Source organism: Malaclemys terrapin, chromosome 1 (assembly GCF_027887155.1).
Source record: "Malaclemys terrapin pileata isolate rMalTer1 chromosome 1, rMalTer1.hap1, whole genome shotgun sequence".
NCBI classification, from domain to species: Eukaryota; Metazoa; Chordata; order Testudines; family Emydidae; genus Malaclemys; species Malaclemys terrapin.
Genome location: NC_071505.1, coordinates 244,372,230 through 244,444,318, shown reverse-complemented (window position 1 = coordinate 244,444,318; position 72,089 = coordinate 244,372,230). Strand labels below are relative to the sequence as shown.

At 42.7% G+C, this 72,089-nt stretch overlaps 1 protein-coding gene and 1 long non-coding RNA gene across 2 annotated transcripts; both read left to right on the top strand.

Moving 5' to 3' along the window:
• Positions 1–13,448: 13,448 nt before the first annotated feature.
• On the top strand, positions 13,449–46,805 carry LOC128827420 (uncharacterized). Its single transcript, XR_008442954.1, has 2 exons — positions 13,449–13,693; positions 46,324–46,805. It is a non-coding gene; the product is annotated as an uncharacterized LOC128827420 (long non-coding RNA).
• On the top strand, positions 24,147–28,090 carry SOX1 (SRY-box transcription factor 1). The gene has a single exon (XM_054011266.1). It carries the CDS (start codon positions 24,884–24,886, stop codon positions 25,982–25,984), a length of 1,101 nt encoding a protein of 366 aa, XP_053867241.1. The 5' UTR covers positions 24,147–24,883; the 3' UTR covers positions 25,985–28,090.
• Positions 46,806–72,089: the final 25,284 nt, after the last annotated feature.

Below are 72,089 nucleotides of genomic sequence, written 5' to 3'. Positions count from 1 at the left end.
GCTGTCAACCATGGGAATTGGGACAAGCAATGCAGGAAGTGCAGCTACCCCACGTCCTGTGCAGCTGCAAGCCCCATTCCACAGCCTGGCAGGTGTGACACAACGTCATCCAAGATCACCTGGCCAGAGCCATTCCGCCACCCATGGGGAAGGTTTCCATGAACTCCACCATCCCTGGAACCGACAGCCAACTGCGACCAGACATTGTCATCACCAACAAGGACCAGAAGAAGATCATCATGGTGGATGTCACAGTGCCCTTCGAGAACAGGACCCCCGCCTTCCACGATGCCCAAGCTCAAAAGGTAGAGAAATACACCCCTTTGGCCAACACCTTGAGAGCTAAGGGTTACCAGGTTCAGACACATGCGCTGATCATCAGAACCTTGGGCGCATAGGACCCCAGTAACGAGCAAGTGCTGAGAGAATGCGGAATCAATCAACACTACGTTCGGCTGATGCGGCAACTCATGGTGTCGGACACCATCAGGTAGTCGAGGGACATCTACATAGAACACATCACCGGACATTGGCAATCTCAGGAGGGTTGAGCTGGAGTGCAGATGAGAAGTGTAGTAAGGAAAATAACTGAAATACTTTCCTGAGAGATTGTATTTTCTAAATGGACAACCTACCCTAATTCTCAATTACTGAGGGACAATCTCCACTCATTGATATATTTTGCTTTCCACAACCAAATCTCTGCACAACTTCTCATTGGTGATGTACCTAAATACTTGAATGCTAATATCTAAACTGTATTCTTAAATTTATTCTCTTAAATTTGGGTTATTGCTGATTATGTACTCTATGTATCATATGATTTTTAAAAACAAACTTTGTATTTGTGGAAAATCTAAGCACTAGACCCAGATGTACAGACACTCTTTTCTCAACCTATGTATTACATATTTTTTCTTTTAACATTAGCTTTAATACATTTTTAAATATGTTCTTATCAGTTTAATTACTGAGGCAGAAACCACACCTTCTAGAAGACTCAACTTGCTATCCTGAAGAAGACTACTGCTTTGAAGATGGATTCTGCTGCTGCTGCTTCAAAAGAAGATCTGCATGCTGCTTCAGAGAATCCAGGACAGACTGAGAAGACAATCGCTCCCTTGGTGATCCCACAGAAATCTTTAACAGCCGCTCAAACCGCTGCTGCTCCATGGAACGCCCATCGGGAAACAGCCTCTAAGAAGACCCTCAGTGCTTCCAGGACTTTCCAGATGAGTAGCCTCAATGGGAAAACCAGCACTTCTGGGACATCACTGCCAGGACAAACATCATCTCCCCAGCTCTTCAGGCAAAGGATGATACAAGGAGAACTTCTTCCACCTCCTCTACTGCCCAGGATCCTGACTCTGGTCATTGTCCTGCTGTACAAGAAGGTACCTCAGCCGGCGGGACCAGCATCTCCTCAGAAACCGCCCAGTGGGACCTTAACACCTCACTAGATGAAGTTCTGAGATTCCAAATATCCTTGATTTAGTGATCAATCAAGGTTAGGCTCGTTGTTGTTCAGAGTGGTGCTTATGTAATTGGGGACACTGTGATCACTGTTACAAAAGAAACTCTGCTGGGAAGAAAAACTCACATGAGACATCAATATCCATTTATACAAAATACCTCTGGGGCATCTTGCAAACAATAAGTTATATATTAATAGAACTTTTTCCCTACTAAATCATATTGCTATAGTTAAAAGAAAGGTCCTCCCTTATATTTCTAAAAGGGAACCTCAGTTTTAGTGGTATGCATTCAGCTAATACATTTAATACTGCTAACTTATGAACTTAATCGCTTTGCCATATCAAACACAGACATTAAATAGAATTATGCAACAGCTGTCTGTTCATGCTAATCAAATCATGGAAAACAGCCAGTATCAAATTATTCCTTGTAGACAATTCATGGGTGCTTTAGATTTTTCCAACAGTTAAACATGTAGCATGTGGATTTATCCACACTTGCTGAGGCTTTATTGTGATCCTTCTAACATGCAGGCGTCTAGAGAGGACAATGTCTTTTTTTGCTGTTACAGAAAAAGCAACTGCAAAAATGTTCTTATAAAATGAATATTTGTATGGAAAGTCTGAACAACAGATTTTGGCAGTTTGTTTATCTGGGTAAACTTATTACCTCAGGCCTGATTCCCAGAAGAGTTGAGCACCAGCAGTTTTCGTTGATTTCAGACGGAGTTTGAACGTTCAGCACTTCTGGAAATCAGTCCCTTAATGGAAACAAAGACTTTGGGCCAGATTCTTCCTTTGGATGTTCTTGTATGGTTTCTATTCATTTTACCCTTTCACAGGGCCCGATCCAGACTGAATTTGCCTCTGCAGCACAGAACCCATGGAAATTATGGTGCTATCTCAACTACACCTGTGAACAAACCCAAGAAAGGGAAAAGGCATGTAGGCTATATTAAAGGTTAACACTCCATAATTCCCAACTCATCATCCTCACACATACAATAAGTTTGTTGGATTCATGGAGTGTCATGGCTGTTTGATCAAATGCATATCTAAAGGTCTGAGGGGACATTTATATGCAGGCCAAGCCTTCCATAAGCCCCCTTTCACTCATGACAGCACAGCTCCTTTTAGAGGGGCTGTCCTCAGCCATCTTCCCCTCCACAAACCCACAAAGTAAGGGTTCGGTGGTGGGGAGGGGACAGTTGGGGCTTTTGGACACCAAGGAAGTATCATAAGGCAGTTTGGATTTTCTGGCACCCAGGAAATGGTTAAAACTTTTGTTTCTTGTTTGTATCTGTGCATTCCCTCCTCCTTACTGTGGTGCCAAGATTTTGTGCAGTGTCATGTGACATTTCTTGCCAGTGAGAACAGTCAGCTGATTTCCCCTTCAGGATGCCCCCTGAACAGTGGGAAGGGTGTGGTGGGAAGAAGGAAGATGCCTATCCCTCATGCCTTGCAGAGGCAGGGAGTTGGAGGGGTAGCTTGTAAGTGGAGGGAGCTGAGGTGACTTGGGACTCTGGAGAAGCTAGTAGGAACCAGAGCCAGTTTATGGCAAAGGGAAACCAAGGGCTTTTTTTTTTTTTTTTTTTTGGAGGATGGTAGAAGACCCTCCTCCATCCTAGCCCCTCCTTCCCATTACTATACCTGTCCCATCCTAGTAGTCCAGTGGTACCCCAGACTGTCTCAGTCCTCTCTGTTCTTGTTCTTCCTCAGCCTCCTCCAGCCTTCTCTGGCTCCTCTCTGCTCCTGTTTGGCCTTTGCCACTGTTCCTTTCCCTCTGTGTTTGATTCAGGATTTTCCTGATCCTCCTTTCCACAGCAGGCAGCTCCATGTTGCCAGGGTGCCATCAGGAGGAGCAGTGAAAACACAGGTGAAACACCCTGGTCTTAGTGCAGCACACAGCATGACCGTAACTGCAGTAAACAACTAACAGAGGGAACACATGAAGAGAAGGGCAAATGTGTGACTGGCATGCCTAATGCATGACACTTGGCAGGTCTATTTTTATAGGCAGGGTCAAAGGTGACTTGAAATTTTGGGATGTATTTGCACTCATTTCACAATGTAACTACCATTGATAGTACCATCTTCCCCACTGGACTGCTACTCCAATATCTATCTTTTTAGCATTCAACAAGGTGAATAAGCATAGTTAATGGGTGAGTCTGCTAAAAGGATCAGCAGAAAAATAGTTTTTTAAAATGCCATTTAAATTGTCACTATTAGATGTTAGAGTCAACACCTCATTGAGATGAGTGGAGCAATTTACACCTTTGTTGGAGCTTGTTGTATCAAATTCTTTCTCTGCAAATACTGCATTGGTTTACAGTCCATTCACTTTCGGAAGATTATTTTAAGATACGATAAGGACTAAAACTCTGTTGCATAAAATGTTAGATTATGCCACAAAATTCTGTGGTGAGGTGGATTCACTTGGAAATCGTGCAGACAGAATCATAGAACTCTGTTTTTTGGCTGGTTTGTAAAAGGAAGCTAGCTTTTTATTTGTTCAAACTTCGTTCAAGTATTTTTGTTTTTTTTAAAAATGACTGTTCCTAACACAACAAATTAGGTTTGAAAAAACATACTAGAGTTTTAGTAGAGAGCCTTAAAATCAATAAGCAAAAAGCCTTAACTTCTCAACCCTTGTTTTCATCCTGGAATGAAATGGGCTCATTAAAAGTACACATTAGTTTGCTGTCTGTGAATAGCGAAGTGAACATCAACGCAACTGGGGAATTTGCAAAACTGTTCCATTTAATGCAATATAGAACAGGAGGTTTAGGAAGATGCTACATTAACATGTGGGAGATGTGATGAGGAAAATGCAGATTTCTTTGTAAGAACGAGGAGGATATTTGAATTTGTAATTATGCTTTGAAAAAAAATGTAACATATTGCAGTTTTCAAAAACCTAAAGGCTCTTAATTTGGTAATATAGTTCATGCCCTCCAATTTTCCATATAATTTAAGCATACTGAATATTTGGTTTCACACTTTAGGTTTGTCTGTTTTTCTGACAAACAAATTTAACTGCACAGTTGTTATGAGAAACGTAATCACTTTTTTCAGCATTTCACAGACATAAGGTGGAGCCACTTTTTTATAATGTTTTAACATATAAAGAACCCCAGAATGTATGTATTTTTCCGAGCCAAAAAAATAAGTCCTTTATCATCACAAAGGGCAAATTCTGGCCCTTACCCACCTATGGACATGCCATGGAAAGCCCAAAATCCCTTGCAGGAAGCTAGGCTTTGGCGCATCCAGGACTTTTTCCCCCTCCCCAGCATGTCACAGCATTCCACGGTGGCTCTTTGTGTTGGAATGTGTAAGTGACAACAACTGTGGGCTCAGGGCGTGACGGGGCTAGCAAGTCAATTCATTCTGACGGTCCACTTGTCTGCAACTCTGCCTACAGCACCAGGCGTGTAGCAAAGCCATATCAACTACTACTCTCCATTTCCCTGTACCAGTGGTGCTGGAACTAGGAGTGCTGGGGGTGCTGCTGCACGACCTGGTTTGAAATAGTAATAACAAACACCAAATACATGGTTTCTATGTTTTCCAATATCAGCACCCCACTACAAAAACTGTTCCAGCACCCCTGCCCTGTCATTGTCATAGTGGGCACAGCCCAGCTATCTAAACATCCTGACTGGATGAGGCTGAGGATTCTGATTCTCTGGCCCACAGTATAGGTCCACTTCATGCAACAGAACTGGAATGAAATGGCACAATTTGCTCTATTCCTTTTAAATAGTGTTGGACCATCTTGTGCTTGCAGGGCCATATCGTACTCATATTGTTCCACCAGCAGAAAGTGTGGGGGATCTAGTAGTGTCTGACCTAAGAAGTGCAGAAAGATTAATCTTCCTCTTTTTACTCAGGCTCCCTGGAAGCCCCTCCACAGAGGCTCCTTGGGGCTCAGGTTCTTTGACAGGGAAAGGAGAAGGAGGCAATGAATCTGATAGAACAGCCATTGTCTGTGCTGTCCAAACCCACAAGTCTTTTATGTGTAATGTAATGATGACCAGGTCTTAATTTACCCAGATTCCTCCACTGTAAGTATGAATTCCATCCCCCTTAGGGACTAACAGGCTATTCTCTGACAGAGCAGCTCTTAGCTACACTTTCAGGGAGCTGGAGGGGGCCATCATGAAGTAATGTGACCCCTATGAAGATGGCTCTGGACCTCCACAGATTCCTCAGCTTCCACACAGATTTCAGGGATCTACTCCCTCATCCTCCAATGGAAGAATTTCAGGGAAATTCACAAAGTACAAATATAGAGGTCCCCAGCTCTTGTGCAGAAGGGAGTAAGGGGCACGATATGGCTCTTCATTACACTGGTACAAATCTCAAGTAATCCCACAAACTTCAGTGGAGTCACTCCAGATTAACATTGCTACTACTGAAAACAGAATTTGAATCGTAGTATTTGGGGGGGATGGAGTGGTGTTCTGATCATTTAAAATTGTTGCACTTCTATCATTTCAACAAGAAATGCTTTAGCCAATTCAATTCACATAAAATCTGAGCAGCATTTTGATCAATTAGGAGATCTGACTGTTTACAGAGGTTTGGTTTTTGCATGCTGTCTTGGTTAGGAAGAAATCTAGTAATATTATGAATAAAAACATTTTTGAAGCAAATACTACATTAGTTGGGAGCTGTCAGTGATCACATTTTTCAGGACACAATTATGCTGGTGAATTTTACTACTCAGAGGGATATTCATATCAGAATACAGCCTGAGAATGTTCAGCTAGTTCCGCTCAAAGGGAACAATGGAGCTTGTAGACATGGTAGGCTACCATTCTAATTGGCAAGCTTCCCGTTACAAATATTCCCTCCTTTGAATATCTCTTGCCATCCAAGCCCTACATGATGCATATAATTTAAGCATGCTTATTAATGAATTTCAAATGAAGAGCAATGTTTACAAGGAAATTTCAAGTAAAGTATGGGCTTTATCCTGCGACATGCTGAGCAAGCACTTCCACAGAAGTCAGTGAGAGTCAAAGGCCTGATCCCTGATCCAAAGCCCATTGAAGTCAGCACAGAAACTTTGATGCTGACTGCAAAAGGCTATGGATCCAGCCTGGAGAGCACTCAGCATTCAGCCACTTGCAGGATTGGGCGCTATCTGAACACATAAAGATTAGTGGTCTGTTAAGTATTTTTTCTACACTTAGGGTGTAGTCCTGCAGTCCTTTCCCAGGCAGAACTCCCATTGGATTGTCTAAGAGTTTCGTCTGAGTAAAGACTATATAGGGCGGGGCCCTAAATTACTGAAAATAAAATGTATATTGTTATATGTTGCTACTATATGTTTTGTACAGTTTGTATATGAAAAAGAAAGTATGATTAAAAGTCGATGAGAGACTGTTTATAAATTTTGATTGCTTCATAATTTTAACTTTGAGCAACATTTTTATCATAATTATAGGCTTTCTTAAAGCATTTATGCAGATTGTTTTACTCAAAAGGGGTTTATTCCATTTTTGTATAAATTGCACTCTTTTATCTCTTCATAAAATCAGTGTGGGAATTTTCAGCACCCAGTGCTCAACTAGACAGGCACAACACAAATAACCCAGGAACTTTCCTTAAATGCAAGAGGTATTCTGTCCCTTCTTCCTCACCTTCCCAGTCCAAGATTAGTCGTATGCCTAGCAATGATCATAATATTTAGCATGCATTTAATCTTGTTGCTCTCACTGCAGTTTAGACCCATTAGTTTGCTAATTTTTGTACACCCCTAAATGGTATCACACCCATTTTACAGGTGGTTCAACTAAGGCTCAGAGAGGTTAAGTCTGAGACTTTTCAAAGCCATCTATAGGGATTTAGATGTACAATTTTTGTTAATTTCAATGGAAATTCTATGTCTAAATCCCTTAGGCAGATTTGAAAATCTCAGCGAAAGTGACTTGTCCAAGGGCACCAGGACATTTCCTGATCACTTTACTCATTCACGTAATTCCGTTGACTTCAGTGACTGGTTTGGTGATGTGAATAGTATTTAGCCTACTGGAAGAATAGGTAGCTGAGCTGGGAACAGAACACAGGAGTCCTATAAAATTATTATTCCTTCTTGGAAGAGCAGCAACAGGATAGTAAGAGCCTTGTAGCAACTGCATCACCATGCTACACAATCCCGGAGTGTGATTACCTGTAGGTTGCTTCTCTAGTACTACAACACCCATCACTGTGAGTGTAACAGGACAAAATATGAACACTCAATTTAGATATAAATAGGCCTCAAGAACACTTAGTGAGGAAAGTGTCATCACACCACTAAGAAATATAAATAAATGAAACATACTTTGATAAATATATAAACTGTTTTACATGTATTTTTGTTTCTTGTGTTTAATAGTCAGAATTAGACCTTTCAAAGCTCTTTTTTTAAACTTTGAAATAAATTGATAATTGTAAAGCTATAGCTTATTCAAACTAATTGATATAAGAATATGATGATGAAGAGTCTATACATTATATACTCCTCCTCCATCTCTTTGAATGGTAATCACAGGGCCTGATGCTAAACCATTCAAAATGTTCTGTTCACAACAGCTGAATCTTTAGTGAATTCCTCAGACAATTGTACCAGGTTCAGCCATGGGACCTGATTCACTGCTGTATTTCTTCAGTCCTGCACCAGTGTCAAACCATTTTAAACAATGGACTTACACCAATATAAGACTGGAATCTAATGTTACAATTATATGGCTATACAGTTGTAAAGTGATAGTACCCAATCCTGCAGGCCTTATTCAAGAAAATTTCTAATTATACCTAATAAAAATAATATGATCAAATAATTAATGTATGGTATAGCATGTCCACTGCTATTAAATTAAATGTGGTGGTCGTCACTTTTTACTGACCCTGTTGATTTTAGAACAATCAGGTTTTCTCCTCATTTCTCTTTTCAATGACATAGCCTCATTCTGATCTCTCTTGTAGTGGTGTAAATCAGGAATAATTCCTTTGAAGTCAATGGATACACCAGAGTCAAACTCTATATTTCTATTTCCTTCCTACAGACTGACACAGGCTTCCTCCCCTAAGGGGTAAAAAACCAGTCTCCTTCATTTCAATTCCGAATGTTATTGTACAGTCATTCACCACATCTATTGTTTATAAAAGTGCCATAATACTTCCAGCTGAAAAACATGCTAATATTAATGCTTGAACTACAGGAATAAATATAAATTGAGTGCTCTGTTTTTCTGGTGACATTGCAGTTACAGAGGGTGCAGATGTATATTTTAAAGCAATTTTAGGATACTCAGACTGTCACTGGGTTTCATTTCTAGACTTCGTAAAACTGCAGCAGTTGATTAAAAACTACATAACTAGGGTCAATTACACTTGGAAATCTGGGGATTAGAACTACTTCATGCCAGTGTACTGGAAGACATGGAATCATGCTTATATGGAAATGTAATAATATACTTACTTCTGAATAGCAAGAAAATAGTATCAATAGCCATAATAGTTAAAGGATCAAATTATTTCTTTTGGGATGACAATAGCAGTCACTATCTATCAAAGACTGTTTGTATTAAATATTAATATTTTCCCAGAAGAGCTGAACACTTCCTTGAGTGAAAATAATGATCAGAGAGGTATAGTTTTACAGTGGCACTGCATTTTGTATACCTTCATTGGATATTGGGAGTATATTATTTTTCTGCATAAGAAAACTAAATAGAGAATTTCAGGGCACACATTCTAGTTCCATGGGATAATTTTTGGTCCAATCTGTGTATTTTAACAAGTTGCTGAACAAGCTGTAGCTATAATTGACTTTTAAAGTTGGTTTCTCATGTGTATAAACTTTAATGTAAACATGCAAAAATAAAGCAAATGCATTCACTTAATATTTTGCCAAATACAAAGTTTGTATTTTTATATAGAATGGCATGGACATAATAATTCTGCCCTCTAGAAGCCACTGCGAGTTCTGCTATTGACTCCAGTGACTCAGGATCAGCCCCATGAGGGCTTTGAGTAGCCTAATAAATTAATATTATAGTCTCATAGATGTTCATTATCTCTTACATTTTATTATCAGAAATGGAAATGAAGTGCAGGGCAACTTTCAGGTGAATTTCAATTGAATTGGGTCTGCTTCATTGACAGGGGAGTCCATACTCTGATTATGAACAATTGTTCCAAAAGAGCTGTGAGTCCATATTTGCAGTGCAAAGTCAGTATTTTAAACTAATGTACTAAACACAATATACTTACTAAGGAGGGAAAGATTTTCCTTTCCCCTGAGCTTTAAAAAAGTCTGAAGGATAAAGTATATTCCCTTCTCCAAGTTTTGTGAGTAGTCAAAATCTTATCATCTAATGTTCCTGGTACAAATTACACTTCTAAAAATGAAGAATTGATAGGTTATACGACGAGGAAAGCATTGTAATCAAAACACTAATTGATACTAATTTCAATGAGGGATCAAAGCCAAATATGGCATAAAGTTAACAGTAACTATATATTATCAATAATAATTTCATAGAAATTACTCTATGAAGTCAGTGTAAAATATGATCATGTAAATGTGCCAATTAAGTGCACAAGGCTATGTATAAAATGATCAGAGTGTGTGTTTAATTTATGGTTAATGATTAATATGAATAATCCTAAATATACCTGTTTCATTTAATCCACTCATTATGTTGCTTTGTTCAGGAACTCTGAAATGATAAAGTGGGCACAAAGAAAGTGATACTAGCAACATAACATGCTTTGTAAGATGAATGATCATTTTTCCCCTGGCTGCATTCTGACCACCTCATGCAATGAACACTTTTTGGTATAAATATGTATGACCTTTTTTAATGTTCAAAGGAAATTTGACAGGGGGTGTCTAAAGCAAACAAAAAAAATCATATATTGGGAAAGAGATAGACCTTGAAATGACATGTTTAAAAAAATCAGCTCATCATTTGAATAGTAGCGGCAGTTAAATTAACTGTAAACATTATTTTCCTCAGCGTGTCCTTTAATGTAGTGGCGAAGAATTATCCCGATGATTTCCTGGTGTTATGGCACAGTTCCTTAAACACTCCTGGTAACCTATGCACTCTGCATGGCTCAGCCTCACTCATAATTGTATCTGTTTTATGTTCTTTCCCCGCCCCACACCCATAACTCGAGTTCTGCCCAGAGAAACTTATCCTTTAACCGTCCCCCAAAACTTCAGCTTTATAAATACCTTTCTTTCTCCTTCCTAATACTTCACAGTTGAACAGTGAAACCGTACTGAAGAAATCGCGCTTTCTATTTTTCTATATATACGACACTCAGCCCTTGAAATGTGCCATCATATCTGTCTTTAATTTATACTTTGCCAAGTAGCGTTCTCATAGTCCACTGTTAGAGAGATGTAGCTATAATTTGGCGGTCAGATTTGCAGTTTAAATAACAAGCATACACGGGAGATTGTCAGTGTCTCCGTGTTGTATAGAGTTTACACACTGGCATCGCTTTTTAAAAACCTATATGTGGGTTAAAACTCAATTTTACAACCCACATTTATAGGAGATGTAGGTTTGACATCTGTTTGCCAGAGTGTTTTGCACTTAGCCTAACACCCACTATTAAGTGACAAAATTGTGGCAGGCTGTCAAAGCCAGCTGACTGACAGCTGCTCTACTTTACAAAAACCATTCAAATATTTGCAGGGTTTGAAGCTTGCCGTAATGTCGTACCCATTCTTTCGGTTATTTAACATGTAAAATATAAGTCAAAGTTTTAAATCTGTCTTCCAAAATGTTTCCATTTTCCATATAAAAAGGAAACGCGTTTGCTGCTGGAAAAGATCCAGTCCCAAACGTATTGCATGTGCATTTTGTTGTGTCCCCGAGTTTCTCGTGTCTGCACCAGACCGATAAAACTGTCATTTATCAGCGTTTCTTAATACTGCAGGTAGTTAGAGTCGGTGTGTTAGGGAAGTGGGAGCAAAAATCCACTTAAAAGCAACGGGGGAAGGGAGTTAAAATAAATAGAATTTCAGAAAATAGACCCCCAGATTCTGTTTTATTGCAGAGGGAATTATTTATACATATACGTGTGCGCGCGGGGTTTTTAAAGATTCATTCCTCTGTGGCGAAATACACCGACCCTTCAGAAAACATGCCTGGTATTCCATTGCTTTTCCACCATTCACAATTAAAAAGGGGGTCCTGGGATGACTTGCCTTGGCTAATTGAAGCGCAGCTAAGAAATAATTTACAAATGGCAGCGTTTGTCTATGGATTGATACCGACTGAATAAAGAGCAGTTAAGTATTCTGTGTCTTGGCTCTCAGAGACATAACCAATGATACATATAGAACACTGATTTCTAGGGAAATCATATTTGCCTTTCCATTTCCAACAAAGACATAACAAATAAAAAGTATTCGCTATTTAAAATAGAAAGCGACTCTTGTTAAAAGATCTCTGATGAATGTAGGTGACTAAAAGGCATATTAGATACAGATAATCTTAGAGTCTCTGGATAAGAAGTGCTGCAGGATAGGTTAACCTCAGATGCTTTCCGTAATCTTTACAAGACAAACAGGTATTGCTCTAATCGCACTGTAAAGCAAGTAGCCGCTTAAAGTTAGGATCCTTCTTTGTTATGAGGACTACCTCCATTCCAGAACGTATGGAAGCAAATGGAAAGCATCCATATATAATAATGTTGGCAAGCAGCTGTCTCCAGTGCCAAGCAAGCTACCCTGGCCTCGCTGATCCCCCTGCAGGGTAGGAGCGGCCACAGCCTCCTTCATAGCTAACTCAGGCTCAGGTGCTGGCCAAAAATCCCCATTACCCCCCACCCCACCCCCTTCCCAACATACACACACACACATATACACCCTCGCCCACCCAGCCACCTAGAGCAGAAAAGAAACGGGTTGCTCTTCGCTTTACCTGGAAATCTTTAGCTGCTTTGTGTCCATTTTAATAACCTCTATCGACTGTCTTTCCTAGAGCAGTTGTCATGTTGATAGGAAAGGGACTGGAGAGGAGTATTACAAAAAGTACATGAAGAAAACTAGCAGCTCTATATAGAAAACAAGAGATTAACATGAGCATCACAGATTGCAAAAGGTGCAAACCTTCAGTAAGATCCCTCGGGAAGAGAAGGGGAAACTGACAAGGAGCAAAAAGCTTTATCCTCAAGAAACTAAAGGGAGGAAAAGAGCGAGGAATAAGCAGCTCATCCTCCAGATTATATAACCCCAAAGAAGCCATGGACGGCTCAGTGAGAAATCCAAGTTTATTGGCAACACAGGAGTGGCAAGGAGGGTCTGGCAGTGTACGAAGTGTTAATTCGGAGCTGTGGGGCTATTTAAAGACTACGGGGAAGAAAAGAAGGAAATCTAAGAAGTGATCAAAGACAGGGATGATCGAGGGGGGGGGGTGAAGGATCCAAATAGAGGTAACTGTGCAGCACAGGTGCCTGGAGCCGCTGAGGCTACCGAAAGGATGCTCTTTGCATACACGAAATATTCCCAGGGAAAGGTGAAGGCTGAGAGAGAGAGAAGGGAAAGTGGGCCAGCACGAGAGGGAGGGAGAAAGACAAGGTTAGAACAGAAAGTGCATCTGAGCCAGAGAGAGAGAGAGAAGGGAAGGGGAGAGAAAGGAAAGGAAGGGCTCGGCTCCACCTCCCTGTTCAAAGCAGCGTCCCAGCTGCTCTCAAACCAACTGCTCAATTCTATTCACTGTCGAGACGGAACAAAAAAGTGGCTATTTATTAGAGTACTTGTTTGGTATTGTTCAGGGCCACACAAAAGGCGTTTCATTATGTGAGGGGGGGGAGAGACAAGCCCCTCTTTTTCCAGAGCGAAACAATAACTTGAAATTGTCTTTAAAGTCTTTTCTATCAATAATAAATTTCATTTCCTTCTCTCTCTCTCTCTCTCCCCCGTGCAGTGTGTGGATGGGTGTGAGTGCTGAGTGTGCCTGTGTAGCCGGGCACTGCTGGCTGTGACAGCCGCTTGGGCGCTTAGGCTGGGCTAGGGGCTAGGAGGGTAGGTATTTCCCGAGCTCTCTCGAGGTGTAACTAGCCAGCGCTGTAGCGAGCTCTCCAGATGTGTGTGTCTGTACAGCGAGGCTTGAGGAAGGTGTCAATGTCAGATTGCCCAGGGGGAAAGCCTGGCCCCGAGCTGCTATTGGGAGGAGGCTGGAGCTGGAAGAGGAACTGTAAGTGTGCCTGGAACTTTTGAGGGGGGTCTTCACCCTGGCGGGTGCGGGTGGGGAGGGCGGAGGGGAGGTTTCAGCGCTGAGTTTCCTGAGGGGAGGGCGGCTCCCAACTTGCTTTTGGCAGTTAGAGCAGGGGGAAGGGAGGTTGCCCTCGCTGGTTTCTCGGCTGTGACACTGAGCGGGCTTTTTGCAGTGTTTTTTTCGGGCTGTGCACCCCACCCCCTCCCCAGGAGGGAGCAGAGGGTGGGGAGGTTTCTGGCGCTCCGAGCGCCCTGGCGTGGCGCGGGGCTGCTGCTCTCTCCCGGCTCAGCGGAGGAGGAGGCTGCGGGCTCCCCTCGCCTGCGCGCTGCAGAAGGAGCTAATTCGGCGGTTTTACAATTACGTTTTTTAAAAAAAAATTGACAGGTCGCAACGCGGGTGCCATTGACTGAAAGGTGTTTGGGGCAAAGAATCAATTTAACGTTGACTGACCGGCGGTCCTGACTGTATTAATCCTGCCCAAAAAAATCAATAGCAAAGGTTCTCCGCTATAAGAACTGGTGCCCTGCCCCTGGTAAGGCACGTTCATGCGGGCTGCGAGCATTTCTCGTGCAGCCTGGTTGAGCAGCACCTACTCTCTATTCTCCCCGCGAGTTTCGGGCAACACATACTTTAATCTGATCTAATTACATTTGGGTCGGAGCCTTGTGTAAAGGTGACACGGAAATCTATTACTTCCTGAGTGTGAAATCGCACTCTCGTTAAGTTTCATTATGTAAAAGGACGAGAGCCTTCAATCAATAAATAAGTACCGCTAAAGAAACTCTTAATTATTGGGGATAATCTTTCCTGGTCTTGAGACCAGAGTGTAACCTCTAGCTCTGAGCTGTTGTAGATATTGTGTGTGGCCTCCCCTTATGGTTGCCATAAACTGTGACGAACTTTAAAAGGTGAAATGGATTTTTTGTTTTGTTTTGGTCGATCAACAGCCAATGGAGCAGCTATCGATTGGGGTGGGGACAGGATTTGGCTGAATCTCCTTTCAGAAACAGGTGTTTAAACATGATAGCAACTCCAGTCAATTAACCCATTAAAAACCCGTTTTATCGCATTGATTCCCGCAGGCTGCTGCAGCGGGTTTCGGTTTGAAAACCTCTTTGTTAAGGTGTGTGTGTGAGAGAGAGAGATTGGGGGAACGATCTGGATATTTACAGGATCTACTAGAGAAAGGGACACGGAAAACTCTTCTTGTCATTAAGCAAAGTTGTAAAGTAAACCGCGACCCACGCCAAACCTGCTAAATAATCGTTCATTGCTGATCACAAAATATAGATAGTAGCTAGTTATCTTAGGGAGAGAGTAGCTATGTTATCTGCAACATTCCGTTCGAGATAAACTTCATGGGTCAGGTTGCCTGTACTACAGCATGCTTAAAAAGTTGGCCCGAAACTTTAAACATGTGAAGGTGCTCTCCCAGCACGTTTAGGACTAAGAGGATATCCAGGAAAGGGCGAGACAACCCAGCGGTCTGCGGGTAATTTAGTTGCTCTGCGTTGTAAACGTTGGAACATCCACCTTAACCTGAGCGCGTATATATTGACTTGGGCGTGATAGTGAGGTGCAGTTGGGAGCCAAATTGCGAGGCTTGTCTTCTGTATGAGGCCAATGGTGCCTTGGTAGCTGTGAGCCCCTGAAGTGCGATGACACTTGCAGCACATGCAGATGGTAGGAAATGAAACCCTAGGACAAGAGTTCAAAGTAACTGCACAAATCCCTCTTGGGAGACAGCCCCATCAGAACGAAGGGTTAACCGTGAACCTGCAATCTCTGGAAGTCATGGAGTTGGCTCCACATGTGCCTGGAAGAGGGTGGGGGGGGAAGGAATGCATCCTCGGTCCCAGGACTATCCTGCCCAAGTATTGGGGGGTGTAGGGCAAACGAGGAGTGACAGATATTGGGCTGCTGTATTCAAAGCGCAGGATACACACGATCCTGCAGACAACTACGTTGTGAAAATGCCCTCCTGCAAACCAGAACAGCGGGATTTGGTTTAGTGAAATAGGATCCGGACCAAACTAACTTTAAACGATAGGAATCAAAAGGAAGGAAAGGTTTCGGCATTCAATTCCTCAGCTTAGCGATACATGCAGAGTATTGTCCATCAAAAAGGATTAGTAGCTAGATTAATAAATCCAGATAATCAATTTAAATATAAATAACCCTTGTCATCTGAAGTTCCTTTACAAATAGGTTTAGGAACCCACAGCTCATGGGACGATAGTTACGTCTACATGGCACTGAGGAAAAAGAGAAAACCTAGTATAATATTTTGAAGCGAAGAAACCTGTTTTTTACCTGCACAGGTTTATAGAGTGTTCTAAATTAGCGGAATCTGTGTGGTTTTGTATCCATCTCACCTTTTGCATCAACTTTGCTGGTTTCAGTTAAAGAACAAACATAGGAAGTTGCAAGCGCTTTCATTTTCTACCCTGGACTGTTTGTTAATAAAACAGCCCCCCACCACTCTTTTTCCAGCCTTTCCAATGATCATGTTATAAAATATTTATTTGTATAGGCGTGTGTAGTTCTGTAGCTATCCAGCATTACAGTGTGCACAAGGTACACCTCATTAACAATTCTTGCAGGTGTAATGTGAAGTATCAGGTAAATGATCTTGTAAAATGAGGATTTTTTTTTCAAACTACTCGCTGGCAAAGAGGCAAATAAACACGGCGAGAGGGTCTCCTAGCTGCAGCCAAGTAGTCATAATATCTCCACTTGCTGCAAAGGAAATAGGATTATTCTCTTTGCTTGGTGGAGTTAGGTTGATGCCTTTAGATGACTACGCTAATGGCGTTAGATGGAGCAAAAGGATCATTTATTTCCTCTGGGTGTTTTTAACTTCCAGAATAGCATTTTGAAATTATTTAGATGTTCCTACTTTTCCCCTTGTTTTCTGTTTTCTGAAGTAAGCACTGGATGCGACTGAAAAGGCTTGAAATTGTGTCAAAGTGATGTTTTAATCTCATTGAAAAGTGTATTAAAGGACAAGATGTAATTTATGTGAGATGCTTCGATGAAAAGAGAGATTGGAGTGGATGATCCTTTCACTCTCCTGTGAACCTCATGTCATGTTTATATTGAAGCCTGTGTAGCTAATCTAATTTGCAATAACTGGGATGGTCCGCCAGAAAAAGCTGCTGTGGTTTCTCTTCTTTATTTATTTATTTACTTATTTCATATAAATTCGTTCTGACTTGTCTACCTCTTTGACTGAGTGAGGCCTTTTCTATTTTTGGCTAACGAGCGAGGATGTCAAATAGAAATATTTTAGTTACAATGCTATCATTCCAGTTTCTCTAGGCGACGCGCCATAAATTCGTGAGATATTGTCTTACTGTTGTTTACAAGCAATACTGTACGGTGGCTGTAGCGCTTTTCCGTATCTTAATGATACATATAACAGAAGCCCTATTTTAAAGCCTAATTTTCTAATAATGCCCGTTTCTTGCCCACTTTACCTGTTCTTCTTTTTCTCGATTTAAAAGTTAAACTTCACAAAAACATAACTACACATTTTTTTTCTAGGATGTCAATTATTCGGCACATTTGTTGTCTAACGTATCTTTTGATTAACGTGTCTTGTGAAAAGCAATGGTCTAGTATCCCTTAAAACTGACAAAATAAGACAACATAAACCTACATTTCATAATACATTTGGTATTTTGCATCCTGATTAGCACATATTACACGTGTGTACTTTAACAGTTAAAAAAAACCAGAAGACTTGAAAATTACAACTTTTATGTAAGGCAAAAAAAGGTGTATTCAGGCTTTTTAATTACAGGGGTTTGTGTCACTGGAATCTTATCAATGACCCGTTTAATATTACTGTAATTACTGACAAAATAACACAAGGATGGATCACAATACAGAATATTTCTCTATCAAAACAATATTGTGCTGGAAATCTGGTTAATACATAATATAAACAAACATTTTATAAAAGATTCCTGCTGACAAAACGTGATTAAAAAATGGGTCCTGCCCTTTTTGCGAACCACAAACTCCTATTGGACTAAGGATCCGGTCCTGTTCAAATAGGTACTAATATCGACATATTCTGTAATGGAAAAAAAAGGGGGCAGAAAACTCTCCCATTAGTCTCAGGCTAACAATCCCAACTTCATTTAAGTGTGTCTTGCAGTTTCTCCCTGATTGTTAGCTCTTGAATCTGACAACTTGGTACTGCCAGTTCATCCACAAGCCAGGGCTCCGATGAAACTTCAGTGTGACTGAAGACTGTAGTGTAGATCAAACATACAGAAGATCGATACTATTTCATTTAGGCGCAACCAAAATATAAAGCACTTACTGAAAGTCAGTATCAGATAGAAATGAAGGAGTGACAACAAAAGCTAGGGATTTCTAAACTCTTTCTATCGCATTGAAGAGTAATTTATCAATACTAGCTTGATCTGGAAAAAAGTTGAGCAGAATTCCCTTTGAAAATGGCTCTTCCGGACCTCATTTAAACATCTGGTTTGCGATAATGATGGTTTACAAAACCATAATTACAGATGTATTTAGTAAGTGATCGAATTGTTTATTAACAACCATTTATTCTTTTTTTTAAATCAGACTAGTGTATTCAATACACTTTTGTATTTAGTTTAGTATCCCTACCTAGAGAACTGTTATAAACGTCCCAGTAGTACAGTCAGTTCCATTTAAGTAGCTTCAGAGCTACATTTATTTCCCAAGCAGTTGGGGTTGTTGCTTGTACTAAGGGAATCTGCTTGGTTTTAATAATGTTTCATCAAAATTTACATTAATCGTCACAGGTTAATATCCGTCTGTTTTTCCTTTCTATATGTATGTCCCCTTCTTTTGTCCCTTACAAATTCCTGTATGTTGTCATTAAGTTTTGGTGACTTTGGCGTTTGCTCATCAGTGCGCTGACATTGAAAAAAGAACAGTGGTCCATGTTTAGGAAGCTCTGTTTTCGTTGATTTTGAGGGGAAACAAGATCGAACCCAACTTTAGAGATAGGACAAATCTTTCCCGTTTCCTAGTAATAGTTTGTATGACTAACAATAAAAAGCTGCCGTTCGGTCTGATTGGGGTTTTATTTTAACCCTAATATGGACAAGAAAGAATTAAAACAGTAACTAAAGGATTTGCAGAAGGACCATGACTGCTCATATTTGGGGGGTACATGGTGTGTGGTTAGAGAAACCTTTGCCTTTTGGAGTTTTCCCTTGATGGCACAGCTCTCCTTGGGAAAGGGGAAAGACATTTCTTGTCGGGGGGTTAGCCTTTTCCCTTTTCTTTCATTCATAAACCTGGTGGCTATAGACACAGCTTGAATATTGACGTCTCTTCCCCCAACCGCTCCTCCGTTAACCCAATTACAGAATTCATCAAGAACTGTGTTGAATTATCTCTTCCCATACAGTATCAGCATTAGCCTAATTAAAAGCTATAATGTCTGATATAATGATTAAATCGTTAGCTCTGCTGTAGGGAAGCAATATTTTGTTTTCCCTTCAATTAGAAGCTGATTGAGGTTTTCAGAGCAGGTCAGCTGTGAAATTTGAATTATATGTGCGAGTACTGTTCACAGGGTGAGCCCCTACTCGAAAGCTCCAGAGATTCTCCAAACGTTTTCACCCAGCGAGCAAAGAAGCGTCAACAGAAAATACACAGAGAGATGATATATTTGCTTTAGGATTGTGGAGTTAGGATCTCCAAATTAACTGTTAGTATTGGAAAGGGAAGGGAGGACTTTATTTATTTACCCTTGTCTCGGTCGCTATCCATCCCAACTGGCTATTGCTTTGAGTCCAAAGCATGATCACATTCTTGCAAAGTTACCGAGACACTAAAGACTTGTTCTTTTGCTCCGGTTGCTTGTCGCTGGTCCAGATGATGCTCCGAGCTGGATTTCACAAGCAGAGTCGGTTTTGATTCTGCACTGGCCAGGAGCCTGTTCAGTAAGGGCATGGGCGACCTGGAAGGGATGCTGCTTAAAGCCAAGCCTGTGGGGGGACATCCGCACGGGGATTGTCACAGGACTGCAATCAGACGGGGAAGAGGCTGAACCCGGGGGTGTGGGCAGAGAGGACTAGAGGTGAGCTGGAGAGGGCTGAAGCAGCCGGCTCCGGGCACTGCTCTGGCCAGGGAAGCAGAGACAGGCAGCGAGGCGGTGTTTCTGAGTTACTTTGCAGCCAGCAGACGGCGATCGCAGCCTGCGCTGGGGATCTCCTCCGGAGTCCAGCGCTGGCTCGCTACAGCCCGGAGCTGGGTCCTTTGCTGCAGGCGTTGCTTCCTCCTCCCCCTCCTCACAGGGGCCCAGCCGCTCACGACCTCTGGCAGCAGCCACAGCGCCGGCTTCTGGCCCGCTGGGGGAGGCGCAGGCGGGCTGCAGAGGAGGCAAGGCGGGATCCCCCAGCTGGGCTCCCTTCCCGCCACAAGAGCGCTCACGCAGGAGGGAGACGCCGCCTGGCGAGGTGCGGCTCGCAGCCAAGCGGAGCTTGGTGGGGGGGAGGGAATCACTTGTGGCTCCAGACGCAGCGCAAGCGGGGCAAGCCTGCGCTTCCTCCACCCCCGGGCTGCGCCAGCGCCGGATGCGGGACCTTTAACCCTTTCGACCCCGCTGTCGGCGCTGGGGGGCGGACGCCTTCTGCTCTCCTCTGGGGACGCCTCCGCTGGCCCGGCTTTCCCCGACATTTAGGTTTCCTCGTCGGAGCCTGGTCCCAGAGGAGCGGAGGCATCAGCGCTGCATTTAGTTCCTAAAAATACCGTCCCCCGCCCACACACAGGCTGGCCCCCGCCCCCGCTCTCCTCTCTTGCCCCCGCCTAACTTCGAGCAGGTTTGAACTGCACTTCTCGCTGCAGATAGCGAGTTTAGGGAAATCTCTTCCCCGCAGCCAGCCCGAGTAGCTGCCCGCAGCCCGGCGGGGCGATGCCAGCAGGACCATGTCCGTCCTGCTATTGCACAGCGTCGCGGAGTCCACTCGCTTTTAGCTTCACTCTGGGAAAGTTATTAATAGCGTGACCAGACAGCAAATGTGAAAAATCCAGAGGGGGTGGGGGTAATAGGAGCCTATCTAAGAAAAAGACCCCAAAATCGGGACTGTCCCTATCAAATCAGGACATCTGGTCACCCTAGTTATTAAAGGCCTGGAGGCCTGATTGCTCGAGCCTGGATCTGCTCTGTGCTCTGCAACCCACCACAACATACTGGGAAGTGAGGCCAGAGAAAAGAACAGGAACTTAGATGCCCGCTCACTACCCTGGGCTGCTCTTTATCCCAAGTCGGTGTTGTACAAGAACGCCACAATCTCCTGTCAGGAAACTCAAGAACGAAGTGCAAATATAGTCAAGGAGCTAAACTAGATACACACACACACACACACCAATGAACCCACCAATGAAGCTCTGGGAGTGAGTGCAAAGATTCGCAGTCAGCCCTGTCGCTTCACAGCTAGCTGTGCTGTCTGTCCCGGGGGGACATGCGGATGTGCGGGCTGCAATCCTACAGCGCTATTCCCCTTGAGATCCTCAAAGGGATGGCACAATGTGACATGGCCTCATCCAAATAGCATCAGTGCTAGGCAGAGCTCCTCGCCCTTGCCTGTTTGTGTTTGGTTTGTTGGTGGGTATTTTCTTTGCGGCATTTTTGTTGTTGTGGAAGGAGAGGAGCCGATGAGTTTTATTGTTTGAGGTTTGTTTGTTTACTGGAAGAGGGGGTGGCATTGCTTCCAGAGAACGTAGAACGATTATGGATGAGCTAGTGTACGGCTTTTCTTCTCCCTTTGCCAGACTCGGAGTCTTGGCGCTGGGTGTCCTGCTGCTGCCTGATTGGCACACGCAGCAGCTGTCAATCAACTGTCACTTGGCAACAAGTTACACCTGCAGTTTGAGTTTAACGCTCATAAATGCAGACACCCATAGTGCCTGCAACTGGGCCACAGTAACATAATCCATAAAAGGTTTATTGCGGAATCTTTGAACACTTGCAATAGCGCAGTATATATAATTCAAGGCTAAACATCTACCGTCAGTTTAAATGCACGGGGAAACAAAGGGCAATATCATATTTGGAAACAATTTGCGAGAACATGATTGATAGAGAAAAAAAATCTATACTGAGTCAAAGTCAGTTATCCAAATTCCAAGAATTATAACTTCTTCCTGTGATGAACGTTAGATTTCGGGGTATGTGTTAAACGAATTGCCGAATTCCTATGGAAAAGATGGCACCAAAACCGTTTCATACAACTTATTTTCAGGTCTTTGGCTATTTTAAAATCTAATTTCAAAAATAAAATATCACTCGGTCGTTAAGTGACAAAAAGAGTTATAACTTCTTATAAATCATTGCCTTTATTGGTTTATTACAATACTCAACTCTCCTTTCTTTATCAGCTGTCAAAGGGGAAACGTATTTATTTCTTAAACAATTCCCCACACACATACACTTATTAATTGCATCTGAAGAAGTGAGGTTCTTACCCACGAAAGCTTATGCTCCCAATACTTCTGTTAGTCTCAAAGGTGCCACAGGACCCTCTGTTGCTTTTTACAGATTCAGACTAACACGGCTACCCCTCTGATACTTATTAATTGTTAACTTTTAAAATACATTATTAAACAACTAAAATGTTTGGTTTGTTTTTCCCCTACAGATGTAACAAACTCGTTATAATTAACTAAAATAAACAGGCTACTAAAACACTGAGGGCCCGATCCTATAATCCTTAGTTAAGTAAATCTCCCATTGATTTCACTAATGACTTCAAGGGAAGTTTTGCATCAAAGAAACAAACAGCAGATTGCAAAATAGCGCCTGAATCCTGCTCCCATTAAAGTCAATGGCAAAACTCTCACTGAATATAGTGGGAGCAGGAGCAGGCCTCATACATCTAATCCAAATTGTATGTAAAGTAATATTATTCCTCTAAATTAATCAAAATGAACGTGAGGAGAATACCACTTAATGTGGAGTAATCTAAAATGAAAATTGTTTAATCTGGACACAGAACATCATGCTGTTGCCTTGTATATTATAATAACCCTACTATATAAAAGTTCTACAGTAATAACAGTAATGGCGGTGAGTGGTATTATTTCTGTACTTTGGACAGCCATTAGGGTCACGAAAATTAACACTCACATAACGTGGGAGAAAAAGAGGGGATGCCAGGTGAACATTTCCCCCCACACGATGAAATATTATTATGATCATGATTCATATATGTTTATTTGTACTATAGAATGGGCATTTACAGGACGATATTAAGGGTATATCGTCACTTTCGTTATACACCCTTATTTGCACCGCAATACAAAATCACTGTAATCTGTCTCACTGCTCAGCCAGGGAACAAAAATGTTCCCTTTAACGTTTTCACAAAGAATTAAGTTGTCCATGTTTACTTTATAGAAATACAAGATGTTTATATATACATTTAGGAGTCTCAGGTACTTTAATGCCCCTAGATCTAAATATATAACGATAGCAATTTAGGTGATTAGCCTATACAGTATTATGGACTAGGCCTTTGTATATTTTCAGTACTTGGAACAGCCATGTCATTAACTTGGGTAGAAACATTTATGGTCCGAGTCTACAGTCATCATTCAGGCAATGCTCCAGTAGATATAACTCCTTAGGAAGAATGGATAGATCTCTACCACACAATTAGGAGATCTGCGCTGATATAGCCGTGGGAGATTTCTCTGAATAAGGGGTGCGGGATCGGGCCATTGTCTTTTCAACTCCAAATTTAACATAGTAAACATCGAGTTATGGACTGGCATGTTGATATTATTTATTAATCTACCGAGGTGTGCTACTATATACAAACCACTGTAACAGCTGCGAAGGTTTTAAACAAGTGCGTTCATATGGATGTACTGGATTGATTAAAAGGTCTGTTGAGTAAATATATGAGAATAATATAGGTTCCCCCAACCATTTCACCACCCCCATCTTTTAAAAGGAGTGAGAGAACGTTCAGTGAGAATTTAAGGAAGCGTGTGGTCTCTAAGGTCACGCAGGCAGAAGATTCAAATGTAAGGCTAGCGCTCAGGAATGCAGATGGTGTGTTCCCGTGGTTCTCCAGCGAACACACACGCACGCAAAGCCATGCCAACAAAACATTTCATGTCTCCCACCACGCACCATCATGTTGTCCTGACACAGGCACACACGCACCTGCCAGAGTTAAGGCAAGAATGTCATCCATAACTTTGTAATTTCCTGACTTTTGTAGACTCTGTAGCTAGCACTCTAAGTGTTTCGAGTGAGGGGTATTATTGTTGCAGGATTATAATGGTATTTAATTACTGATAACTCCTCTTTACCTAGCAGGGCAAAGCAGGGTAGCCGTGACCCCTACTCTGGCCCCTCCCAACCTCCCCTCCACCCCCAGAATAGTTTATACTTCTCACCTCCGGACGTCACTCCTCAGCGCGCCATGCAAATAATCCCCCGCCGCCGCGTTCCGATTGGCCACGGCAAACTCATTTAATCCCAGTTCGGTGCGCGGTGTATGGCTGCTGGACTCCTCTCTCTGTGTGTCTCTCGCCAGCTCCTCCTCTCCTGATTCCTCCCGGGCAAGAGGAGGGAAACCACAGAGAACAAATTACTGTGCAACTTCTCTCTGGCTCTGGGGTTTTTTTTTTCTCCCCCTCCTCTCTATTTTCTTCTCCTCACTCTCTCCCTCTTTTTTAGTTATCGTTTAATTACTTTTTTCGGTGGCTTTTCCTCTCTCTTCTGCTCTGTTCACCTGGGAGCAGCGGACGCAAGTCACACACAAGCTCTCTAGAAGTTAGCAAAGAACAACAACAACAAAATAGCTCTATTAAGAATAAGGGAGAGAGAGAGAGAGAGGAGGGGTGTGCGTGTGTGTGCCGGAGAGAAAGAAGGACATTTCTGAGTGCTCTGCACACTCCTCCTCCTTGCAAAGTGAAGCAGCAAGTTTGCCTTGCACCTGTTTGAGCAGCTTGAATCCAGATCGCCAGCAAGCCTTGAAAGTGATTTTCAAAGGAGAAAGTTTTTGCCTAAGGTGTTGCCGGTTGTGCTCTCTCTTTTTTTTTTTTTTTTTTTTTTTTTTTTGTCTTTTCTCGTCCCTTCCTTCTTGGCTCTCTATGTTTGATATTTTTATGCTTGGTGCCGGTGGAAAATAAAAAGCTACTTGAATGTACAGCATGATGATGGAAACGGACTTGCACTCCCCCGGCGGAGCCCAGGGCCCCACTAACCTAACGGGCCAGACCGGAGCAGGAGGCGGCGGCGGCGGCGGTGGGAACAAAGCGAACCAAGACCGGGTCAAGAGACCCATGAACGCCTTCATGGTGTGGTCCCGGGGCCAGCGCCGGAAGATGGCCCAGGAGAACCCCAAAATGCACAACTCGGAGATCAGCAAGCGCCTGGGGGCCGAGTGGAAAGTCATGTCCGAGGCCGAGAAAAGACCCTTCATCGACGAAGCGAAGCGGCTTCGGGCGCTGCACATGAAGGAGCATCCGGATTATAAATACCGGCCCCGCAGGAAGACCAAGACCCTGCTCAAGAAGGACAAGTACTCGCTGGCCGGGGGGCTGCTCAGCGCCGGCTCGGCAGGGGGAGGCCCCGCCGGGGTCGGGGTGGGCATGGGAGTCGGGATGAGCCCCGCCGGGGTCGGCCAGCGGCTGGAGAGTCCCGGCGGCACGGCCAGCGGGGGGTACGCGCACATGAACGGCTGGGCCAACGGCGCCTACCCGGGCTCGGTAGCGGCGGCGGCGGCGGCGGCAGCGATGATGCAGGAGGCGCAGCTCGCCTACGGGCAGCACCCGGGCAGCGGCGGGCACCCGCACCACCCGCACCCGCACCATCCGCACCCGCACAACCCGCAGCCCATGCACCGCTACGACATGAGTGCGCTGCAGTACAGCCCCATCTCCAACTCGCAGGGCTACATGAGCGCCTCGCCCTCGGGCTACGGGGCCATCTCCTACGGCGCCCAGCCCCACCAGAACTCGGCCGCGGCGGCCGCGGCGGCCGCTGCCGCGGCGGCGGCTTCCTCCGGAGCTCTGGGCGCCTTGGGCTCGCTGGTCAAGTCGGAGCCCAGCGTGAGCCCGCCTGTCACCTCGCACTCACGGGCTCCGTGCCCCGGGGACCTGAGGGAGATGATCAGTATGTACTTACCGGCCGGAGAAGGAGGGGACCCGGCTGCGGCGCAGAGCCGGCTTCACTCCCTGCCCCAGCATTACCAGAGCGCCAGCACGGGGGTCAATGGCACGGTCCCCTTGACACATATCTGAGACGGGAGGGAAGGAGAGGGACAGAAACTTGCATTGAACCCGGCTGAACGGTACCTCTGTCTGCCTGGCCGCCACCACCACTTCCCTCCCCAGCGCACACACCCCGCCGGCTCCCTTTTTGTACAGAAAATGTGTGGATGTTCTTGTAATAATAATAATAATAAATAATAATTAATAATGAGAAAAAAGGTAATGATTGCTCTAATTACCTTTTTTAGGACTAGTTTCTCAAACTAGTTTTTGCGTTTTAGACTGAAATTCTGTGTTTTATTGAGACTTTTGTACAGTATTTATCATTCATCCACGAGGCATAGAGCGTTTTATTTGCTAAAGAGAAAAAAATCACAAAAAGACAAAAAAAAATAAGAATAATCACACAAAGATCTAGGCGATGCCAACTTTTATACCGCAGAAGCGTTACCCGCTTCTTCCTTGGATCGCTTCTTGTGTAGGCTTTTTATTGCCTAATTAAGACAAAGTTGATGGGGAAACAGTTCTCATTTATTACACATGTACTAAGACAAATCCAAAACCACACGTAAAAGTTTTTGTAGATGTTATTGCGGGGGTTTTATTTGTTCGTTTATTTATAAAACTTTTTTCCCCGACTGCAACATTATTCTTGGTTTTGTAAAACTTTATTGTACCTTTATTTTTATTTTTTGTTTTGTTTGTTTTTGTATGATTTCTTGTAAATGCATTGTGAATTAATTTTTATTTTAGGCGTTACGAGGGAATTGTGTATATAGTTTACTAAAAAGCCTTTCTGCTAAAGAAAATTCCTAAGGATGCGTTCGTTGAATACTGAGTTAAATAAATTTCAAAGTGGAAAAAGTCACCTGTTTTTTTTTTTCAATAAACCCGAAAGGTACTAATTTTATACGCATGGTATGCCTTAAAATATAACCGGTAAACCTAGAAATTGAAAAGGAATTTAAAAAATATGATCAGAAAATAACAGAAAACAAATCCCGTATTGTGTTTAGATTTCTCACCATCTATATAAAACTGAAGGGATGAAAGTAACAAAAGTGGTGTAGCTTTTTTTTAAAGATTATTTTAATAGCTGTTAAGTATTGTTAAGAAGGCGACCTATTAAAATACTTTCCATAGTACTCATGGTTCATTTTGTTTATTTTATTTGTGGAACTGACTGTCCAAACCTGGAGTGACTTCATGGCTAGGAAACTTTTCCACCTTGAACTAGGTTAGGGGCTCTTCTCAGGTCTGGACGGTCTGCCTTCCCTTTCCCTCAGATTTCAGACTGGGGATCCCAGCAGCGATGGGAAATTGGAAACCTTGTCCCGGAGGGATGCAAAGGCTACAGCATGTGCACAAGTTCTTCTCCAATCACCACAACAATTGCAAGAGAAACTGATTGGGTTTGAGTGTAATGAAAAACAATCTCTGTACCAAAAATATTAAAAGAAGTCCTGGCCCTCCCAACTCCCCCGAGGGGGCTGCAAACAACGCTGGACTTCACACACGCACACACACACACACACACATACACACAAATCCTGTGTAACTGGAATGCAAGTTCTTAACAACTGGTGTGAAAAGCTGTCAAGCAAAAATGATGTATTTGTTCCTAACAGGATCCTGATGTTGTTTAATGCTTTGAAAAATGATTATATTTTTTTCTACGTGTTTATCGGTACCTTGCGATATTCTGGAATTAAAAGTTTGCTGTAAACTTCATTTAATAGTAACGACAGCACTCCGTATTGCATTTAAAAATCATATTGTAGCAAATAAATTTTGAAATTAGTCGTAACATATTTAAACAAAAAAGAAAAAGAAATATTTTAACATCCAGAGTGGAAACATCGTTACAGCAGGCTTTAGAGCATCTTTTTATTGCTGGTGAATAAGTAATTTATCCATCCAAAAATGGGGCAATGTTAGTTGGTTAATAAGGAGCGGGTTCGGTCCGTATTAGAGATTGCACTTTAACTATAATGCTAACATGACAATTGACATATGTAACTCTTTGGAGTCATTTTGATAATTTTGTTTAAACCACTCATTCGTTAAAGTGATTGCGAAATTTTACTGAAAGATGTCTATTGATTTCTAACAAGGTAATAAAAATCCTTTTTGTAACTATTTGGATCCTTTATTAAACCGTTGTGTGTGCAGGTTTAGATTTTCAGCAGAGGAGGTTTGTGAAATGTTCAGTGTACAAACACCGCACACACAAACCAGTACCTTATGGGAAAGCTCTGTAGTTGTGCTCCTTCTAGCCAAGCATGATCCTACATCTTTCTAATTTAAAATAATCACATCTGTACTTTTAAATATGCAGAATAAATTGAGTACCTGTTGAACTATTTCTTAATACGACACACACATACACACACATATTTCTCGCCTCGTGGCGCAATATGAGTGTATATGTACACGCGTGTGTTTATAGGGGTGTATATATATTTAAAATGTTTGGTGCACCCTTGATACATGCCCTTTCTCTAAGAGTTACAGAGTAACTGAAGTTCCGATTTATTAGGGGGGAAAGAAAATAAGCCACTAAATTTGCATAAACAAAATATAATTTGGAAATGCTGTTGTATGCACTGTTCTACATATTAAAATTATGTAATAATCCTTTTTGGGAAAATAAACATTTGAACAGTTCCAAACTAAATATAGAACGATTTCCATCCACTCTTGGTGAGATTTTTCTTTTCTTTCTTCCTTTTCTGCCCCCTCACTCTTCCTTCCCCTCCCCCATTTAGCATTAGCCCTATAAATAATAGAAATATCTGCACTTTTAATTTATCGGGATTAAAAAGAACAACCCCGAATACAGTTAAATAAATTTCCGAGATATTCCGAGCATTCCTTTCAAGGGAATAAAATCCTCTCCATGAATGTCAAAGAGAGAATTACATGATTATGTAATGTATTATCTGCTCATGGTTTATTGGTTTTGCTCCTTTGATTTTTTTTTTAAATCGTGTGTGGCTATAGACAGCATCTACAAGCAATATTAAAACAACTTTGTTAGGCGGAAAAATAGGGTTAGGTATGGTAAAATAGTTCATTTTTCGGGCTCTTTTCTTTGCAAGTTATATATAAATGAATAATTTAATATGCAGAACTAAAGATAGGTTTAAACGATTTATGGATTAAGTACTTTACATCAAAAATGTATGAAATGTTCATCCTATAACATGATTGACAGAGCTATTAAAATCACCTATATGGACGAATTAAAAACTACGCATTTCGTTTTCAGTAAAGGAGGAAATTCCAGGCACTAAAAAGAAGGGGGCGGAGGGGAGAATATCGTTTGTACTGAGATCTGTTATATGGAGCTTGGGGGGGTTGGATTCAGGGCTTCCCCCCAGGGGTAGAGATGCAGCTCTGCCCCCCACCCCTGGACACTGCTGTCCCTCTCTTGGCTCCTGCCTCCTGGCCTAGCTCCCGCCCTCATCTAGACCTCTTAGGGGAGAGGGACCAGCAGGATCGGAGGCATAATTTGCTAAGGCTGGGGGGCGGCGGTCGATTCTTTCTAAACTTCAAACGAGAAGGCAAACTTGGCCTTGACTCGCAGCTCTTTTCCCAACGGTTGGGGGTGGGGGGACTCGGAAGCCCGGCTAGCTGGGGTGAGGGCAGTGCTGGGCTCTGGGGATTAGGGTTTCCCGCAAACTCCACTCCCCCCCTGGGGGGGAGGGCACTGTGCAGGAGCCCGAGGGCTGGTAAAAGTGGGGGAGGGACATTGGCGACTGAATACGCTGAGCTCTTGGGGGAGATATCAGGCTGTATGAAGTGGTCCGTTCAAATACTCTCTTTGGAAAGGGGGTGGGTCTCCAGAATCTACCCGCAAAGCTGCGGACACCCAGAGCAAAGCCCCTCGATCGCCACGCCGGGAGAGGAAGCCCGAGAGATGAGCCAGGCGGCTGGGCGCGGACCCTCCCTCCCAGCTGTGCTACCTCCTTCAGGCAACATCAGCCCTGGGGGGGGGGGGGGGGGGCGCTGAGCGCTGGGCCGCGCTATAACGTTTTCTTCTTATTCAGAAAGTAGACCCCTCCCCGGAAACCCCCAGCTAATCCGGGTGGGCGGCGGGACACAATAAACTGGGACTGCACCACCACCACCGGCATCTGCTTCAGTGCTTTCCCTTCACCCTGCTTTGTGGCGTGATTTGCTGGGGGAAATGAGGTGGCCGCTCCTGTTCCTGCCCTCTCCCATTCCCGTCCACCCTGCGGCCCGATCCCTCTGCCGACCCCCGCCCACTCCCCTGCCCTCTGCTCCCCCTGTTCTGTTCCATTCCTCCCTTCCACTCCCTCTCCCCCCAGACTTTTTCCTTCCCTTCCTCCTCCCCTAGCCCCCGCTCATCTCCCCCAGTCCGTTAGAGCTGCCCCCTTCCTTTCTCCCCTCCTCCCCCTACCTTTGCTTTCCCTCTCCTTCCCCTTCCCCTGCCCCCCTCCCAGCCCCACCCCAGAGCCACATGGCAGAGTGGTGGGCGGGGGGCGGCTCTCGCAATACCCTCTGGTTGTGCGTGTACTCGGGGCAGGTGCTCGTGGGCAAGGAGCCCCCTCCAGGCGAGGCCCAAGAAGGAGGGGGAGGGATCACCTCGGCCTTCAGCGCAGCAAACCAAGGCGCCACAAGTGGCTGCGGCTCAGCGCTGCGGCGGCGCGGGCCGCTCCAGCCGGGTGCCAGCAGCAGGGCTGCTGCGGCTGAATGACGAAAGGGGCCGGCGGGAGGGGGGCTGTTTGGAGAGCGCGGGATTAGCGAGCCCTGACCTCGGGATCAGCGGCCAGTCAAACCCATTTACACTCACCCAGCGGAACACTGACGGCTCCCGCTGCAGCAAGCGGCCGGCCGGGCAACAGGTGAAACCAGCGTCCCCCCGCTGCGCCGGCGTGGGGGCGGGGGTCTCGGGGGAGCGGGAGGGTGGGAAGAGCCAGCGCCGCGGAGGGAGGGAGGGGACAGGAGGCCGCTGGGCCCGGGGAGGGTGGGACGCTGCCGATCGCAGGAGGGAGGAGGCTGGCCCGGTGTGGGGAGGGGCACAGGCCAAAGCCGACGGGCAGAGGCACTCCGGGAGTGAGCCATGCGCTGCCTCTTCCCGTGATGTCGTATTTGGCCCCAGCTTTTCCTCCCCTTTCCCCGCAGGGCAGCAGATGAAAAGGAATCTATGTTCCCACCCGGCGGAGCGTCCGGAGTGCGGCTCAGCCACCCGGGAAAGGCCAGGGCCGGCATGGGCCAGGGCGCAGCTCCCGTGGCCAGACAGCGCCACTCTGTGTTTCACGTGGGGATCTGCCACCTCCTAGGTCGGGCAAAAGGTCTCCGAAGGAGACCAAAACTCACTCCGTCCATTCAGTGCCCACCCACCTGGACTCCTCCCCCGTCCAGAGCCGCACGTGCTCCTGGAGGGGGTTTGAAGACGTGCCAAGGTACACGTACAAAAATGCCCCTGCACTCGCGTGAGTGTGTTTGCGCGCGTGCAATTGGCATTTCCACGCGCGGAATAAGGCGGCGTCTGCACGCGAAATGACCGCGCGCCCCACCGCCATTGCCGAGCTGGCACGTGCAGTTCTGCCGCTGACGTGACTCAGACTCCGCTGAGACCTCCACTGTGCCCGCCCGCAGTATTTCTCATGGACTTCTCACTCGGCCTCCAGAATTGAGATAGCCCCAACAAAGACGTACAGTGAGCAGGAGACAACCTTGAGGAGCAAGCACAGCCTGGGCAAAACAGGAACTAACGCCGATGAATTCAATCATCCTTGGAAAGAGTCTCTTAAGAATGTCCCGTTCCACTTACAGTGAAACTACATTTATCTTAAGGGTTGGCACCATGCATTGAGAGGGGATCCCCTTGCATGGCCTTTTAATCAAACAGAACTGGTGCCCACTCACTCTGATTTACATTCTTTACCACCTCCTGGGCTTTATAGGAAGGAGAGACCCAGATCAGCCCTGGAAAAGTGCAACTCCAGTTGGGAAGAAGGAAGGCGGTCACAGCTGGTGGTCACAGGGGTATATGGTGGTCCGTGGTTGAACTGCACCCCGGGGGGACCAGAAGAATGTAGGTCCCACATCAAGGGAGCCCCGCATAACCCAGAGAACAAGAGTGAAATGAGCTCTGAAAAAAAGGAAAAACGAATCTCACAGGAGGAATAGGGGTAAACAGTCTCACAGGGCTTGGATGAGGGAGGGTACGGGGGACCCAAAGTCCAGGGAAATGCAGCCCTTGCAGGGCCTGAATAAGAAAACGGAACCTGAACAACTCGATTTCTTGCAGTTCGTGTGGGGAGAAAGGGGTCTCTACAGGCCAAAGGAAATTTCCGGTGACATGGAAAGGGAGTGCTCACCAGGTGGAATGGAGACATTACAGAGATAGGGGGCTAGATCCTTTACTTGTTTACATTGTCAGAGCTCCATTGAAATCAATGAAACTATTACAGTTTACACCAGCTGAGGATCTGTCTCAGGGATCCCTTGCAGATTAAAGGAAAGTAGCTCCAAGAAGACAAGAGAAAGGAGCTCTGCAGAGAGGTAAGTATTTAACCACCTCCAAGCAGACGGGTTTGATCCTAGCTTACGTCATCACCTCTAGGAAAACAACAAGGAGTCTGGTGGCACCTTAAAGACTAACAGATTTATTTGGGCATAAGCTTTTGTGGGTAAAAACCTCACTTCTTCAGCTGCATAGAGTGAAAGTTTCTCAGCTCTCTATGAGCTAAGATCAAGTGTAGCTAAGATCAAGTGTCAGTAGTCTCTTGGTCTATCCAAGGCCGTGATCAAGTGTCTTGATGTTTTTGGTCTTTTGGCCTCGAGATGAAAACCTTGTCTTTGCTTCTGGGACCTTGAAGTGAAAAAATTCTCTAAGTTATATACTGACACATGGAGAGCAGGGAGTTACTTCACAAGTGGAGAACCAGTGTTGACAGAGCCAATTCAATCAGGGTGGATGTAGTCCACTCCCAATAATAGATGAGGAGGTGTCAATTCCAGGAGAGGAAAAGCTGCTTCTGTAATGAGCCAGCCACTCCCAGTCCCTATTCAAGCCCAGATTAATGGTGTTAAATTTGCAAATGAATTTTAGTTCTGCTGTTTCTCTTTGAAGTCTGTTTCTGAAGTTTTTTTGTTCAATGATAGTGAATCTGTAATAGAATGACCAGGGAAATTGAAGTGTTCACTTACTGGCTTTTGTATGTTACCATTCCTGATGTCCGATTTGTGTCCATTTATTCTTTTGCGGAGGGACTGTCCGGTTTGGCCAATGTACATGGCAGAGGGGCATTGCTGGCACATGATGGCATATATAACATTAGTAGATGTTCAGGTGAATGAGCCCTTGATGGTATGGCTGATGTGGTTGGGTCCTCTGATGGTGACGCCAGAGTAGATATGGGGACAGAGTAGGCAACGAGGTTTGCTACAGGGATTGGTTCCTGGGTTGGTGTTTCTGTGGTGTGGTGTGTAGTTGCTGGTGAGTATTTGCTTCAGGTTGGGGGGTTGTCTGTAAGCGAGGACTGGCCTGCCCTCCCAAGGTCTGTGAGAGTGAGGGATCATTTTCCAGGATAGGTTGTAGATCATAGATAATGCGCTGGAGAGGTTTTAGCTGGGGGCTGTATGTGATGGCCAGTGGTGTTCTGTTGTTGTCCTTGTTGGGCCTGTCCTGTAGTAGGTGATTTCTGGGTACCCGTCTTGCTCTGTCAATCTGTTTCCTCACTTTCCCAGGTGGGTATTGTAGTTTTAAGAATGCCTGATAAAGATCTTGTAGGTGTTTGTCTCTGTCTGAGGGATTGGAGCAAATTCGGTTGTATCTTAGGGCTTGGCTGTAGACAATGGATCGTGTGATGTATCTTGGATGGAAGCTGGAGGCATGCAGGTACGTATAGCGGTCAGTAGGTTTCTGGTATAGGGTGGTGTTTATGTGACCATCACTTATTTGCACTGTAGTATCCAGGAAGTGGATCTCTTGTGTGGACTGGTCCAGGCTGAGGTTGATGGTGGGGTGGAAATTGTTGAAGTCCAGGTGGAATTCTTCAAGGGCCTCCTTTCCGTGGGTCCATATGATGAAGATGTCATCAATGTAGCGCAAGTAGAGGAGAGGCACTAGGGGACGAGAGCTGAGGAAGCGTTGTTCTAAGTCAGCCATAAAAATGTTGGCATATTGTGGGGCCACGCAGGTACCCATAGCAGTGCCACTGACTTGAAGGTATAAGTTGTCCCCAAATCTGAAGTGGTTGTGGGTGAGGACAAAGTCACAAAGCTCAGCCACCAGGCGTGCTGTGGCCTGATCAGGGATACTGTTCCTGACAGCTTGTAGTCCATCCTCATGTGGAATATTGGTGTAAAGTGCTTCTACATCCATGGTGGCCAGGATGGTGTTTTCAGAAGAACACCAATGCATTGTAGTTTCCTCAGGAATTCGGTGGTGTCTCGAAGATTAAGACAGCAAAAGAAGGGAACCTGAAATACGGAGCTGAAGTCATTTTATTTCCCAAAACATTAAAGAGAAGGTTTTTTAGCGTGGGAATAATTTTATTGCCCAGAAAGACAAGGCCCGCAGTGGTAATTGTTTTATAGCAGGAGACTTCAAACTTCAGACTTGGTAACGGAAACTGACTGCTCCAAAGAATATAATGAAATATTTGTCTATGTGGGAAATATGCAAGGGAAGCTACCTAACAGAAGTTTTGAGGCTGTCGTCATGACAAAAAATGTTACTGGTTTTGTGGGAATTGGAAACTATTTTGCAGCTTTGCGGTTGGATCAGGAAAACGCTGGCGAACTAAGGATGATGGGTATGTATGGTGGGGATCATGCTAACATTGGGCAAATTGGCCTGCGTTTGCCTGAGGACTAATGCAGTACTTGGACTCAAATTGCCTCCAACACACGCATGGAAGGAAGAGCGGGAAACAAAGTCTGATCGCTGATGTAACACTTCCCGGAGTTTGCGAGCAGCAAGAACAGGGGGACGTTGAAACTACATGTCTTAGACGGTAGCTAGAAAATCAAAACTTTGGGAACTGGTGGCATCTATGCATCAAGTCTGAGACAGTTTGGGATGCCATCTGAGCAGTTTCTTAAGGCATTTCTCTGCACCGTATATTCAGTAGGAGGCACATTTCAAATGAAGTCGTTGAACTCTCCTGACGAAGCATGTAATTATGTTGGTTGATTAATATGATTCATTCCAGTTAACACATCCAGTTCCTACTGTTCCCGCTTTCAGTATGGGTATCTCCCATTCATTTGGAGAAGAAGGGGTCAAGGATTCCCACCTAAGGAAGTCTCCTTTAGCAACCTGGAAAAGAGACTCACTGAAAATGAAGAGAAAGAGGGAAATATCTTAGATAGTCCAAGATGTACAATTGATAGAGGGAGAACATAACTCTGGAGAACGGGAAGAAGTGCAACTTCGACCAGACAGAAGGGGTCCTGCAGCGTGCAGGGAAGTGTGCCTCCTTCTGGAGGAAAAGACTATGCCTGGGCTGAAGAAATAGAGCAGACACCATCACGAGGAAACCTAGACTGGAACTAGGGCATTTAAAAAGTTGAGGCACTGTCACCAGGAGGGATGAGAAAGTTACTCACCTTGCAGTAACTGAAGTTCTTTGAGATGTGTGTCCCTGTGGGTGCTCCACTCTAGGTGATGGTGCATTCCGGCGCCTAGAGTGGAGCACCCACAGGGACAGCACTCGAAGAAGAAGAGAAAGTTACTCACCTTGCAGTAACTGAAGTTCTTTGAGATGTATGTCCCTGTGGGTGCTCCACTCTAGGCGCCGGGTCACACCGTCACCTAGAGTGGAGCACCCACAGGAACAGCACTCGAAGAAGAATGAAAGTTTAGCAAGGGATAGAACTCTCCATAACGACTGGAAACGAGTGGCGAACAGCGACAACCTAGGTTCTGGGTGGGATAATTTACCAAAGGGTGGGGGGGAAATATGGAAACCTTTGTTTTCTGGGCCACATTATATTGCACACATTTCACAAATATTCAGCTCTTTTTTGAAGGCGGAATGCATACAGAGGAATGACATAGAAAGACTATTTTGCAAGAACTTTTTTTCATTGGTTTGATCTTAGTTAGGTTTGCAAAATTTAATGGGAGACTTCAAGTTGAGAGTTTGCAAACTGTCTTATCTTAAAAGAGACAACGGGTCCTGGGAAGAAAGGTGTAATTTTTCAATCTCAATCAAACATACCGCGCTAATTGGAAAAAGGCCAGGCTCTGGGACACTCCAAATCACATTAGGTGTAAATACTCTCTCTTTCTATCTCACAGAGAGAGAGAGAGAGAGAGAGAGAGAGAGAGAGAGAGAGAAACTATTTCTCCCCTTTAGAAAAAACTTGAGTAATCAATTATCAATGATCTGGTTGGCTAAACATATTATTGAAGTGCTTCCTAACTTTACCTATACCTAAGAGCAGACAGAGAGGTTTGTTTGGAGAGTCTACCATTGAGTCACTTCATGGCTCTCAGTCAAAGGGTACGTAGTGCAGGGTAGTTGGAATTCTTTCCAAATATTAGAATTGGAATTTAGAAAATGAACAGGAAAAATAAAACTCCCATGCAATGAATTTACTTAGACCTTTAAAGGGGAGATTGAGAGAGAGAGAGAGAGAGAGAGAGGATGAACACTAGGTCAAGAAGCATCCTTGCAGAATGAAAAGTTTTCCAGCTAGGAAAGCTATACTGGGAAAGGGGATGAGTGTATATTATAGCTAGGCTACCATTCCCCAGCAAGATGCAGATCCCAGACGTAGTGAGGGTGTTTAGCTAGAGATAGGTAAACAGCCAAAATAATTCACAGAAAAAAGTATAAACAAACAACAAACAACAGTGTGTCGCAAAATATCATTAGATGAAGAGGAAGGCCTATAAGCATGCAATGATTCTCAAACTGGGTACTTGGTAATCCACAATCTGGCATCAAATAACTAGTTTAGCATCTAGCAATATATGAATAGGAAAGGCGAAGAAAAATAAGCATGCCAATTACATTTTTCGAAACATTCTTGTGCTGAGCATCCAGTTAATGTGCTAACTTTAGATAGCTGGAAACCATGGCTAAGAAAGATGCCATTAACATTTAAACTAAAAGTTCCTTTTAATACAGCAACGCATAGGTCAGAATCTAAATAAAGCCTCTTTATTTGTTTTCCTTTCAATCCGCAGCGGCAGGAGTAAGCCACACATGATTTTCACGAATCTAACATTCTAGGAGCTGTAAAGTGAGCCTAACTAGATAAGTGGTCCAATGTCAAGATGATAAACATGTCAAAAGATCCAAATACTTAAGATATGAATACCATGTATTTCTTGACAAAAAAAGAGGGATAAATTCATAGACAAATTTACTGACGTTAGATTTGTACTGTTGTTGTAAAAGAGACATTGCAAACATTTGAAGAAGACGCAGGAAATACCCATAAAAAGGTCTCTTGCTATTTGGCAAAATTGTTGGACTATAGCTGGATTGGTACTTTTCATTACATTTGAACACAAACGCCGTGTATTTAAAGGAAAACTTCAGTGTAAATTCACCAGCTCGTTACTCCTTTAATTACTAACGTGCTGTATGTAGTATGTTCTTGTTCTGTACATCTCTGTGTGTTTATAATTGAAAGTAGCAAATGTTATTTAAGAACTCTCTTCAACTTTTCTATTGTACCTCTGAATGGAAGCTGCCATTTTCCTGCTAACAGGCACGAAATAAAAGAGGATAGGGGAAAAAACTTGTTCTGCACTGAGATAATTGGGTACAACACTGGGTTTGGATTACCACGTTTAGATAAATTTCAGTGCAGTGTAACCTCCCCTAGCTGTACCTGTTATCTGAAACTCCCTGTTTAAAATCGGGTCATGTCCCTAGTGTCGATTATTTACATTGAAAATGAGGTTGATTAGCCAAACCTTGGTTGTCAAAAGCTATTTAATGTCTCCAGTTACATTAAATATAGAGTTGAGAATGAGAGAGAGAGAGAGAGGTAAGTTTAGCTTTGTTTTAACTTAACTTGTATTTGTGTCCTTAGGAATGTCAAGGAATTTCACATGAAAGCATGAACTGGCCCCATCCATCTCTGCAGGGCGCCTTCCATCCCTGCGAAAGACCTCTGTCCCATCACCCTCCCTCTTCAGCTCAGCATGTCAGACTCCACAACTCCTCAGAGACCAGGTGGAATCTTAGTGCTCTTGGCTGGTGAGATCTGGAACAGAGGTCGGACTGCAGGGGGTAGAATTCTGAGTTGAGAGTAGGTGAGGTTTAGTGTCGAGGTTCCACTTCAAAGTGAGAGGGAGGATGATGTGGGCCAGTGGTCTAGCCTGGTCCGACAGTACCAGACTGGAGAAAGGTAGTGGGAGTGCACAGATTGAAAGCCCGCTTTCTTTCAGAGAGAGGCACAGTTTATCTGACTTCGTCTGAAATTCCTGGCCCTGGCTGTAATTAAGCTCAAATCCGCATTCTAAATCCAGCACTTTTCCTGTTATCTTCTATATAGAATGAGTTACTTCCTTCCCTGATTTCCTATTGACTGGCAACAAAATAGCAACTCCCAGGAACTAAGTTTTTACCTGTCTTTTTAAAATAACGATAACAATATTTCCTGCTGCTTTTGAGTGAAGTCAGTGAATGCTGGAATTTGGACAGAGCACTGGAGTTCTCCTTTTAAAGAAAACCTGCTAACATGTGAGACTTGTGACTAGGATACATTTTTCCTGTGCATAGAACACAAAATAGAAACGTTAATTTAAATGGACACTTGAAAAAGAAACAAACACATTCGCAGGGTAATCTTGCAGTACAATAAAAGGCCACGGGAAAACTCTCCTGTTAAATGAATAGCTCCATTAGGTCAATACCTTTCCTTGTATCGAATCAAAGATACTTCAAATTATAATAGCGTTCTCTTTAATGTTACATCTTAAATATATACATTTCGTATGCGTTTTACAGACTATTGCTGTTTTATCAACACAAGAACAATAACACAGGAGGTGCAGGAAGGAATGCTGCTGCAAGATTTGCTACTTGGATAATTTCTTCAAGGACAATTTCTTTCCAAATAGTGCCTAAGGAGACACAAAATCAGAATTTAGTGTATGTTAGCATAATCTTGTAAACTTCAAAATAAACACAATCCCATAAATACTATTCTCAAATCGTCCAAGCATTCTGGAAACTTTACAATACAATTATTGCAAAGTACTAAGATCACTACCACTGACCCTTCAACCATACTGCACAAATATTGCCAAATTGAATTCCCCTATTATTTCTCGGAGCCAGCAGACTGCGGGGGCGGCGGCGCGGGGGAGGGGGGGCGGGAAGAAGAGTTCTTTTTTTTTAAAGTGAAAGACATTTCAGAAGTCTCTAGGAAAACGGTCTAAAGCTAGATAGATTAGTATTGTCTCTTGTTCAACCTACATGTCTCCTGCAGGTTATTTTTTCTCTAGTACAAATGTAATTTAATAGCCGAGGTTGATATTGTTTCACTTTCAGCTATCTGCTCTATACTCTGGTCTCATTCTACACTAGATGATTACCTTACTATCCTATATGCACAATTTAAAGGGAATTACCTATTACTTCAATTATTTGTTTCTTATCAACTGATGTTACACTACAAGGATTTGCATTGAAAGGACACAAAGAAGGAGCAAGTCATGGCACATTGCCAAATAAAAGAGTAATGTTCTGGTGAATTTAGACTAAATAATTTACTGCTATATAAAAGTGGAAAAGTGGAAGGTGAACCCTTTGACCAATAAATCTCTTCTGCATGTGAAACCCTTATCTTGTCCCCTCCAATATATTCCACACTAGGAAGCCATCATCATTGGCTCTGGTTTGTTATTTGTAAACCTTGATCTTCTGCACTCGGTGTCCTAAATATGGATAATTAGCATCAGTTTATCACGCCTCTGCATATTTTCTCTTCTCTCCAAACATGCATGCTTCTATTGGCTGCCATTCTGTCACAGAAGATTATGGAGACAGATTGCAGAGAATGAATGTGCTAAACGAGATTAGGAAGGAATAGAAACAGCAACTTGGCCAATAAATTCCTCGTGAGAGCCTTATCATACAATTACACGTTGACTTGTTTCACACTCTCCCAGCCTCTTAATCCAACGCCCCCACCAAGAATAAAATTTCACTAATTTCTGAATTACTGCATAGCCTCATGACTTGTCACCGAGAATGGCTGGAAGAAGCAACACGGTTGAAAATAGCACATCAAACTTCCAAAAGGAAAAGAAACGTCCAAGGCAGAAATAGCTGGAGGTTTAAACCATTTGTAGGCATAGTTAAAAGTGTTCGAGCCTCCACCGTTTACGTGGCAAGACTTCACCACGAAACACTGGCGCCTTTGCTTTTACCTCCAAACTTTTGTTTTAAAAAAGATACCGAACTGATGCTGCTAAATTGTTTAAAATTAGCGTTTGCTGCACTGAAATATTACTGCTAAACACTGTACAGAGGTGCCAGACAGCTAGTGCAAAAATACTTACTTCCCTTACTGTTTCTTCAACGTCCCTGAAATTAATGTCGTCGATTAGGAATAGGTTAAGGGTATGGTAACTGTTGGGACAATATACTGTGCAGTTACAAGGAGTAGTTGCCCATTGAGATCTTAGGGAATGGTTAGAACCAGTGAAATGGATGAGATCTTTTCAGTGTGGATGTTATAAACCATGACTTCTATTATTTAATATTAAAAATAAAATCAACCCACCTATGAAGGTAGGGACAGTGAAAAAAAAAATCTCAAATTTTTAAGACACTAAAGAAGTATTACTCACTCCAACCCAGAACATGTATACGTCTTGCATAGCGATGCTACTGTTTGTGGTACTGTTGTTTTAGTTATTTTGGATACATGGAAGGAGAGAACAAACAAAAAAATCAGAAGTCCCGTAGAGACGCCCCCAACTCAATGGAACTAAATTAAATACAATTAGATTGTGTCCTACAACTTGTTTAATAGTTTTAGCAGATTTAAGATTTTGGCAACTTTCTCTTATTGTAAAATGACTGCTCTAAGGAGACCTTAGCTGTATGAATGGAGTTATTTTTCAACCTAAAAGTGAGTCGATAGCTGCCTACACATAAGCCAGACCTTCAAAGCATGAGTTACTATGAAAAAGTAGTGCCAAGTGCTTTCAAGTTGACTGGCACCATTTATGCTGCACGTTATCCCTATGTCACGAGATGCTGAATAAGTTTAATGCAGCAAGAAGTTATATTTTAATTACTTACCAATAACAAGAGTAGAGTGGTTTCCAATCAATAATGAAGAAAAGAAAATACAGCTATTTGGGAACTTTTCTTAAAACATCTAATCCCGGTGAAAAAGAATAAAATACTCTATACAATATATTGTATCATAAAACTCTACCGAAAATAAATGATACAGGAGTGAAAGTTGCCACCTTTGGAATTTTGGGTAACATGGCATCCTGAACTGCAAAACAGAGCGTGCATACCTGTTGGTCAGGCCCCTTACATCAGTGGGGACTGGAGGGAGGTACCATCTTACCCTCGGGGATAGTATCTGTAGATACTTTGCTATAAGTGAACAATAAATTAAATCATTTAAAAACCTTTCCTGCAATTATATATCTAGAACCAGGACAATGGGCATGTATGGAAACGCCTGTCGCAACGTCCCTGGGCCCCTAACACGTCGAATCAAAGAGGATTTTTTTTAGATGAGTCTTACACATTGTACAGCTTTTTAGCGGTTTGTTTGTAATTCAGCTTTCTCTTACTTTCCCACCGATCCTTGCCCAGGCTTCCTTCCCCAAGTTGCAGCATGTCCACGTGCAAAATTGTCTACAGCTGAGGGTCACCTTCCTCCATAGCCTTAAAACCATAATGTTGCTGAAAATATTGAGACGCCTGACCTGGGGAGGGGTGATACTAAGTGAGGAAGCCCCGATACCTGTGTGTTACAACAGCAGTCTTTGCAATCTGCCATCACATAAAGTGATATTAACAACGTTCTTCCCCCCACACACACACACTTTTTTTTTTTTTTTTTTTTTTTTTTTTGTATATCCCCTGAATTGGTTAGTTACATCAGGGAGAGGCGTTTGCCATTAATCTGGGAACAAACTGCTAACCTCGGTGACTGGTATTTTAGCTTTTCTTTTCTCACTTTTCTTAGTGTGGGGAAAGCAGTAAAGCTTGTGTGGACTGATTGTGAGGGGCTCTGCTGGAATTTGGCAGCCCAAAGGCTTGGAGAGCAGCCCCATGCTGACTCCTATTCAGCGGGCCAGTTTTCCGCGAGCTTTGGAAGTTTCACTCAGCCGTGCACTCAATGGCTTCACAAAGCTGATTACAAGCTTCAGCGCATTCCTGAAGGAGCCAAAAGCGACGCAGGTGCAAACGAGCCGAGGGAGCCCCTTATCCCGGTGACAGAATGGGACAAGCTGGGAAAGGCTTGGACCACACAAATCCAAGGCTCACCAGGCAGCAGCAAGCCTGCCTTGGGAACCGGGGGTCATTATCCGCTCCATTCAGCGGGGACCCAGAAGCAGCAGCACGTACCAGCACTGGGGACAGCTCCCCAGTCCCTCTGTCCCAGGAGACAGCAGCAGCTCTTCACCTGACACCTCCTCCCAGTTTATTCCAACCGCCTTCCCTTTAAACTAGCGCATAGCTGCTACCTTGGGTCTATTCCTCAGCCTCCTTCCGTCTCCCTATTGTAACTCAACGTACAATAGCTTTTAGCCTCACAGTATGAAGTATCTATGCTTGTTTTTCTTTAACCCAACACACATGAAATCTCCCTCCTCTCCCCCTCCCCCTCCCTCCTTATATAAAATATTGCTCAAGGATCTAACTTGAAATCCAGCATGGAAAATGAACTGATCCTAAATGGCAGCCTCTTGATTGAAGCTCCTTAACACCACATTTTAAAGTGTGTCTTTTAATGGGGCATTTGAGGGAGAAATAAGCAGATCCTGCATCGGTCTCCCCAGCCCTCTAAGTAAATCCAAGTCCCATATAACCTTACTGCAACTGTCAATATCTAGTCATTGTTTTCCTATACAATGAAAGCAGCCCCCAGTCCCTGGCCTGCCTCCTTCCCGAGTGAGGGTGGGGGTGGGGGTGGGGGGGTGAAGGAGTCGAGGAGGGGGCTCTTTCTTGGCTGAAATGAGGCGCTGTTGGATTTTATTTGGGGTTACTCGGAGACGCACCCTCTCCCCCGTTTCTGATTCCCCTTGCTTTTCCCTCAGCCAGGCGAAGAAGCCGCAGTTTACTTTGCGGTGAAATTAATTACGGCCCTTCCCCGCTATCAATTACTGAGAAATCAGCCTTTCCTGTAGAGAGGAGGAATAATCAAGGGGCTTTCAGTCTGGGGAACCTCGGACTCGAGCGCGCACAATGCAGCAGGGGAATTGCAGGACTGCTGGTCACTAGTTTCATATGCAAATAGGACCAGCCTCCAAGTTACTAGGATGATTTCATTTTTTTTTAATGACTGTATTATTGTGTTGATTTTTAACAAGTCCCCCTCCACATGCCCTCCCTTTTCTTACAGCGAGGGGCTCCTTGTTGCTACCTCTTCCTTGGGGCGCATTTTCTCCTGGTTTAGCGGCTGTCCCACCTCCATGTTAATTTCGCCCCATGGAAATGAAGGCAGACTGGCGGGTTGCTAATATTAAAGCGATCTCCCAGTCCCTGGGCTCTCTCGCCCTTGCAGTGGCCATGCTCCTGCATGATCGTGGTGTGCTCCTGGCATGGCAGAGGCATGAAATCTCCCCCTCCCTTCCGCCCAGGCCCTCCCCCTCCCGCTGAAACCCCCAAGTTCTCGTTGTCTTTCCTGTTTGCAGACCGTTGGGGAGGCAGGCAGCGGTGCATTTGCTTGTGTGGAGCACACCGCCTGCAAGCGGTTGCCTTGGCAGAAAGGTGCAGCTTTCGGATGTTCTTTTGTCTGATAACTAATTCAAGTTAATGCGATCTTTATGTAAAGCTAACAGCGGATAATTGTCTATTTTCTAGCCAACAATCTCCATCACAATCACTTATCTGGAAACCTGCGGTTGTATTAATCGCTATATTCCCCGAGATAAGCGTCTCTCGAATTATCAGTAAACACTAGAGGGAAATTAAACAAACTCCAGAGCCACTTAAGTTTCTTCTGCAGCTTTAACCCCATCCATTGCGGGGGGGGGAGGTAAACAGAAAATCTGGGACCTAAATACAGAGCTAGGTCGCAGTAGATGAGAGGTAGGGGTACAGGGGAGATGGGCCTGATTTTGTTTGTTTGTTTTAGGTGACTTTTGTGTTTGAGAAATACAGCAGCACCCCTCTGTTCAGTGTCTGGGGCTCTGCCTTTTGTAGCACGTGGGGCTTTACAGGGAATTCTTGTAAATCACGTAATTAAGTGTATTAGAAGCTTCGGGGAGGGGGGAAGAAGCTAGGAGATAATGCATCGAGGGATTAAGAAAAGTTGTATGGCTTTAGTTGGGTTATACCAAGGAGAAAGGAGTCCCTCCTTCTGAAAATTTCCATATTAGCAAAATTTTGGCAATATTTATACTAGAGAGTTATTTAAACCCCAGGAGAAAAAGAGCGAGAGAGTGAAACTACGGTGGGAATATGTTTTACTGCTTAGATCCCATCAGTTCTGTTAGGTGTAAAGAAATTATAGCAAATTGTTCTGGAAACCCCTCAAGGGAAAACATACTCGTATGGCAAAGATTTTGTCTTTTTGAGATGAAGTCAAAACAGCAGTGTCGAAAGAAATTTATTTTAGGGGTAGGAGTGTGTATGTGTGTGTGTGTGAGAGAGAGAGAGAGAGAGAGAGAGAGAAGCCTGGGACAGTACAGGGTTTTCAACTTTTGAGGAGGGGAATGCGGTTTAATCCATCCTCTCCTCAATCATGACCCTCGCAGATAACCGCTTTCTATCTGCTAACTCAGAACACAGCCCCTTCATTTTTCTGGAAAATAGAGGATTTCAGAGTGAAGCTGCGCGCTGCTTATTAATAATCACCATCACACTTAGCATCTGTATAGGGGCTTTACATGTTCATACCGCTTTAAAAACACGAATTAATTAATCTTGCCATTTGGTTATAGAGCAGGCAACAAAGAACTGTAAAACATGACTTTGTCCTATGGTTACATTTATTTATAAGCAAACTTTTACATATAAAAGCCTTTAATTAAGCAGCTGTCTTTTTGGCCGGGTGCGGGGATAGAGGGGGAATAGATACTTCTGTGATATTTTTATATGTAAAGGCATAATGTTTCCATTAACAACTGATTAGGTCTTTCTAAATATACTAGAACTGCTTAAACTCTGCGGTTGTTTGTTCCTCTTGAGCTGCAGGTTCCCAGGGTAGCTTTTTCTTATGGCATTTGAGAGTCATCCCACTTCATCTCTCACCTGAATCTTGTCATCTCTGCCATCTTGAAGTGATCTGTGAACAATGCAGGTCCCTTGGACAGCCCAAGCTGGTCAATCAGGCAGAACAGACTATGCAAATGGAATGGAAAGGCGAAGCGATGGAGAACACTGGCTCCCATTGTCTTGAGAATTTCAAAGCGAAGCCCAGCTGCAGCAGCGTTGCTGTCTCGGACCTTGGTTGCTACTCTAATGTCATCATTGCAAAACATCAGATTTTGAAAACTATACACTCTGAATGCATGAGCAGCCCTCGGCAAAGATTTAACTTTTCCATAACACGTTTGTGAGTCACAAAAACCTAAGGGAAGAGGTGGGGGAGGAGATTCGAGCACCATTATTTGATAAGATTCATAGTTTCCTCTTATTATTCAATCATATACTATTAGATATCTGTTGTGGATCTGATGTTAAATGTCCTTCCCCTTAGTTTTGTTGCAACGTGCCCCCATTTCCTGGTGCCTCTAGAGTCAAATCAGTTTGTCGGTTCTCTTTAACTTAGTTTATATTGTGCTTTAGCAGTTTCTGAGGAGATCTAACTAGCTTGCTCCAGTCTTGGAAGCTGCTAGTGAAATATTTCTTAACTCTTTGCTTGCAGTTCTTAAAATATGTAGAGCGTTTCGGGGTCAAATAGTTAGACTATGTCTCTGCAAGTAATTAATACAGAAACGTAGTTATGTTTTAATGAAGGCTTTGGCATTTTTGACCAACCAGTTTTTAATTATCTTAAATAGCTGTCCCTATTAAATATACATTAAAGCCCTGTTTAAGATCTTTAGTTTCCAGTGTGAGGACCACAGTTAAATTCCTTAGATGCTACATGAAAATTAAACTTCATTTTATTAGAGTTTAACGCGGTTGAATTGTTAATGTGTATTTTTTTCAAGGACTAAATCGCTGAACATGTTTCACTTACAATTTCTTTTCCTTTTCTTTTGCCTTTAGATGACTTTTGTGATCACCATGTGGTTAGCTGAGGAAACGCCTCTCTCATACGCCTTCATGTCAGGAACTGCACCTAGGAGTACACGTTTATGTAGCCAATGTTTTTCCCCTCGTTTTCTCAGTTATCTTTCAGGAACTAATGCACATGTATATTGACTATATTACATTATTAAATGGTGGAATGCTCACACATTTTAATGCAGACTTTAATTTAGACCAGAGTATGTTTAGTATTTACATGCGAATAGGGAAGAAGTATCATCTTGATAAAACAACTAATCTTCAGTGAAACCTAATCGTATTTTTTGCAGTAGCATATACATTTCAACTGACCTTTTCTGTTCTATACCTTAACTCTTTTACTGTAAAGGAGGTGATGTTTTCATGAACAATACGAGTTCCAGGAAAGGGTTCAGACAGGTCTTAATACTGAAGTTATCTAGGATTAAGGAATTGCTATTAAAAGTCATTAGCCTGTTGAATTTACGTCTCGTCGTTTTCAGACTAAAGTGACTGTGGCTCTAAGAAAAAACTAGATGGGATTACCGGAAAGAAAAAAAAAAACCCAAAAGCAAATGAGATCATTACATTATAACAGTTGTGTCCTTTGATCTTCTGGCTGCAAGCTTTTCAATTAGGCAAAGAGAAACCCGTTTCCAATCTTTAGTACACAAAATACAAATTATGGTTTAAAAGGCAACCAGAGAAAAAGTCAACATAAAAGCCCAGTCTCATGAAAATAACCAAATGCGGAAAGGGAGCACACAGCCCTCCACTCCTCTAGCCCATGCCCATGTCACTGATCATGTTTAAGTGGAAATTGTATATGTTTTAAATTCTGCACCGTTTCTCTCAAATAGATTCCCGGGAGGATATCTCCCCAAGTCCTTTTTCTCCACAGTAAAGCTGAACACTGAAAATATAAGACATGCAATATCCGCACCCAGTTTACTTCCGGAAGATGCCCTGGGTATACCTCAGCTCCCGCTGGCCTTAGCTAACCCGAAATGCAGACAACCACAGACAGCCAATGCTGTTTACCGGGGAGGCTCAGAGTCCGGGTTCCAGCTCCAGCAGGGATAACTTAGATATTTTTTTTCACATCTTAGTTCTACACGGCTGTTTTTAGCCCGATAGCTCAAGCCAGAGTCAGCTGACCCGGGCCAGCCGCGGGTGTTGAATTGCTGTGTAGAAAGACGTACCCAAGTCCAGCCGCTGGGGTTGTTTTCCAGTGTAGAAATACTCATTAGCCAACAGATAAAGCGATGTTTCCATGGGACCATCATAGGTGCATGGGCCAAATACTCTGCTGGCAAACCAGCGCAGCTCTAACTGGAGCTCTGCCACTTGACCCTAGCAGAGAATTTGGCTTCCTAGTTAACAAGTACGTTGGGCAGAGGGGAAGATTGCAGCTGATAAAGAGGCTCAGCTGTCCCTCCACTCACATGTTGTCTCTTATCTTGCTGGTCAAGACCCCTCGCCCCCCCCCCCCCGAACCCCCACCCCAGGAAGGGAACTCCACTGAAAGGCCTGCCCAGGAACCTGGCCAGTCACTATAGTCTTTAGTATTATTTTTTAAAACTGGGCCTTGGCCGGCCACCTTTGGTGATGTGCTGGTTTCTGTTTACACTAGAACCCCGAAGCAGATCGGGAGCCCCAGCGCGAGGAAGAAGCTTAAAGGTGCCGAAAACTTCCGCCTCCCCCGGCTGAGCGGGCTCCCCTTCCAGAGAGCAGCCGGGCTGTCCCTGGGAGCGAACCCCGTGGCGTGGCAATGGCGAGCCTGGATCTGTGTCTTCCCGGGGCTGGTGGGCGGGGGGATGGGGATGGAGCGATGCTGGGTCGGGAGAGAACTTAGTCGAACCAGGAGGGTGACAGCTGGGGAGCTGGATAACATTCTCCCTTGTCTCATGCACCAAAGTCCCCCATCAGCCCGCTCTCCAAAGCACACGTTCTCTCCAAGCCCAAAGCCTGTCACAAAGGAGCCTTGCCACATCCCTGCGCCACCGCACTCCTGCCCCAGCGCCAGGGGCAGCGCTCTGAGCTGGTTTGATCGGGTCCACATTGGCTTGTACCCTCTTTGTACGCTTGTACACTCCGGAGCATGCTGCCTCTGCTTCCCGCCTATCATGCCACTACATGATGTGACTTTGGCACGGGTGGCTACTGAGTTTCCCAGAGTTCATCCCTTACAGTACCCGGGGTGGTGGTCACATCATTGATAGGACGTCCCAAACCAACTTTAGCTAAACCTGTATCCTTCCCCCCGCCCATCCTCACCCACAGCGTCTTCTTCATCTGTTGGCTCTGCATCTGCTCCCAAGCTAATATTTAAAGCACATCAGCTGGACTCTTGCAGAACGCAACTTCATCTGCGCTCACAACTTTCCACTTCCTCCCCTTTCTCCCACCCGCAGCACCCCTGGTACATTCAGCCACAGTTATCTCTGCTCGTGCACTGACTGTATTTTTCATGTTTATTATCATCTGAGGCTGTGTAGTGCCATCTGGCACACGCACACATGGGGGACGAAAATCATATAGTCAGTGAATGGAGCATACAGGGGTATGCTTTTTCTTTCTTCCTATGGAGCAGTGTCTGTTTAAAATTATGCATAGGGGATAAATGAACAATTCACCCTCATGACGAACGATCAGAAATACCAATCATGAAATTAAAAATCACTGTGGAGAAGCGACGCCAAGAATGGACAAGAAAGTGCTTTCCTCTGAAATATTGCCTTGTATTTTCTTCCTTGTATGTTTCCTTTCACCTTATGTCCTAATAAGGAACAGAATTCCTTCAAGATATTATGCTATCTCTGTTCCCTCTGGATCTTTATTGATCTTTCAACTAGCCTGTTCAATTATGAGGCATATATTTTAAATAAGTGGCACATATTAAACATCACTCCTCATATACACGTGTTCATCACATTATGGATCAGGTTGCAGTCCTTGAGACCTTTCTCAGTTTTACTGCTATTGTACAGTGAGCGTAATAAAAATGTTTCTAATAGGCTCAGTGCAAGCTAGAAGCCAAAGCATAGCCGCCTTATTTCAAAGCTAGTTTTATAACAGAGATATATAATCAAAGCGTCTTTCTTTCATGAGAATGCAAATAGTGTAACATTATCGGAGATGCCTTGTGGAGAAAACTACACAATGTATTGTATTACTTGATTCATTTTCTTTCAATTTTTACTTTAATTCTGCCTAATTACTGTATTGTGATCTAAGTCAGCAATCTTAAATTAACTATCAACTAAACTTTTGAAGAACCCCTACAAGTGCTAGATAATGATGAAATTTAAATTACTACAAGTTATTGTGTAATGTCTACACAGTGGAAAAGCGAACCTGATATTTTCATTTCACTCGCTCACGTCTCATTAGGTTTTTCTTGTTTCATTTTTCAGCCGACAATTCTCTGCCTTTTCTACGATATTACAAATAGAGAAAACATTTGGGGGCATTTTGTTTTCCGCATTGGAAGAAGACGGTGCCAAAAGGAGAATGAAAATATCTCCCATCCCAGCCAGGATTCTGAACTAGGCAGACTTCTTCAGATGCGCAGCTGAATGATACATACATATCCATGTGCATGCACATATACTGTGATAACGCTCTTTTCTTATCCTGTTGAAACAGACTAGTGGATTTCAGGACAACTCATAACAGCTCTGCACATGGATTTGGGTCTGATCTCACACATTTTAACTTTAGGATACTCCTGGTTTAGGACCTAATCCAATGCCCATTGAAGTCAATAGAAAGATTACTTCCATGGGTTTTGGATCAGGTCTTTACTCCAGTGTCATTTAGATCAGAATCCCATCTCTTCTTCTCTCTATATTTATTCTCCCATGAACTCTGATTAGTTATGGAACAAATTAGAAATGCTAAATTAGAAAAACAAGGTCGAGTTTAATTTATTTATAGCAAATAATGCTTGAAATGTTTAATATAATCAGGGGTTGATTGCAACAATAAAAACTGTAATTTGCTATATGTTTCTGATTACCTCCGGTTCTTTTAGGGTGCAATGGGTTTTATTTTTACGTGTGTATGCTCGTTGCTTTATTTTTTGGCTACATTGGGGGTTTTGTGTAACTAACAATGAACGAAGAATCTATTGTCAAATACAATGTATGACAAATTCATTGCAACAAGTCAAATCATTTAAATAATGGGTTTTCAATAAATGCCAAGAGCGCAATCCCACACCTTCCTTGATCGAAGCTGCTATGTAACTTGTAAGAAAACGATCAAGGGAGACTTTTTATGCAGTAATCTATGGTGCCTGTTACAGTTCTTAAGCACTTCATTAGAAATTCAGCAAGTCTTACCAAAGGGGGTCATAAACAACCGCCATTAAAAACTCAAATCTCTCTCGTCTTTGTACGGTGACGTGTATAGAAAAATATGTTTATTTTTTTGTGATGACTCATTAGCTCTAATTCAACTTTACTTTAAATGTGGAAGCTAAAATGAAAAGCAAAAGGAACGCCGCTGTTCACTGTCAGATGTTGCTGTTCTACTTTGGAACCAAGAGAACTGCTTCGAACACCACCAGTAAAAGAGATCTAAAAGAGAAGGCACGCGCATGATACTGCAGTGGTAAAATAAAACCCTTATTTGCTGTAAGTGTTGACCGATAACAAAGCTGACAATCTCCACCTCTGTTTATTTCATACTGTAGGGCACAAGTTCAATTACTGCCAAGTCTTGTAGTAAGGGTCCTAGTGTACAAAGAATACAAAGGTTCTACATTTTCAAATATTCAGAGTGGAGGTTCTCTGGATAAATAATCGAAGATGTTCTACATTTGGTCAATGATCAGAGTGATAGTTCCACATGTTGAAATTATCTTGTGCCAGCTACATTGATTGAAAAAGCACTACAGACAAAAATGGTCTTATTACAAGATGTTTCAAAAGTAGATAAGAGTGGAAAGATACCCTATCGTAAATGAGTGACCTTATCTAGATTTTAATATGGTGGTAAGTAAATTATAAATGGCTGGCAAGTGAAACAACTCTTATTATAAACCCTAAGTCCTAGGAAAGTTTTCAATATTTCAAATGGCTGGAGATGTTATTTCATAACAAATGCTTTCAATATAGGACTCAATTTTTCCTATTTATTTCTCTTGTCCTGTCCTTTACATGGCCCCAGGAATAAGTAAGCCTGGATTTATTGCAAACTTTGTTACTGTTTTACTGTGATTGTTTGGATCATCCCAGGACAAATGTGATGGCTTAAACTAATGACTGAGCATCCATTGTGTTAGTGCTGTTTCCTGGTTATCTATTTATTATTTATTTCCTGCTTGTCCTATTGTTTCTTTCTTTGTGAAGAGTCCTGTTAGCTGTGATAAAATTCCATATAACATGGCTGACACGCCACGGGTTGGTTAAAAAGGGTAAACTGAATGATAACAGAAAGAACATATAAAGAATCCATCACAGCAGTCAGTAGGACAATACCATTTATTTTCACTAGACACCTCTTCACTTCTGGATTAGTCACTTCACAAATGAGCAGATGACACATAACTCACGTGAGTGGGGACTCAGTTGTTTAGGTCCTTTCGTCACCAGTGTAAATGAACTGCCAATGCACTCACCATTATATAAGCTCTTCATGTTTATGGCGCCACCCTGTATTTCTTGCACATTCAGTACTCACTAGGAGTTTGGAGTGTGTAAGTAATTCAGGAGAAGGCATCAATCCAGGGAATCATATACTTGATTGATATTATTTTGAAATGATTACAATGGATATGAACAAAGACACTGACATAGCTAGGTGGTCAAAGCTAGGAGGCCAGAGGTACACTGAAATGGTTTTAAAAGGCAGTCTTTCTGTCAGCACACAGGCTAATGCATGCCAAAATGCTTTTTCTCCTTCTGTGCTAGACATCCCTGGAGTTTGTCTCCAGTGCTCATGTTAGCAAGATTTCCAGTCGAAGGATCAGATTCCCTCTCAGTACTAAGTGAAACTGACAGCATGAAATCTGAAAATTCCTGATAGTTTTAATAAGGAAAAGGGGAGTTTGTAAGGATATTACAGAGACTCTAGGAGCTACAGAATGGGATCCAAGAGTCCAAGACTCTAGCTCAGGGGTGGCCAACTTGTGGCTCTGGAGCCACATGCAGCTCTTCAGAGGTTAATATGTGGCTCCTTCTATAGGCACCGACTCTGGGGTTGGAGCTACATGCGCCAACTTTCCAATGTGTCGGGGAGGTGCTCACTGCTCAACCCCTGGCTCTGCCACAGGCCCTGCCCCCACTCCACCCCTTCCCGTCCCCTCCCTTGAGTTTGCCGTGCCCTCGCTCCTCCCCTCCTCCCGAGCCTCCTGCAAGCCACGAAACAGATGACCGGGAGGTGGGGGAGGGAAGCACTGATCGGTGGGGCTGCCAGTGGGTGGGAGATGCTGGGGGGGGGGGGGCAGGAGGAACTGTTGTAGGCCTGCTGACATATTACTGTGGCTCTTTGACAATGTACATTGGTAAAATCTGGCTCCTTCTCAGGCTCATGTTGGCCATCCCTGCTCTACCTCTTGTCACTTAACTATGTAGTCTCTGATAGCTATTATATATATTTATCAAACCCATCCCTGAGACCTGATCCCGTAATTATTGAAATAAATGAAGTTCAGAACCAAATTCTAACCTCACATATAAATGATTAACTTTGGAAGATCGCTCTCTGTGACTGGGAAAGAGGAAATGTTATCATATTCTGCACTTTGCTGTTCATGCATATAGATCTATGGGTAGGCAACAATTTCCATGTCTGGGCTTTGGTCAAGAAAAGCTACAGGCCTCTATTTTTGCATTTATGTATCAATTAGGCATCTTGTTTTGCCTGCCCAATCCAGGATTAGTCTGCCAGAGGTAAATTCAGCCCTGCCCTAAACTGGCACAGCTCTATTGGCTTCGGTGGAGTTGCCTTGCTTACGCCAGGGTTGAATTTATTCCCAAGTCAGAGAACATTTACCAGACATAAAACAGATCATCATAATTTGGTAATCACAGTCTGAATCTGAATCAACACAATCCCATCTGTACACAGGATCAGTCAGTAGAACTGTTCTCATATCCTAAATGAGGGCCTCATCCAAAGCCCCTCAAAGTCAGTATAAAGATTCCAATTTTTTACATCAGTGGGCTTTATATCAGGCTTATGCATAATATTCTACCCTTATTCTACATCATTGATTGTTCTGTGCCAAAAGCCAGGTTAGACTACGGCCCTATGAGTGTTAGAGTCACAAAATAAATCAATTTATCTGAGCAGTACCATACAGAATTATATATCTGGCCACTGCATTATGTAGTAATATTTTATTGGATAAGTAATTGTTATAGATTTTTTTAAAGCCAGAAGAGACCATTGTGATCATCTAGTTTGACTAGAGATCGGGGAAAAAATTGAATGAACCTTTTGTCAATGAAAAATGTACATTTGGGTTGACCAAAACATTTTGTGGATTCCTGTCAAATTGGTGAACTGTTTTGGCTGATTTTTTTTTAAAAAGTCAAAAGATTTCATTCTAACATTTTCAAAATGAAATACTGTAAACTTTTTAAATTAAAAATGGCTTTTCATTTCCAAACAACTTGTCATTTTGAATTTTGTTTCCATTAAAAAAAATCCTTAAAAACTAAAAGAAACATTTCATTTTGGGATGCGTGAAATGTTTCACTGAAATTTGTTATGCAAATTTCATTTTGGGTCAACCCAGAATGGATGTTTTTCAATTTGACCATTGACCTGTTCACACAGCTCTAAGTTTGATCTACTTCGTAATCCATAGGCCTTCCTTGAATTAATTTCTGCTTCAAGGCCAAAAGCTGTAGTTGAACTAGAGCTTAACATTTAGACTAGCATCCCACTCTTGATTTTAAAATTTCCAATAATTGAGAATCCACCACAATCCTTGATAAGTTATTCCAATGGTTAACTATCCTCACTGTTAACAATTTGTTCCTTATTTCTAGTCTGATTTTGTCTAGCTTCAACTTCCAGCCATTGGATCTTGTTATACCTTTGTTACTGAATTGAAGAGCTCTCTATTATCAAATATCTGTGCCCCAGGTAGGTACTTACAGACTGTGAGCAAATCACCCTTTAACCTTCTCTTTGATAAACTAAAGAGATTGAGGTCCTTGAGTCTATAACTAAAAGATGTGTTTTCTAACTCTTTAATCATTCTAAGGACTCTTCTCTGAACCCTCTTCAATTTATCAACAACATCTTGAGTTATTCCATTGTGTTCACTTAAGTAAATTATTCTGAAACAGTTAAGCAAAATTAAGACTATTTTAATCCTGAAATAGCAACTTGCATTGACTTATTACTGGAGAAATAAATGCATAAATAAATGAGCCAGCTGGTATCTTCAGCTTCATACCCTTTGTGTGAATGTTTTTCTAAAAAGATATGCTCTAGGAATTATTTTAGGGAAATTCTACCGCCTATGTTGTACAGGAGGTTAGACTGGATGATCACAGTGCTCCCTTCTGGCCTTGGAATTTATGAATATATCCTTGGTATATAGAAGGATGGGAGGAGAGGATGAATGGGAACTGTTGTGTTGTCAGCATTGTTGAAAATCAGTCAATTTCTTTGGGTGTCTAAAAACGGACTTGGGAACTAACTTTAGAGACCCATTCTTTTGGAAAAGCTTACTGTCTCTGTGTTGGATGAAATATAAAACTTAAGTCCTAGATTCATAGATTCTATGGCCAGAAGGGACCACTGTGACCATCCAGGCTTGACCATTTGTGGTCATTACACTGCGTAATCATAGAAGTGCTGACCTATGTGTTCTGGACAAATTCCAGCTCAGTCAATCACTATGGCCCAGATCCTCAAAGGTATTTAGGCACCTAATTTCCACTGAAATCACTGGGAGTTAGAATCTAAAATATCTTTGAGGCTCTGGGTATATCTGTCTACCTAAATTCCCATTCTGATTCAATTAGATATAAAGGTCTTCATTTTTTGCCTTGACTATTATATAGAGTTGCAATTGCTGTTATGCCCTATTGTTAAAGGAAAAAAGGCAGAATCAAGTCCATAATGTTCTACCCTGGAAGTAGCTGCATTTCAGTAGTGGGTGTAAAAATAACTGTATGTCCTATATAGCTATCTCACAGGGCTGTTGGGAGGCTTAATGTTTACGAAGTTCTTTGAGAATCTTTTATGAAAGGCACTATGGAATTGCAAACACCTAATTTTATTTATTAGTAATTATAGTCTAGCAACCTCAAATATTCCCTGTAGCATCAGCTGAGGAGAGTATTCTTTGTTTTCTGTCTTGGAATGTTGCCGTGTGTGCATTGTTTGTATGCGTTGTTAAATAGTCACTGGCTTTCACCACGGAGATGACTACGTCTAGTGCTGTATCAAGCAAATTTCTGAATATGTAAATTTGTAAAAGCACTTTCAAGTTCTTCTAGGTAAAAGACACTATTTGCTTTCATCATGAGAATAAGATAAGATATTTATTTATATTATTCATCCTTCCTATACGATCTGTGATTTAACTGAAAAGTGAATAAAACTCATGTTGCTGGAGTTCCATATTTGTCTCCCATCTGAGGAGGCTCGTGTAAATTATTTCAGTGAAGCTCACTAAATTGGCTTGAGATACAGCGTTTTCATACAGCAGCATTTAAAAAAATGTATGCTTTTGGCATAGCCCCACCCTTATTTTGTGGAGCTGCCCTGAGAAACATAGGAGCTCATTGTATGCGGGAGGAGAAGAATATTCTTCATAGATGATTCCACATTTCTTTAATACATGTCCATGTGCTGGAGGAAATACTTCCTCATTATACTGATAAATACTACAGCCAAGATTTCAAACAGAAACATAAATATCAGTTGTCTGATAGAATCATTCTCCATGTTCCATGAAATGCATATTATTCAAAATATATATTTATGTTTTTAACAATATGTTTTATAAGAATAAACTATCTATCTATATATAGTTTGTTCTTCTCATAAAACATGTTGTTTTATTCTTCTTATCATGCCAGTCACAAAAAACAAGACGTGATAAACACAAAAGCAAATAATTACAGATCCATAATGGATAATGCGTTTAGGTTAAATGCTAACTGTGTGCTAAGTCTTGCTTCCTTTACTCATACAATTAGTTCCAATGAAGTCAGAAAAAGACTACTCATCTGAGTTTGGAGGAATTCAGGGTGGATCTGAAGGGTTAAAAAGCCAGAGACTTACAAAACGAAGTTTCCCTCTTCTGTGGGTTTTTATGAGAAAAGGAAAATAATGTCCTAATCAAGTCTTCAAACTGAGGCCCAAACGCCCCTTCTGCTTCTATGCATGGCAGAGAGAGGAAACCAGGAACTGGAGTGCTGAAGGAAGGTAGGGAAAAGAAAAGAGCCAACTTCCGCACCTATGGCCGGACTATAGAATCCAAAGTAAGTTTGGGTGAGTGAGTGTTTTTCCAAAGAAACTGGAAACAAACAAACAAACAAACAACCTCTGAAAAACAAAATTAAACTGACCCTCTGTTGCTTTTTACAAAATTAAACTGTAAATTCAACATGTCAGGTGAAGCAAACACTCAGTTTCTTGAACGTCTTTCCCATTTTCAGTTTTTCCTTCTGGTCATTTCCTTAGGTAGTTTCCTTCTTCTAGTTAGCCTTCTCCCTTTATCATTTTTTATTCAGTGTTTTCCCTCTCTCCTCCTTTCTCCCTCAAACTCTCCCAACTATTCTCCCTCCTCTACTTCTCTCTCCCTTACAAACTCTTCTTAGGATGGGGGCTGTAGACTAGATCCTCCTCACTTTCCAGAGGCAGGTGATGAGAGACATCTGAGTGCTATCCTCTGCATGAACGGGAGCTGGGCTGAGCCCTGAGGCATGCTCCAGAGTCCTGAGTACTCTGTTTAGAGTATTAAAAATGAGACTCAAAGGAGAAAGAACACAGAAAATCAACCCTAACAAGAGAGGATTTTAAGTGAAATCCTTCTAGTTTTACTACTTTAAATCCACTGAATGAGGGTGAACAGTGAATATTTGTGCATCTTCTGGTGTTTGATCCTCATGTCTGGTAGTTTCAATATTCTGCTCAAATTTCTACACAATTGTGTAGTCAATTAATTGCAGAGTCACTTCTGTATTTCATATAAGATATGCCCTGGGCCCAGCAACAGTCAGTGGCAAAACAAGTTCAGACCGGATTGTAAATGCCTGCAATAGTATAAATGACAATCTAAAAGGAGATTAAATTCAGAGCTACATACATGTTGCAGAGGTCCCACCTTGGAATTATCCTAAACTAAGAAAGCTCTGGCTCCCACCCAGATCTCTACACCCCTGCCAATTAGCTCAGCCGTGCAATCTTCCTGGCATTGCAGAGGCCAAGACATATTTTTAGCTGAACACTGTGCTCTCTCCCCTGAATTCCTGGATCCCTGCTGAGCCAATGGAGTCCCAATCAGTGGGCTAGCTCTGATGCTGCCCCTTCACAAAATTGCCTATAAAGCCAGATCAGCCAAGGGAACTTTAATGAGCTCAGCAGCTAGGAGCTTTCACAGTAAACTGCAGAAGTGAAGTGAATTCATGTCTGAAACACCAGCCCTTTGATTCCTGAACATGCTATTGATTAGCTGTTTAACATGCAGAATAAAGATTCACATAGCTGTTCACGTGGCAATAGACTAGGCATACAATGTATTTGGATGTGTTGGTATTAATATTTGTATGGAGTCTGGCCAGTGTTTCGCTTTTAAGGTTAATAAGACTCCAATGCCTGCTGAAAGATGTTTTCTTAATTTTATTACATCTCTCACAGTCCTACAAAGAACTTTTCAATCCAATCCAAACACAATACACACAATCAAAACATGAAGCCTTGTCAATTAAAAATTAAATCCATTCTGCCCACAGATCAAATGTTTCAGTAAGCAAGAAATTTATTCGAATGATGCAGACAACATTTAAAAATGCAGGATATTGGTATTATAGCTCAAATGCTGTTTATTTCTTTTGGGAGCACACTAAGGATTTGCATTACACTGGAAATACTTTAGGAGCAATCAGTGACTCGTGTCCTTCCACAGCCTCCCCTCTTTCTTCTCCCTTCCTAGGATGATCTGGTTTTATTCCTTCACTAGTTCCTATGGACAGATTCTCTCTGAATCTATATCATTTATTAATTATTAGTTGTTGTTGCTGTATTATCATACTGCCTGTTGTCAAAGATGGCAAAAAGAAACATCTATCCATTCAGCTAGGTTCCCCATGGCCCCCACATCCACAGCCACTGCAGGAATAGAGCTGGCTGAATTAATCATGGCCAAAATGCCATGGCCATTTCTCTTTTGGCAAATTGATCAGAACAGTTTAGATTTTACAGATGTGTTCATTTTTCATCACTGTTTGAGGAATACATGCCGTGAGTATAAGCTGATAGGTTGCTTGTAAACTGTGGTTGTATGTATTTGTTTTTCATTATTCGTCATTTCCACCGTGTGATCAGTAACCTTAGTCACATGGTATTGTTTCTTGTCTGTCATTGGATGAGTGTAGCTAACAAAGAAGGAGAAGGCTTTATGAATTAGTTGTTTCCATCTTTCTGGGGAGTAGATCGCCTGTTCTTGGGGTTGAATGTATAATTGCATACGTACCCAACCAAAGCTTTTACACAGAATAGGAAGATCAAGAAGTGGAGGGAGTAATCAACTCCCTGGGCCTCTGATTCCCTCAGGAAGAGAGCAGGTCTGCTTTATGGAGGCCAGCAGATTTAGGGATTATCTTTAGCCTTTTTCTTCTGGGCAACTTTGGTCAGCCCGTGCCTAACACACCACTGATAGAAAAATCTGCCAAGTGTATCATAGTTGGGGCCAGCTTTAATATTAATTTTCATTTGTCAGAGTCGCAAAGAGGTTCACTCTCTCTCAGACATCTCATTGCTGTTAACTCAAATTCAACATGGCCAAAACACACTTCATAAGCTTTCTTCTGCAAAACTCTCCTCTACCTCTATTTTTTGATATACCTAACAATATACTTATAACCTGGGAACCAACTTAGATTCCACTCACATACAGGCCATGGGCCAAATGATGGCCATTTTCCCCACCCTAACATTTCAGAAATCTCTCCATTCAATTTTGTTCCCAGTCAAATTGCTTGTCCATACCCAGGGGTGTGCTCAAGAATTTAAATTTGATCACTTTTTCGGGGGGGGGGGGGAAGGCAGGGCCAGCTCCAGGGTTTTTGCCGCCCCAAGCGGCGCAAAAAAAAAAAAAATGCTGCGATCTGCGGCGGCAATTCGGCGGGAGGTCCTTCGCTGCGAGTGGGAGTGAGGGACCGTCCGCCGAATTGCCGCCAAATAGCTGGACGTGCCGCCCCTCTCCGGAGTGGCCGCCCCAAGCACCTGCTTGGCAAGCTGGTGCCTGGAGCCGGCCCTGGGGGAAGGGCACCTTAAACACACACAAATGAAAGGTTTGTGTGACCCCCTCCCTCCCAGATTTCTCAGGACACTTCTGGTGGGGATGCTTAGTAGCAAGGAGACAGCAGCCCTCCCTGGCAGTGGCACTCTTTGTGTCCCTGCAGCCCGGAGAGGGAGGAAGCAGAAAAGTGGCTGGCTGCCAGCTGAGCTCCTTCTCCCCTCATCCCTACAGCTGCTGCTTCTTCCCTGCTGCTGGAGTCCCAGCACTGCTTTACAGGCTGCCCGCCGATGTAAGCCAGGGGGTGGAGGCAGAGGCAATGCATGGAGATTTTAGAGGTGGGCCATGACCCTGCTTGCCCCTCTTTGTGCACGCCCCTGTCCACACCCAAATCATCATTGGCTATTGCAATCTTTTCCTTGGGTCTTTTAGACACTAACTTGTCCCTTTGAGCCAGCCACCGTTCTGTTCTATTCAGATCATTGTATCAACCCCATTATTATGACAAAACTGATTGAGGCCAAAGTAGGAGGTGTGAAATTCAAAGGTCCATCTTTAGAGACTCTTGAGAATGTGGATGATAGTGTCTTACTTGGAAAGACTAGTAACCAATTACAGCTAACTCCAGAAGAGCTGTGAAAAACTGTACAATCTATACACTTAAGATCAATGGGGGTAAAACCAAAGCATCTATAAAACAGAAACAAATGACCTGCCAATGCTGCATGTAGATGGCAGTGACGTTAAATGGGTGGATAGTTTTATCTAGGTAGTTGGTTGACAGCAGGAGGTTCTATAACCGAAGTCACATATTGGATCCGTTTTGCCTCACTGTCAACTCAGTATCTTCAATGGCCTTAGTTTGGGCAGTGGGATTTTTGTTGTGACAACTAAGCTATGAGTCTTCAAAGCAGTGATTTCTGCTTCTGTTATATGAAGCAGAAACACTGCCATTAAAAACAGTTGAGGAGAGGAACCTAAACAGTTTTCCATGTCAAAATTATGGTGTATTATTAATACCCACTGGTTTGATTTTGTCAAACAAATTGATACTTAGATGTTCCTGGCAAGTTGCAGTCTTGTACCAGTTGAGAACAAGACAACTGCAAAGATAGGTTCATGTTCAGTGTGCAGTAGAAAAGTTTATAAAGCTGAGGTTGAAAGAAATAGAGCACAAGGCTGACCACAAATGAAGTTGGAAGATACAATTTTGAGGGATGCAGATGAATTCCACGTATCTGGAGAGGAGTGATAGCCATGAATAACATAGGTAATGTATTTTCCTTCTAAAAGAGAGAAGCAGATGATAATAAAGGAATAATGTCCATGTCTTCTGGGGACAAGGAATAGGGAGAGAATGGGGTCACAGTGCTTAAGACTAGAACTTGGAAAAGGAAGACAATATGGAGGAGATCTTGGAGCACTAATAATGATATATTCTCCATAACATGCTCCATGAAGAAAACATACAAAGCAACTGCCTACCTTGAAAAGAGAGCACATGATATATTTTAATGGAGACAATTCAGCTTCAGTTAGTCAAATAAGTGTGGGGAGGGGAGCTCCAGAAAGAGAGATCATGAGCGAGAGTGAAAATACCAGACTCAGTATTAGGCAGCTGGCACTCAGCAGACAGGCAGCACATAAGACAACCCCACTCTGCCAGTCAACATGTCAGGACTGTCTCTCTCAAATGATTTTTTGTTGCATTTGATTGCACAACAGTTATATTCATCTATGTCTCTGTATGCATTTAACATCTGCTAACAGGTGGGTGGGAAGCCCCATTTTAGAATTTGTTTATAATCCCTATTTTAATTTAATTTAATTTAATTTAAAAATTTTAATGTATTTTGAGGAACATATGACTTGACATGGGAAATCCTGTGCTTTATTTCCTTGAACACAGTGCTTTGCAAAAGTACAGCATACTTATCTATTCCAACAGGCCAGGCCTCACTGGGGCAAATGCTAATGAGAAACCGTCTTGTGGGAGCCGGGGGACATTGATATTTCTCTCCATATAATATGTAGGATGTCACTGCGTCTGCTCCTGCAGTCACATAGGTCTAGCATTTAATTCATGGGCCATCTACTTCCATCTGAAATGACTTCCATTTCATCACATCAAGAATTTTGGCTACAAGCTTGAAATTTCATACAAATAGCATTTGGCTTGTCTAAATGTTCATGGAAAGTCAATACTAGAAGGGTGTGAACTCTGAGATTCAAATTTTAATTTCCAAATGTTTATCGCTAAATTTTCCCACTATTCTCCCAGTTCTACTCAATAGTTTAATTTTTAGAGCTGGATGCTAGTGACACTAATGCTTCGGGGATATGCATGAACCATGCAGCTCATGTTTGTAATTTTCAATATCTTCCTTGACATGATACCTTGTTATACATGTGATTGGGCCTAAGTCTGTGCTGCATTACAGCTGATGAACCCCACTGACTGACAAAGAGTGTCAGTGCAGAGTATGACCCACAACTCTATAAGATATAAGAAAGATTTGCATTCATTCTTGGTTCTTATATGGTCCTTGGCACTGTTACATCTGAGAGCCTCATTACACCATAGCAATAGGAGCTACACATTTAGGAAAACTTCTTGGAACCATCGCAAAACGTCTTAGGAATTGTCAACACATTTTAAATGATGAAGTCGTTTACTTTGACCTTGCTACAGAGCACATTAATCTTTCCTTCTGTATTTATATAAACTTGTCAACGCCTTATCTGGAACAGAACAATCTGAAATAAGGGCTGCAAAGCAACTCTTCTCATTCTGGACTCATCAGCTGCAGCCACTGTCTTTTTACAGCACTGAAACTAGAAAAGCAATCAGTATATGTAGTATAACACCAATATGAGCTGTGTCACAGGATTCCACTTGAGATCATTTCAATTTAAAAAATTGTGTTAAATATTATCAGTTAACACAATTTGGAAAAAAAACAAACTTGACACCAGATTGTAATATCATCACCCTGAGATATACAGTTGTAATCTCATTTGGAGGCAAGTGATACTGTCAGTGTTGTCTGTATGCATCTAAGGTCTATTGACACTGTAATTTCAGAGCGTACTTTGCAGTGGTAACTATTCTGCAGTAATATTGTCAATATAGCTTGACTTTAGTAAAGCTTTTGATACTGTCTCATATGACCTTCTCATAAACAAACCAGGGAAATGTAACCTAGATGGAACTACTATAAGATGGATGGAAAACTGTTCCCAGAGAGTAGTTATCAGTGATTCACAGTCATGCTGGAAGGACATGAGTGGGGTTCTGCAGGGATCAGTTCTGAGTCCCGTTCTGTTCAATATCTTCATTAATAATTTAGATAATGTCATAGAGAGTACATTTACAAAGTTTGTGTACGATATCAAGCTCGGCGGGGTGGCAAATGCTTTGGAGTATAGGATTAAAATTCAAAATGATCTGGACAAACTGGAGAAATGGTCTGAATTAAATAGGATGAAATTCAATAAGGACGAATGCAAAGTACTCCATTTAGGAAGGAACAATCAGTTGCACACATACAAAATGGGAAATGACTGCCTAGAAAGGAGTACTGTGGAAAGGGATCTGGGCATCACAGTTGACCACAAGCTAAATGTAAGTCAACAGTATAACGCTGTTGCAAAAAAAGAGAACATCATTCTGGGAAGCATTAGCAGCAGTGTTGTAAGCAAGACACTCGGCACTGATTAGGCCTCAACTGAAGTATTCTGTTCAGTTCTGGGCACCGCATTTCAGGAAGGATGTGGACAAATGGGAGAGAGTCCAGAGAAGAGCAACAAAAATGATTAAAGGTCTAGAAAACATGACCTATGAGGGAAGATCGAAAAAAATGGGTTTGTTTAGTCTGGAAAAGAGAAGACTGAGAGGGGAGATGATAACAATTTTCAAGTACACCTCTACCCCGATATAACGCCATCCTTGGGAGCCAAAAAATCTCACCGCCTTATAGGCAAGAGCCGGTACACTATGCCGGACTGGACCGGCTTCCCTGGCGGTGATTTAAAGGGCCCGGTGCTCCAGCTGCTGTGGGGAGCCCCAAGCCCTTTAAATCACCGCCGGAGCTCTGGCAGCGGGGCTTGGGTGGGGATTTAATGGGCCTCAGGCTCCCCGTAGTGGCCAGAGCCTCTGGCCCTTTAAATCACTACCCGAGCCCAGCTGCTGGAGCACCGGGGCTCTGGCAGCCAGGCTCGTGTGGTGATTTAAGGGGCCCAGGGCTCCCCACTGCTTTACCGCGTTATATCCGAATTGTCTTATATCAGATCGCGTTCTATCGGGGTAGAGGTGTATGTAAAAGGTTGTTACAAGGAGGAGGGAGAAAAATTGTTTTTCTTAACCTCTGAGGATAGGACAAGAAGCAATGGGCTTAAATTGCAGCGAGGGTGGTTGAGGTTGGACATTAGGAAAAACTTCCTAACTGTCAGGGTGGTTAAGCACTGGAATAAATTGCCTAGGGAGGTTGTGGAATTTCCATCCTTGGAGATTTTTAAGAGCAGGTTAGACAAACACCTGTCAGGGATGGTCTAGATAATACTCAGTTCTGCCATGAGTGCAGGGGACTGGACTAGATGACCTCTCAAGGTCCCTTCCAGTCCTGTGATTCTATGAATATTAGAAATCCCATATAAATACAGAACAGTTACCAAGTTCAGACACTGTACTTAGGGTGACCAGATGACCCGATATTTCGGTATTGGTCGGGACGCATTTTGTCCCGATATCCGCTGGCAGCACTGTGTTGTTGTTTTTTTGTTGTTGTTCAGCTAGGGCAGGACTCGGCATTTTTTTTTGCTCTGCCAGCGGGCACCCCCCCCCACATGTGTCCCGATATTTTCTTCCCCTCATCTGGTCACCCTAACTGTACTTGATGAAGCTTATGAAGTTACCAAGTCATTCTAATGATTATCACTATATTCATAGTTGTTGCACAGTCTAATTTAAAAGAAAAAAACTACCAAAGTGCTTTCTGACACAACACAGTGGTATTTACAGTGACAGTATATGAAGTACAGAATGTAGGAAAGTTAACTTCTGGCTGAGTAGATCCATGATATGAAATCTTTATAACTACAATTTTGGGACATATCAGGAAAATATTTTAGTCTGATAAATAAGTGTCTTGCCTTTCCAAAGATTCATGCCCTCTTGTGTTTTACTGCAAGGCTGCATGATTTCTCTTTTTCAATTACACATTTTTGTCAATGCCTGAATTTATTTTCCAGCAGAAAACAATACGCAGATTTGACTAGAGCAGAGAAAATCAGCATGTGCCTTCACTGCAGAGCTAGCACAGGCTCTTACCCAGGTGTTGCCCCTAGCCATCCGACATCCACACTCAAAATCCTCTCACCTGGTGGTGCTTTTGTCCTGGGCTAGCTGGCCTGGCTAAGGGTCTGGATTAGAGTTCAGATGCTGTTTTCACTCAGGCTGATAACCCAACCATTTTGCAGTGAGTATAGAGGCTGAATCATTCCAATGCTGATAGTCCTCCAATGCCTTCCCAGAATTCCCCGTGTGCCCTGAAAGAGACAAGTTCTCCACAAGTCACACACACACAAAAAGTCATAGAACAGATCAGCTTACTGCAGCATGAAAAACCATGGGATGTGCCCCCAGAAGTCTAGTGACACAGACGGGGGAGTGCAGCATCAGTGAGGACACAGTAACTTGGGTAGAACTTTGCTTCAGGGACACACACACCCAGCCCAGGCTAACTTGGGTGCAGGGCTGGATCCAGCATTTCTGCTGCCCCAAGCCAAAAAAAAAAAAAAAAAAAAGCCGCGATTGGCGGCGGCAGTTCAGCAGCAGGTCCTTCGCTCCTAGAGCCCAAATTGCCGCAGGTTCCGCCCCTCTCCCTTGGCCGCCCTAAGCACCTCCTTGTTAAGCTGGTGCCTGGAGCTGGCCCTGCTTGGGTGCTCAGATCTTGGTGTCAATCACATGGGCTAACTCTGCCATGAAGATATACTCTTAGGGGCTGGGGCCTGAGTTAGAGCCCAGTGCCCTTAGAGTATGTCTACACTGTATTATAAAGCTGGGTCTGTCGGATCTGGGCTTGCGGACTCGGTGTTTTGAACCCCGTGCTTGAGCGTCCATGTTGCATTGGGTTTATAGTCACTGGACCTGGGTCTCACAACCATGCTAATACATCCATGGTGCACTACACCAGTGGTTCTCAAACTAGGGCCACTGCTTGTTCAGGGAAAGCCCCTGGCGGGCCAGGCCGGGCCGGTTTGTTTACCTGCCACGTCCGCAGGTTCAGCCAATCACAGCTCCCAGTGGCTGCGGTTCGCCACTCTAGGCCAATGGGGGCTGCGGGAAGTGGCAGCCAGTACATCCCTCAGCTCGCACCGCTTCCTGCAGCTCCCATTGGCCTGGAGCGGCAAATCGCAGCCACTGGAAGCTGCGATCAGCCGAACCTGCGGACGCGACAGGCAAACAAACTGGCCTGGCCCGCCAGGGGCTTTCCCTGAACAAGCAGCGGCCCTAGTTTGAGAACCACTGCACTACACAGACCTTCCGACTTCGGTCTGTAATTTGAGTTGTGTCCACACTGCAAAGTGACAGGGCTTGGACTTGAGTTTCAGCAGGACTTTGTCTCAGACTCATCCCCTCAGTGGGTCCTAGGACCTGGATCCGGAGTGCTTGCTGAACTGAATCAGACAGAGTTGTGTGTGGATGGTGGCGGGGGTTGGATTCAAACCAGAGTCTGACCCTGGATTTACAATGGAGCATAAATGAGACCAAGGCCTAATCAACACTGCAGTGTGTGTCTAACACTGCAGCTGAGTGTGTGCCTCCCAGCCGTGTAGACAGACTCGCACTAGCTCCATTCAAGCTAGCACACTAAAAATAGCAGTGTCAACATTGTGCCCTGGGTGGCAGCTCAGGCAAGCCATGTGAGTCCAAGCCTGCCTGATCCCCTGGATCCGAGCTTAAGTGGCTAACCCAAGCCACACCCATGATGCAGTATCTGCACCTCTATTTTTAGCGCACTATCTCAAGTACAGCTAATGCAAGGCTTTCTATCCAGACCGGGAGGCTCACCCCCAGCTGCAGTGTAGACATATGTTCACAGTCAAGTGGTCTCAATGTTCATCACAATAAATGTTAATAAATAGTGTCCTTGAGAGCAATTAATTGCACTCAGTCTGTGTTTACAATAATGTAATTTTCCATAGAGAGGTGGTACTAATTAGGTGCATGAAGTTCACTATTTGCTGTCTCCCAAAGTTCAGAATCACAACATGCTGTTACCATATAACTCAGGAACTGATTTTTTTAAATCTGGTTTTTAAACAGACAGGATTACAGGGTGGATTGTGTAGTGAAATAGAGAATAGCTCCACAGGAGCAATGATTCGTCCTATGAATCATCCCACCTATCTATCCCTTCCCTATTATATTTTTCTTAAAGGTAAAAAAAAAAAATGATTCTAGGCAGATAGCTGTACTTTAAAGTGGCTGTAGCTAGCAGTTCAATAAATGTTGACTGCTAATGGTTATTTGCCTCCTTACTTCCAGCCAGAAAATGTATTTTAAGCATCGGAAAACACATTGTTAAAATAATAAACATACCTTTCCCCTAAAATACTAAATACAACTAAAAATGATGCACTTTTAATATCTGGAAAGGGAATGGGATGGAAATGGTGGTAGATTCTTTTGAGAGTAATGTTTTGTTAACAGCAGCTCTTAGTCAACAGAAATTACATATGGAGAGGTGTTGGTAGTGCAGGAATATGGTGTAGAGAACTTGCAGTGTATAACAGAGAAAATAAGGGAATCAAAGTTAAAGAAGTAAGTGACATTTAAAACTCAAATGAAAACTATGACTTGTTCATGGTACATAAGTAGGAAGGGTTACATGTGTGCAAGTAATTCTTCGATATTATTGGCTAAAATTGTTTCCCCTTTACTTTCAACAGACAATTAGTAAAACATTACCTGCAATATTCTTGAAGAGGGAGCTTCTTTTAAATCTCTATAAGGTATATTATTCAGTTTCCCATTATGGCACAATCCAGCCTTGGGAAATGCAGGGCTACTTCTTGCATGTCCCTAGCAGCACACTATTTGCACAGCACTTTCAATGAGCCAGCAGGTCATCCTGTGAAGAAATAACTGGGCTTCACAAAGCATGCTATCCAATAGACCCCTGACAATTCCACATGCTGCATTGAAGCCAATGTGGCTACTAGGTTCTGTGTTACAGAATAAGTGACCATGTTTGGCAGAGGAAAGGATCGGGATGGGGAGGACACAACAGGACTTAAACACATTTCCTGGCCATTCTGAAGACACAAAACAAATGCTGAAGTGCAGCAGCTATTGTCCATGCACTCATCCCATTCCATTTTGAATTCCATAATCACCTACTATTTCTCAAATAATACTAACAATATCCTACCTTTCCCCCTACAACTATTGTAGTGCTGTTTGATGCTTTTGAAAGTCAGCTTTATGGAATGCAAACAGTAAAACATACTCAACATATTATAATCAGGGACAAATACTCAGATGCGGCTGAGCTGTGCTTTCCACCCACTTCCTGCCACTCCATCTTGGGGTGAGGGGGGGCTAGTCTGGCTTCTGGTGCAAGTTAGAGCAGTCTCAGGGTGGCGGGAACAGCCCTCTTGGGGCTACTTTGCTGTCCAGTGATCCCATTCCACCCTAGGACACCCTCTATGCTGGGTGATGCTTCATAAGTACATCATTGTAAAAATATACTATTATTGTATAATACAGTTACACATTTAGCATTTGAAAATGCATACACACTCTATAGCTGTTTATGAGAAAAATCATTTTCCAATGTATTTGTAGGTATGAGTTAGAAATATATTGCTAACTTTCCAATCAGTACCAAACAAGCATTCATTCTCAGTAGAAATTCTTACGTCAGATAAAAGAAAAAGCTTAAGAATGTTTTAAAGAAAACACATCCAATATATATAGAGACATAAATATCAGACTAATCAGATTAATATTAAGACAGTGTGAGGACAGGTCACATGAAAAATACAAATTAGATACACGTGTACGTAAAAGAGACAGGCATAAAACATATTAAATTGTGCATGTGTATTTTCCTTTAGAAACTGCTTGAGAGATACTGTGGTAATTTATTACTGTCTCAAAAAGAACCTGTCCTGTTACATAAGTGTATAGTATTGCTATGCAGAGAAATTTATGAAAATACAGCTCTTAGAGAGAAGAGCTTTTCTCATAGCAACAACTACGTCAATAAAGATTATGACAATGAAGTTAAGGTACTAGATTGAAAAGAATGTTACAAGATGTTACAAGATGCTATAATGTGGATCTAAGGTTGTAAAAACAACTGATATTGTGTTATTTGAGAAACTGGATGTGATCATTAGAGCTGTGCAAATAACTAATATTTTGTTGGATGGCAGTTTCGAACAGTGAACAAAAAAATCATTCAGGTCAACCCAAGACTAACATTTTTTGGAATTTTTCATGAATTGAAAAGTTGAAAAAAAATTGTTCCAGGTCAAACAAAAAATTTCATTTGACCTGAAACAAAATGCTTTGTTTTGATTTCAAGCTTTTTTATATTTTTTCATTTAAAAAAAAATTAAATTCAAGGAAATTTTGAAATAAAAAGTCCTGAACATTTGAAACTTTGTGTTTCAAAAATGTCAAAACAAAACATTTTGATTTGTTCATAATTTTTTCTTCTGCCAAAATTATTTGTTGAAACCAAAACATATGTGTGAAACATTTTGGTGTCACTAAATCTGTGCTTTTTGATGTAAAAAAATTTGGCCAAAAAATTTCACCTAATTCTAGTGATCATGTAATTAAAGACTATCAAAATACAAGCAAGTCAGGGGACGGTGCTGTGGCTGTGCATTCAGGACTCAGTTTTGCAATCCTTAGCAATCCCATTGAACTCATGTTTTTGGGTTTGTACAGGTCAGAAGATTTGCCCTGATGTTACAATTGGATTATTATTCAATTAATCTCCAAATAAATCCCAAAGGATATCAATGGGAACTTTTGGCCAGAAGGACTGTGGGATCTGGCCCAAATATGAGTAACCTGTGTCCTGATGTTAATTATTCTGAATAATTCTGTTATAGTAATCCTTTGTTATAGACAAAGACAGTCCCTGCCTCACAGAGTTTACAAACTAATTTTTGTCTGTTTTCTTCCCAAAATAAATCACCATTTATAAAATATCTAGACTCAATTTAGACAGCAAGACAGAAACAAAGCTAGAAAATTCAAATCTCTCAAGTGACCATCCAAGAGATCAACAAAAATCAATTCCCTTGCAGAGACAGTTGATCTTAAATAAAGATTGAAGAAAACAGCACTGGAAACCTCAGGGGTTCTTTAAATTGGGGATTGCCTACCGCATGTGTTCTCAGTGCAAGTTTCTTTGTGTGTGTGTGCATGTGCGTGTACGTGTGTGTGAGAAAAAGAGAGATGGATCAATCACTATATAGACACACACAGACACCCCACATAGCCCAAGTATTAAACAAGTTATTTTCAGCTATTAGCATGGGTCCCATAATTTACATAGTAGCAGAGCAATATAAAGCCAGCATTTATGCATAGTTCTCCCTAGCAGGTAAAAAAGGAATTTTTACAACCCCTCATATTAGATGTATTTTTAGAACACTTTCTAAAATAAGTGGATAGCTCAATCGTGTTCTCTGATGCACGTCAATTCATGCCTACGTAGCGGATGGCAAGATTGAACCCTAAGTGCAGATCATGACATCTGCTGTGATAAAAGCTGTTTCTGTTTGCTTTAACATTCCTGCATAGCGGTGAATGCCACCTGTGAAACACTGAGGATAAGTATAACTTTTTTTGTTGCATTGAAAGAATATATATACTGAAAGTTATACTTATTTCTGAAAGTTATATGACTCCATCTGCTTGGCTAAATCCATTTACTCTAGGTTTTTAAGTTCTGTGAAAGCAGACTAGATATAGATAACACAGATAGAGACATTAATAGTCTCTGCTTCCATGCAACTTCAAAACCTGTTACACATTGATAACAAATAAAAACATGTTAACAGAAAGACAGCTGCTACAGATATAGGCCTTGATGCAGCAAATCACTTGCTTAAGTCCACCCCTGTTCAACAAAGCACTGTTCAATCCCAGCTTGCTTCCTTAGTGTGCCTAAGTTCTTTGCTGAATCAGGGCCATAATAACTCTCTCTCTCTGTGTGTGTGCTCAGATCTTTAGCAGAAGATTTTTTAGCCTCACTCCACACCAGATCAGGATGCCTGCACCGCCTCCCAGAACTCTGCCTCTCCTTGCACAGTCCAATCAGACTAGTTCTACTATCGGTTAAGTCACTGTGGTTGTGGAGGCAGGGTCAGAAATTGCCTGGAACCATTTAGATTCATTTAATCAATCAATCAGGTTGCTCACAAACTGGCAACATTATTCCTGACGTAATTACTGATTTATGATAGGGGCACTCAAGCAGGGCAGTCAAAATGGCAGCTTGTCCCCCAAATATTCTTCATGAAAAAGTTGTGCAGCTCCTCCAAGTGTCTCTCACTCTGGAAAAGGAGCTAACTGTGGGTGTAATGCTGCTCCTGTCAAAGTAAGTGGTAAGAAATCCTATTGATGTTAATGATTGCGACCCTTATTACTTAGATCATAAGTTCTTTGGGGGCAGGGAATATCATTTTGTTCTGTGTCTGTACAGTGCCTAGCACAATGGGGTCCTGGCCCATGACTGAGGCTTCTAGACACTATGGGAAAGAAAGAAAGAAAGAAAGAAAGAAAGATGCAGGATCAAACTGTCTCCCTCCATCTGCCACCTGGAAATGAGTTGGCTATCTGAGAGCAGGGCTGTCCCAAGGATGAGGAGCCATCAGCTTCCCTCAGCCTTTCTCAACACAAGAAGTAGCTAGCAATTCCCCTAACACCTCCTGTTCCACTCTGTGTGCCAAAGCCCACTTAGGCCCAGTTCTGCGAAATACTGAGCACTTGACGTGAACACCTTCAAATCCCATCGATTTATGAGGCATTCAGCACCTTCCACAACAGAGCCCTTGAGGCACTAAACTCTGTATGCCTCGTAAAGTCTTTAACATTTTAATAAAATGCAAATAGATAATAAAACAATTAGTGACTGTTTCCAGAGACAAACCAGTAAAACATAATAATAAAATTGCCCTCATTTAATATTTTCCTTGAATTGGCAAAATGTCCTCAGATGTTAGCTTACAGCTGTGTGACACAATCTCAGCAACTCTTACCCTTGAGCAATTTTTTACTACTATGTGTGTATGCCTA

Excerpts from the sequence above, each read along its gene's own strand:
- SOX1 (XM_054011266.1), top strand. The coding sequence starts at position 24,884 with ATGTACAGCATGATGATGGAAACGGACTTGCACTCCCCCGGCGGAGCC.